Source organism: Megachile rotundata, chromosome 6 (genome assembly GCF_050947335.1).
Source record: "Megachile rotundata isolate GNS110a chromosome 6, iyMegRotu1, whole genome shotgun sequence".
In the NCBI taxonomy this organism is placed as follows: Eukaryota; Metazoa; Arthropoda; class Insecta; order Hymenoptera; family Megachilidae; genus Megachile; species Megachile rotundata.
The window spans coordinates 4,308,341-4,369,288 of NC_134988.1; the positions used below are offsets into that span (position 1 = coordinate 4,308,341).

Consider the following 60,948-nt stretch of genomic DNA (forward strand, 5'->3'; position numbering starts at 1 on the left):
CATCGTATTATAGGAAAAACATGAATATGAGTATATTGTATGAATATTCAGTTATTTATATATAACACCCGTACACACAGGTCGACGCGCGGCCGCCGCCTATAGGCGGCACCCGTAATGAAAGGGTTAAACGTAAGTATTTTCAGTCTGCCATGTAAATACTGAACGCTGTCGATATCGAACGCTTTGCACAATTACTACTATTTAATTAACATTAACTAGGACCTTAATTTTCCTTGTACATTTTGATTTTGATAGGAAATTGTTTAAAATGTCAACTGCATTTTCCCCGAAAATGGGGTAAGAGCATAACTTGAAGTTAAATACTTTGAAACTTTATTTCATGTGCAATGGGGCAAGAGCAGTGTTATTAACGAATCTGCTATAAAATGCTTTTTACTGCATTATGAAAGTACTCTATACTGCAAACAAGTACCCTTAGCTGAAATATAAAAGGGGATATAGTGAAACAAAACAAGGAAACAAACATGCTGAATGGAAAAATTTCGCTCATATTGTAATAAAAATAGCCTGTATACGCACTTGCCCGGTTTATGAACTTATCCCACTTCACCTTATTATATCTTGCTATGTCTGCTCAATTGATTTTGATTTAATTGACAATGTAGATCTAATTGAAAAATTTATTGAACAACAAAATGGACAAATAACAAACAGAGCAGTTATTAGAAAATGACATAGACAACACTAAAAAAATAATATTAATTAGTCAGTACCGTCGTTTTTCTATATCGTTCACATTCTGCTTTCAATTTTCTACAATTTTTTTGAAGAATCACGTTCGAAAACAATAATATTACATGTGTGACGATATTCCTCTAATTATTAAAGTACGTGTATCAATTTTCTTGCATTGGTCACTGTTTGCAGGACCTGTACAATATTTATCATGTTCACCGAAATGGATCACAGTCGTGACACGTGGACACGGATAACTCGGGTGATAAATCGTAAAATGGAGAAATCTACTATGCGAGAAATGAGGTAGTCAAACAATTAGAACAAGGTCGGTGAGAATGCAGACAAATGTAATAGTTCAGAGTACGGTCAGACGAGCAAAACGAAGTTGGTAGAAGACCAGACAAGCAGAACGATACCGTTGAGTGGTCAGAGAAGTAGAATACACACAATAGGTAGTCAGACAAGTTGTTATCAGTAGAGCACAGAAGAGTCTCGATATGAACGTATCTTTCGGATCTGAACTTTAGCTTGTATGGTATAGTTCTTACATTGATTGAAGTTTGGTAAATGTAGAGTACAGCGAGCAAAGGTATACTCTTCATTCTTTTGTCAATGAGCTTTTACCAACATTCTTATGACATTTTCCTGACTTTAACAAGACCATTTTTTTTTTTACGTTGGGGAAATCTTCAAAAAGATACCCCGCACCCTTGGGAGAGGGCGCAGGGATATGCCGGATTTTTACCGGCTAAAACCCCTACGGTGGTCCTCCTCAGCGCATTAGGAGGAGCCCCAGGAACTCTCTAAGAACACAACTGGGATCCCTCCAAAAGCGCCCTCGCCCTACATAGGGCACTTCTCGGGGGAGGCCGGTGACCTCCCCCAAAACTACAAGCTCCAATTTTACGGCGACACCCGGACCACCAAGATGCCGCCGTTCGCCACGGGGCCGCGTGCAACTTTAATAAGACCAAACCCGACGTAATATTTATTTGCACTTTTAAGCGTTTCACTCATATTAAAGATTTCATTCTAATAAGTTATTATACGTAAATGTCTATGGAGAACTAACTATGAAGAACAAATGGGACATTTAGAACAAATCCAACTTCTAAATGTCTAAAGTTGAGAATTAACTTGAGAACAACTTGAGAATGTCTAAACTTGAGTTCCATCACGGTATGCGATTCATTTTATGATTGAATGTCGACCAACGAAACAAAACAAATATTATGCAAGTTAAGCTTGTATAGATGAATAGCTTGTATAGATGAATAGCTTGCAAAGAGTGATGAAAAAGAAATTGTTTGAAAACCTTTATGGAAGCAAGGAAGGACATGTTACTTTTGTCCCCGCTATCTCCTACTGAAAAATCCAAGTAGCAGTATTGATTACCGGATATAAGCAATTAGAAGATAGACGAACAAAATGGAAAATGCATCAAGCACACACATTTGGGATTGTATGGTCATACGGAATGGCTAACCACGAAGGTACACGATCAAACGAAAACACTGGAACGTACGATCAGAGATGCACACAAGTGCACAAGAGGATCCGCACACTAAATCCTATCAATAATGTTCGTCCTTCCAGCCGAATTAAAGGAGAATTCTGAGACCGGTGCTGTAGTTTCAACGCTGAAACATTTATCGAAGAGAAACACATTTATGTCCGAACATGTGCTCCCTGGAAATTTGTTGACTATTTAAGCGGCAGCGAACTTGCAGTTCGAAATTTCTGCCACGTTTCCGTCTAATTTTAAATAGGGTTAAGGTACCGAATACGAGACTGCATTTATCTTTGATTGAATATCGACGAAAAGAAAAACAGGGAGTTCAAAGCACTTGTGCTGCTCCATTTATTCGTTAACACGTGTTTGAAAAATATTGATGTCGCGGATAGTTTTATGTTGAAGACACAAGTGATATATTATTTATAGAAATAAAATAAATGACTTGGTGCTCAAAGCTTTGATAATTAACAATTGAGTAAGAATAATATTCTCCAGTCAATAATATTTAATAATTATTGAATGTGAATTAATAATTTAATGTTTATAGTTTTGCTTATTTTCAATGTTTGAATTAATCAAAGTGTAATAACAAAATGTGTTAGTTTTTATTATTCAATATTTATATTATGTAAAAATATTATGCTGCAATACTCCAAGATTCAATGTTCTTAAACTCGTTTCAGTTAACAAACTAATTTAGGAATTTTGAAATTTTGAAATTTGGAATTTCGAAAGTTTACAAATTTGGATATTTAGGGATTTATAAATTTATGATTTGGATAGTTTGAAAATTTTAAGGTTTGGAAATTTGGAAATTTGGAAACTTAAATTTTTGAAAATTTAAGCTTCTTGAAATTTGGAAATTAGTAATTTGGAAATTTTGAAAATTTGGTACCTTATAGATTTGGAAATTTAAGTTTAAACATTTTTGAACTCGAAAATTTCGACACTAGACATTTATAAATTTAAAAATTCAGAAATTTGTAAATTTGAAATTTAGGAACTTTTGGATTTGGAAATTTGGATATTTCAGAACTTTCGAACTTGGAAATTAAGAATTTAGGGATTTGAGAATTAGGAAGTTTGAAGATCCAGTGTTTTGATATTTGGACATTTTGAGATTTTGAAATTTAGAAAGTTTAAAATTCGAAAATTTAATTAGGAAGCATAAATTTTATCCTTTCAAGCCTAAGCTATATATTTAGCTGTATATTAAACAAAAATATAAAAGAAATTTTAATCACCTTAACTACTTGCTTAATTGCTTAACCACTAGAACATGTACCTGATACGAGTAGCATACGTTTGTTGCTAACTGCTGAAATGCGATTTATCTGAAACGCAATTTCAGATACTGTTCTAATCGTACGAGCTTGTTTCACTGTATCCCTACTGATAACCGGGTAGAAAATTCGAAATATTCCATAGAATTTTACACAGCATACAATCCGGACCAATAACGTTTTACAGCGTTGCTTTAGTTCTGTTACGATAACGGTTAATGGTACTGGCTCCCCTGTTACCCTCGTAATATCTGTTATCAGCATTAATGTAAAATTATCTTTCAATAAAACTAAACGGTCTAGTTTTGACGACGCTAATTTAGCCATTACGACTATTGAGATTGAAAAAGCGCAATTTCCTTCGTAACACGTGTTTTCACCGTATTATTTCTTTAGGATACAAATACTATAGTACGGCAGATGTTGGAGATCAATAATCGATAAAGTAGATCTGTTGAATATTTATTTATTAAATAAATGTATCAGAGTCTATTATAACTATATACTTATTTTTGAAAGCATATCTCTGGAAGAGATTACAGAAACTAATAGAGAAACTAGTTCTTTGCATAAATGTTCATTGAGAATTAGCCCAAAATACAATGATAAAACAAAAAATGAAAGGGATATATATAGACTGCAACGAAGGGGGCAACACCAACAGACATTATTTGACAATCATAACCTTAAAAATAAAGAGGACTAGGGAGTCTACAGCCCAGGTGATAATAAAAAATGATAGTGAACTGAAGTTACGTATTATTTTTACGAATAGTTACAATCGATAGAACGATCTAGTTACGAGGATCCATTTTCAATCAAGCAGGATTATTTTTAAACAATTGGTGAGTCTTATTTTAATGGTTTATAAGTTTCATGTAAATCTAAAGTTACAGAAATTTAATTTACTTGACTTCTGTTAATTGCACATAACTAATTCTGTTCCTTACTCATGACAAACAAATAAGTGAACATTATTTGTAACTGTGCTGTTCATTATTTAACTGAAATTTGGCGTAAGGGCGTCTTTATTAAACGTTTACACTGTCCCGGCGCATAGGCACTTGATCATGATCGTGCTCAGCTGCTAGGCTCGAATCTTTTGCTCTCGCTTCTAGGTGCGCGTAATCCTCATGCTCTGATTGGTCCGTGTTTTTGCTTAATAATTTAAAAATGAAACTTCAAACCCCATTTTTGCAAAGGGAAATCTTGTTCAGAATCACGTTCTCCACCACCTCTTTCCAGGAGTTACACGAATTGTGAGACACCCTGTATACTAACCTCAAAATTTTAAGTGAAAGAACCCAAATGCACGCGATTCCATGTGTCAAAAATGAGCGAAAACGGTACCAAAACCTGTCGATGACAACAGGTTCCTGTCGTCAGATAGCCATTAAAATTTATACAGCAAATGTCTCGCGCGACTGCCCTTAAGATTTAAAGGCAAAGGATTAAAAGTTTCGGTCTATAGCGTGGTACAAACGAACGAATGCTATTCGAGTCGACTTGATGATTTTCCAATTTTAAGAATGCGCTGCAGCAACGTATTCTGCATTAGATCGATAATACACGTTTTTTAATGTTCGTAAAAGTCTTGTTTATTTAAATATATTGATTTGTTATATAACAACTTTATTTACCCTTCCGCAATATAACAATTTTGTGTCAGCACAAAAGTCACGAAGAGAATCAAAAAGTTAATCATCTCTTTTGTCAGACGCAGCTGTTACGACTGGTACGTGTTGTTTTATAAAATGTTCTTTGATCTGAAATCACAAAGAGATTCAATAAATGAAGTATTTTTAGAAGAAATTAGATATGAAAAATGGTAAAAACTAGTATGTATTGTCAGTGAAGTTCACTATTTACCAGCATAGATGATACTGATATAAATACAATACATTTACATGAATGTATACCTTCTTTATATTTACATGTATTTTCGAATGTTTCTAAAAATAAATTTAGATATTTTAAGTATAGATTTAAATATAAAATATATGGGAAATATGGGAATATAGGAATAAATAATAGAAATTTGGGTATATGGTAATATGATAATATGGGAAGTATGGAAATACATATGGGAATATGGAAATTTTCAATGTTTGGAATTGGAAAATTTGGTAATTTATGAAGTTTGGAAATCTAGAGAATAGGTTTTGAGATTCAGAGAAAGCTTAAGATATGGAAACTGGAAATTGAAGATTTGAATTTGAAATTTGAGTATTTGTAAATTTTGCGATTTTTAAATTTTCAATTTAAGAACCTGGGAATCTGATGTTTGAGAACTGAAAATATTGAATCTTAGAAATTTGGAAATTTACAAATCGAAGACTTTGGGATTTAAAAGTTAAAAAATTTATCATCAACCTCAAGAATATAATATATTGACAATACATATTAATCGTGAGAATTTCGATCCTTGACAATATGTACATATGTGTATAATGGAAAGTCTATAGTCCCCATAAATCACTGACGACAAGACTATGTACACTAACGCTACGAGTGGCAGAAAATTGCATCTTCTTCTCCATTATTAAAAAACATATTTTAAATGTTTTTATATGATTATCTTTTTCGTAATAAAGATTTCATAAATTTATTCAATTAAAGATTTTATTCAGAAATAAGAGTCCTTTGCCTCTTTCATTTTAAGTACTTCAATGTTAATTATTCTACAATGTTTTAATCTTTCATTTTTCTGGCGATTCAATCCTTAAATGGGATCGTCTTAAAAATAATTTAGTAAGTTTATTAATAATTTAGTATTTAGTTCATAATTTAGTATTAACAGAAATTCATAAGAATTTTATTAATTAATATTTAAAAATGATGGTACAACTTCTTTTAGTACGTACCGATATTTATTGTTCACTTTGTGAGTTAAGAATTATTTTATTAATTATTTTGTTTTTCAAGAATTATTTGAAGAATCATTTTATTAATTATTTTACTTCTTAAGAATTATTTAAAAAATTATATTATGAACTATTTTTTTATTAATTACTTTTTTAATTATTAACAGCCACAAGATAATTACTATTTCGAACATTTACCTAAGTACTTGCGATCACTCATAATTGACCTCAAAAATCTTGAAATACAATTTAAATCATTTGTCCTGTACATGTAAACTATGTAAAACGAAATAATGACATTTTTAATATTATTTTAATGTTCATTTTAAATTATTTGAATATTACAAATGTATAGTGCAATGTCGTAAAGAGTAATGACATAAAAATATGTCTCACTAACAGAAAATGCGATGAAAAGAACAGAATACGGTTTTTAACACATGTTTTATGTACAATGCTTTACAAGGCACCAATGAATAATGAAACTGAATTTCAGTTAGACTTAAATTGCATTATAATGTACAATTATCTCCATTGTATGTAGACTTACGAATGATTTACTGCCTCATAGTGCACCTATTTATTACGAATTTTTTAAACTAAAAATAGAAATGCTGTGCAAGCAAAACATTAATCAAATTTGATTAACATTACGTTTATAATATATGTTAATGTTTTTGGTTTTAATTTGCTTTGTTCAGAAATTACAGTATTTTTTAATATTTTATATCATTCATTGACATATATGTGTTAATTGAATTAAGGTAAGAGCATCAGTAGTTGATACTGTACCAGTACTTGACACTTTTTCAAAAAAAGTCAATAAATAAGGAAAGTACAAGTTGGGATACATCAAACCTTATTAATCTGTATACTGCCAACTATTGTGCATATCCGCCGTTCAAAAATGTAATAGCAACTGATTAATCAAACTTGCGCACGGCTCTTACGATTTTTCAGTGTTTTCTTATATAAATCGCTAAGAATTTGGTTGAAATGTAAGTATTGCAAGTTCGTCTAAATACACTCCTTGTCAACTAGTGAAACTTATAATGGTCTATTATTCAGTAGTTGACAGGGGGTATCAACTATTAAATTACTACGTGTCAACTACTGATTTTGTTCCTCTGTCAATTTTGAGATGCCTCCTACGAAGGGTAACTTCAGAAATTATACAAAAGAGACTATGCAAGCGGCTATGGAAGAACTTCAGTTCCACAACACTCCGTCTAAAACGGTTAGGTTAGGAAATTTAGTGTTCCGTGGGCAACTTTAAAATACAAGGTTGAAGGCAAACATCCAATTAAAAGAAAAATGGGCCCAGCCAGAGTGTTGAAAGATGCAGAAGAAAATGCAATAAAAAACTGATATGAGGATACTTCGAATGTGAGAAATATTCAAACACTTCATATTAAATATTTATTATTAACCCTTCATATTAACCCCTAATTAATAAATATTTTTTTGTAAACTTACTCAAGAATAATCTTTTTTAAATGTTCAAAAAAATTCTGTATTCACACATTATCAAGACTAGTTCATTAATTGTATTTTCTCCCTGTGTTAACTACTGAAACAAGAGGATGTCAAGTACTAAATTTTCTGTTTTCGCTGGGTGTGAACTACTGAATCAAATTTTATGTTTAGAAGAAAAAAAGAAAAAATTTACAACCGCCATCAGGAATGAATACTTGTAATATAATAGAAGAATAGTTTGTGCAGCGACTGCTAGTCATAAATTTTCCATAAAGTGAACTTAACCTGAGCTATGTGAACAAATAGACAAAAAATTCCTTAAAGTGTCAACTACTGGTACCTTTATCTTAAGTGTATTTATTGTGAAAATGATGATTTAAATGTTATATTTTCATGCAATGTTACTTATCAAATTTCATAGTGATGTCACGTAGAAAAGTATTTATGCAGTCGTTTTTGTTCAATTTTAACCTTCAATCTGAATTTCTTTATTGTATGAGTCATATCTTATTTTCTATTTTCGTAATCGGCCATTTTGTATGCATTCTAATATCAACGATGAAGAAGTATGAATGAACCATTACAATTCTACTAGTTTTTACTTTTTTTCGTAAACAAAATCTGAATACAGTATTTTGATGCGTACAAAAATAATTTTGAGATAAACATTAGTACTCTTAAATAAAATTAGAACTTTTAAATCTATTTTCATAAGCTTTTATTATTTCAATTTAATAACATATATTCAGACACCTTGTATATAACTATACATACGTTAGTGTACACAGGATGTACATGGTATATATGTTCAGTCGCGAACCGAAACTTTTGTCGCGACTAAGCTATTTATTGCAGGGCTCAAGTGGTTCGGCGCGTAGACCACCGTCAATAGTTTATACCTCGGAGTATGGGCCATCGAGGACCCTTTTGTCTATCACATCCAGTCCGAACCATTCTTACCGTAAACATGTGCTTGCCATAATTCAGCTAACAGCTATACCTCTTTTTTGTGAACAGCTTTAACAAACGAAAGCATAAAGTTCGGAGACGCGAGGATGTTCAGGCGATTTCTTCTACAGAAACACAGTCAGTCAAACGTTGAAGCTTGTGCGAGTCGGATCGAAAGTCAAAAAGTCGGATCGAGAGAGAGAAAGTTTCGTGGAACGTAACGGAACAGAACCATTACAGGGTGGTTCAGTGAGCAATCACACTCCTCGAATAGATCATCGTGAATAATCTCACGCAACGTGGATTATCACACAAATCAAACAACACTGAGCGAGACCCTGTTCTCCTCAAATCAAACAACACTGAGCGAGACCCTGTTCTCCTGAAATCAACCAACACTGAGCGAGACCCTGTTCTCCTCAAATCAAACCAAACCACATTGAGCGAGACCATGTTCTCTTCAAATCAACCAGCAATCAAACCGAACAATATACACAACGTATACATACTCATACACACTTTCACCGTACAATCATTAACAAATACATATTGTGCAAGGGGTTTTTTATGCCGCAAGGCTTTTCCCCCTAATTCGAGTCATTCGAGCCAATAAATTATTATGATTTTTCAGGCTCAATTATGTCTAAACAATTTTTATTTACCCTCCTCCTCAATCAATTCATCCATTCCTTTGAAACACGAAATTTCTCCATGTTGGAAAGATTTCGACGATACAATATTATTATTCAATATGTTATATACCTTTATACACTGTATGCTATTATTTATTTTAATATATATTGTTTAATGCGGTATTTGTATACTACTATTTATTATATTAAATGCCGCTCTATATGCCACATATTAATATTTATTATGTTATTTATATTTATACAATTATTTATGATGTGTTATATAATGTCTACTGTATTATAAATTGCTGTACTAATATTTATTATATTGCTATCAACTATGTAAAAGATTTAAATAATAAAACATGAAAAACTAAATGAGGAGGTGTAAAGATTGTTATTAAATTTACTACGAACTTTTGCACGTGTTAGAGCTAACCTTAAAACTTCTTTACAACTTTTGCAGGGATACGAACGCTAGATTTAATTAGGAACACACCTAAACAACCCTAATTTACAAAAGTTGGAAACTGGTATCCGGCTTTAAATTCAGTAAGCCAGTCCTTTTTCGCTAGCAAACTTTTTTTGTACTTATGAGTTGCTGACACGTTACGATTTCTTCCTGTTTGTTTTATTATTTCAATAAACAAGTATAGCTTCAGATAAGCAATTACAGAAGTATGTTTAAATATGATTCACTTTTCTGCCAGTAAATAATTTTGTTACTTTTACATAATGTAGTATTGTAACCTCTATCGTCATATTGAACTATATTAATGAACTGTTGAATATTTTCAATAATGTTTATGTTATCTTTCCTTATTCAAATTAGAATATTATACATTTTTTTACTTTAACCATGGACTATAATGTTATAGACTTTTTGTTAACCCTTCGTTCTCAATTGAAGAAAAGTATATTTTTAAATAGCTATAATCTCTCATATGCAATTCTATAGTTTATAAATTTTAATATTTAAATATTCAAATATTCAAAATTTCAAAATTTCAAAATTTCAAAATTTCAAAATTTAAAAAATTCAAAAATTCAAATATTCAAAAATCTAAAAATGCCAAAAGTAAAAAGGTTCTATTTTCAAAACTTGTATATATTCTAATTTTCAAATTCTAAAATTCCAAAATCCTAAATCTACTCAATTGTATCGAAGAGTATCCTTCGAAATTTAATTTTCTACACCACACTGTATCTCATATTTTCATCATAAAATGTATGCAAATATTGCACTCAATTAATATTTCAAAGTTATAAATCACCCAATTGTGATTCCGATGCTATAAATCACCCTATTGCAACTTTAAAGCAATAAATCACCCGATTGTGATTTCGAAATTCTTTTTTTTTCAATGAAATGGTTCAAATTATAAATCAATCGGTAGATCACATTCAATGATTAAAGTCCGTCAATTTTATGTAATAGAAATTTAAGTAAATACTGACACAGGTTGGCACAGGCCCAAAGAACTTGATATGCTGTCGAGGTCGTCGTCTTGAGTAACTTTTCCTCGTAACTTAATTGTCGCTCGTTTATTATAAAGTTATTTACAAAACAATATTTGAAAAAATATTAATCTAGAATATCTAAACTAACCTCATTGAATACTTTATAATCCCTGATATTCATTCTCTGACATACATTTTTAATTATATTATAAAACATATTAAGTTGTGTTACGTTAAACAATACTTTTCAGGTTATAGGACCGCAAATTCAAAACGATCGAAATTCGTTCAGCTTGATTTATAAATTCAACCTATTCCCCCAGGCACGGTCCGAAATATTTAACATCTGCTAAAATCGTCGAGTTATTCATTACCAGATTACAAATCTTGATTCTTATGAATCTTTTATGGTTAGTAACTTTTTAAGGAACAACGAGCGACGATTAAGTTATAGAGAAAAGTTACTCAGGAACATGTCAAGGCCAAGGTCATTGTGTTGGGGTTCTCTTCCGTCAACATTCACCTAAAGTTTAATCAGAAATATAATCGAGTTCTAACGAATTAATAAAAGCGAAATACCTTTCAGATCGAACATAAAGACAGCTGTCGATTATGAAGTGCTCATGATGGAAACGAAAGAAAGAATGAACTCATGATAATCTTTACCTTCTAACCTCGAGAAAGGAAATTGTAGTCGTGTCAATAGAGTTTTGCGGTAGGTCAGGTAAAGTGGAAACGACGGTAATCCCGATGGAAGACTTAACTGTCGCTGGAAATAGTTGGTCGTTCTCCGTGGAAACTTCCTCTTGTCGTTTGCTTCTCTGATCCCCAAAGGAAATTATAAATTGAACAGCTTGCGACCTCCTTCATCCCTGACAGAGAATACACGACATGCAGTATGCAAACACTTTCTGGAAAAGTTCAGACCGTTTATTTCTCTTTAATTTCGAAATTAATTTATAAATCTCCTATTTAAAAACTATTGTCGGAGTAAACACTTTGTTTTCTTCAGTTTTTGTTTTGGACACGGATAAACGTCACATGGACGGTAAGCGTTGTTTGCCGTTTGAAAGCTTTTGTTTGTCAAATAAAGTTTCCAATTTTATTTTAAAACGAAAAATATGAAAACTAACTAAAAGAAAGAATAAAATCGTTTTGGTATACGTTCTAAACGGTTGAAATAATTCTCAATATTTACTGATACAGCAGTTTTTATTTATTCAACAAACACAACTCGCGTTCGTACACTTTGTTACGTACAAAATTCGGATTTTATTTTTACAAGCGTTATTTCGGAAAAGCTGCTTTATTAAAACTGCAATTGTTCACAATTAGAGACGTACGTAATATTAAAATCTGGACATTTTATAAGCTGGTTAATCAGTTTCAGTGGAGAACGTTAAAAGGGACGAAATACAAAGTTCCATAAATAATAAAATTATGTCATCGTTATGGAAAAATATTGAAATAATTTGAAATACAGAATCGGAGATACGTATGAATAATCGGTAATTTTTTATTTCAACAATGTCCGAATAAAATTATGTGTGATAATATCGATAGATTTTCAATTTAAACACAGTATACAACTATCTATTACAACAAATATATTTATTCAAATGTCATGTAAGAACTTTGATATATTCGTGTAAATTAATATTTCAACATTATAAGCATTTGCATTCTAATAATAAGGAATTAAACAATAAGAAATTAACCCCGATTCATCTGATCTCATTAAAATTTTTAATATTACAAAGAAATACAGATAAAATAAATAAAAATATTTTAATTCTAAATCGATTTCAAAAATATCGTCTTTTATATATGCAATTCTATAAATTGATACAACAACAAGAATTAATAATAGTACTAATATTTAACTGCTAACCTTAATAAATTATTACATAAAATTTTCTTCAACCATAATTATAAATTATTCATTCTAAAATCAGTAAAATATTAAGTTATTTAATAAATAATTAAATTATTTATTATTGCAAAATTCAGTAAATTAAATATTTTTACAATTATTGGTACAAACATTAAATGTGACAATGTAATTAAAGTTATACAATCCTTTTTTTATTCTATGAAAGAAATAAAAGAAAATCTCTTTTATTTTTATTATATTATTACAGTGATTATATAAATATAACTCTTACATAACCTTAATAAAGTGTCAAAGCAAATGTTCTTCTCTTATAATTATAAATTATTCATTCTAAAACCATTAAATTATTTATTATTGTAAAATTCTGTATATTAAATATTATTACAATTATTGATGCAAACATTAAATTTGAAAATATAATTAAAATTATACAACTTCCGCTTTTATTTTATAGAACAAAAGATAATATTGTTTAGTTCAACAATTTCTCGTATGTGTAACATAGAAAAAATCGTGATTTCGCTGTTTGAAGCGTACCGATCGTTTGCATAAGCAACGATAAAACATTTGAGCAAAAGGAAAAGGAAAAATGGTAGAAGCGGTAGATAGTCGACTTTCATATTTCAGTTGCCCTTTTACCGGATCCATGAAAAGTACAGAGTCAAAGGCGATGTTCGTTCAATTTTCCTTGACGGAAAATCGTCACAGGTGACCCGATTTCATCATACTGTAAGCAAATACGATCGAGTAAATGGCAGAAAATCCCTAGAACGTGATTTCTACCATTTCCATATTTATCCGTCGTATTTATTCGTCCAGCGAAAAAGCACGACGCGACGGTCAAAGTTCGATTTTAATTGATTTCCGCTGTGTAACGATCGTGGTGAAGAATATAATACGCTTTTTAATACTAGCCACTGTTAATTAAAGAAAATAAGGTAGGATAAAAGGATACGAGACCAGGTTCGACCACATTTACCAACAGCCCATAGATGAAAGGACTCTTGTTTTGCCTTTCTCGTTTCTTTGTTTTCCTCTGTTATATATTTTTTCCGCATTTTATGCGACACAGAGGAGCTCTATTCCTTTTTTAAGCCTTTGAATATTGTTAACCCTACCGTACAAAAGCTTTTGTAAAATTTTACGTAAATGTGAGAAGAAGAGATAAATAACATGTTTATATTGATTAATCAGGTTTAAGAGTTTCCACATGTGTAAGAGAATTATAGCTTGTTTGGAACATCTGCTTTTAAACCTCGATAAGCTGGACGTTTTCCTTTCGACGAAATTAAAATACGATAAAATGGGACGGAACAGTTGAAGGATTTTGTATCGTAATACGTTTTTATGCAATTACATTTGTGTTGGTATTTTTTGAATTCTTTTTTACTTGTACGTTTACACGCAAAGCATTAATTTAACTAATTTAAGGTTTTCAAATTTGACAATTTTTTAACTTAAAGTAAACTCAGAATTAACAAATGTGAAAATTTTCAGAAGTAAAATCAAGAAATTTGAATAGCTGGATAAAGATATCAAAAGTAAGGTGAAGTGGGGTAAGTTCGTAAACGAGGCAAGTGCGTATACAGGATATTTTTATTACAATATGAGCGAAATTTCTCCATTTAGTATGTTTGTTTCCTTGTTTTGTTCCACTATATCCCCTTTTATATTTCAGGTAAGAGTACTAGTTTACAATTTAGAGTACTTGCATAATGCAGTAACAAGCATTTTATAGCAGATTTGTTAATAATTCTGCTCTTGCCCCATTGTACATGAAATAAAGTTTCAAAGTATTTTAACTTCAAGTTATGCTCTTACCCCATTTTCGGGGAAAGTGCAGAGTAGTTGACATTTTAAACAATTTCTTATCAAAATCAAAATGTACAAGGAAAATTAAGGTCCTAGTTAATATTAATTAAATAGTAGTAATTGTGCAAAGCGTTCGATATCAACAGCGTTAAGTGTTTACATAGCAGACTGAAAATACTTATGTTTAAATACCAACTTTACAAAAACCAGCTCTTACCCCACTTCACCACACCTTTAGCCCAAAATCAATGGTTTAAAGGAAGTCATTTTTACCAAGTATTAAGCTACTCCTACTTGAAGGGTAGTTACAGGGCGAAACGCAATTTATAGTTTAAGTTTCATATCTTTTGTTGTGCCGTACGGAAAATTTTGAAAAAGATCAGAGATATCCTGCTCTATGACGTACATGTTCGTGAATTTTTCTAGAATTTTTAAACGCAAAATGAATTTTGGAAAAATTCTAAAAGTTTGAAAATATTTTTTTTAATAGAAATTATTAAGTGAGCACGTTTATATTTTTACAATAAGCATGCTTTGTCATGATTATTAATTTGTAATTTTTTCAGATTTTTTTAAATCGAACATAGTTGCAAAAATCAAAAACCGATTTCTGGCTATATTATTATCTTAATTAATAGTTTGTGTTTGCTGTCGTTTAAATTGCTCAGAGAAAGTAAACGAAAATTTAATAAATGATGATCTTGATTTCAGTTTCATATCGAGATCCAAGAGTACTTTATCCCAACTATATTCAAGGTATTAATTAATATTAATCTTTTAATCGTATTTGACGAGTATATTTGTCGTGATAAACTTACTACTTTTTGGATAATAACCTTATATAGGGTGTCTTACAACTAGTGTGGGTCCCTGAAATGGGAGGTAGCTGACGCGATTCTGAATAAGATTTCCCTTTGCAAAATTGTGGTTTGAAGCCTTGTTTTTGAGTTATTAAGGAAAAACACGGACCAATCAGATTGCGAGAATTACGCATGCGCAGACGTGAGAGCGACAGCTTCAAACCTAACGGCTGAGCATGCGTAGTCCTCGCACTCTGATTGGTCCATGTTTTTCATTAATAATTCAAAAACTAAGCTTTAACCAGCATTTTGGTAAAGGAAAAAGTTGTTCAGAATCACCCCAGCTACCACCCTCTAAAATTATGCCCACCAGTAGCCGAACACTCTGTATTTACTTTCACATTAGTATATGTAAATACATACAGTGTGTCTAAAAAGATTGGCATCAAATTTATTCCACGTTATACTGAAATAGGCGAAAAAGTTCGTACAAACTTACGTCTGAAAATGCTTTATGGGAAAGATATAAGCATTCATAGATTTATGAACAAAATTCGTGTTTCAATTCGTCGTACAGAATCGTATACGTATTACAATTTTCAATTACAGTCATTGTTACATGAAGAATAACTTTGGGAACGTGTTCAAAATGCGTTTACTATTACTTCCGATACAGCTGGAATATTTGAAAGTGGCAATCACTAATTCGACGAATGGACACCTGCGTCCTTGTACAGGGAGGAATTTTCGGACATTTTTCACCACCACACTAAATCATAAATATCTTTGAAAGCGTATATCTTTTCAATATACCATTTTCGAACATAAATTTATACGAACTTTTTTATCTATTTGACCACAGAAATATGTAGTACACGTTTGGTCTCGATATTTTGAAGCTTCCGTTACATTTCTCCCAATTTTCTTTTAAATTATCTCCAAAACTGTTGCGGTTTTATTTCGATTTCTTCGTAATTCCGTTTTTCCGTAATTTATATTACGAAATGTATTTCTTAGCACTTTAAGTTATTATTACCTCTCGAATTAGTTGTTCTATTTCACTTGCTATTATACATATATTTTCATTATGTCTTTTCAATAAAATATATACGTCCCTATATTTATATAACATTTTTTCTTACTTTTAATCGTAAAATTATCATTTGACGGAATAAGAATGAAATACCCTTTATATATTAACTAAATTATATTTTATCTATTTTTTTAACTGAGCTACATTTTAACTATATTTTAACTAAATTAAAATTCATAGTAAAATTCAAAATTAAATTAAAAATAAATTAAAATTTAACCAATTTAAATTTCTAAATTAAAATTTAATCAATAACCAATCAGTAAACTTATAATAGTAAAATAAAAATATAGGCGTGTTATGTACAACAATATTTTGTATCACCTTAACACTAGATTTGCAGAACCTGTGAAAATGACGGACCTTCGATTTTTATTTTAAATCAGAGAAATTTTAAGACACTTTTGTCAATGACAAACTTTCAATTTTTTTTCTTTTCTAAGCTTTTTAATTTTTGTTATTTATGTTAAGGTTAAAAATTGTTATAGAAGATCAGTTTGTGTGTCACTCCTTATTTACTTTTTTCGTTTAGATTCAATATAATAATGTATGATCGTTTCAGTGTTAATTTTGGGTATCTAAAAAATTATTTCTGTACTGAATTGGTTTCTCTGAAAGACACTGTTTTTGTTATCCAGAAACATTGTACTCATACACTCCGCTTCTGTTCTTGTTTCCAATTTAGGTCTGACGTCTTTTAGTGAGTCTTCAAGAGAAAAATTACTGTAAATTTTCGCTGTAAGAGAAAGTTGTTGCCGTTCTCTGTAATCAAACGCGACGTTTTCTTCGAATATTCTTTCGGGAAGCAGCGAAAGACGCTTGTTTTCGTACTTTTTGATATCTTACCGAGTAACTCCACCAGCGAAAGAATCCATTTTACGGACGTTCTATAGCGGTTTCTGAGAGCATTCTCTCACTTAAGTGTCCCATCAGAAACCGAATTATTTTCATAACTTTGAAATGAACTAACAAGCATAAGAAGTTTCATTATAAAACTTTATTTCTATATTTCCTGAGAGTGTAATACTGATCGCACGTACATTACTCGTAATGGTACAAAATTTAAAACAAAATTTCTGTATAATAGATAATATAATAGGACATAATAATATTATAATGAATGTCGAATAATAAACTTTAGTAATATTAACGATTAAACTTTATATATTTTACAACATCCATTCTTAAATTAATTAAAATGCATTTATTTTTTTTTACCAGATAATTTCCTTTTTACAAAATCGTAGTGATTTTGAATATATTAGTTACAATTTAATTATACACTAAATTTAAATTTAATGTCATTTAATTCAATAATTAACTTAATTTAATTTAATGTGAAAACTATGTAATAATTTTTTTGTTAAAATGAATGGCACAGTAAAACCATATATATAGACATGCAGTAAAAACATAGATATATATTTAATAATTAAATATAAACATTGTACTCAGTAAATTTGGAAAAAATAATTAACAGTTATTCAAATTGGTTGTTTGGCTATAGCTTCCGTAATTCATAAAATTATTTCCACGACGAAACGGGCTGATTTATGCTCATTTAAAGCTTCGAAATTATCGATGCAAGTTGAATAACTTCGTATATCTTTCTGAGACAGCAATGCAGGTATAGTTCTTTGCAAACGAACCTCATTCACTCGCGAAGAGGAAGAGAATGTCGTAAAAATTAGCTTGATGTCCGTGGAATATTTTCTGCTTTCGTCGACAGACACTGAAATCAGGAGATCCTCAAATTACTTATTGTTCGAATTTCTACTAAATATTTGTCTCGTCGTCCACTCTTCGTTTTCATCGCTATTTCAAAGGTATTTTCGTTCTTTGAATTGCTCAATTGCGAGTGAACAATTTTAAAGGAACGTGGAATTAAATAATATGAAATAATCAAGGCTACCATTCTGTTTTGCGCGTATGTCGACGCGCAACCAATAACGAACACTATTTGGCGCCTCCATTTTATTATTTCAAATGTAAACAAATTCCAAGAACGTGTTTATGCAGGTACGTTTCTATATTTTTCCATTTTATTTATTTATACATTTTTACTATATTTTGACTTTGGAATACATAAAAATCATCCATATAAAATCGAAATATATTAAACAATGAACTTTGGTGAAAATTTGTTGAAATTAGTTTATTGTATAAGAAAATATTCGCTAAAGAAATTGTTAATTATAACTCTTTTTCTCATCATTATTTGAATAAACCTAATTAATGAAAGGTATTAACCTGTAGATTTCACTCTTTAACCACACGCCACCACGATCCCACATTCTTTTAGAATTAGTTATAGTAAAAACGAGTCGCTTAATAGGCAAAAGCCGCTCTTGGCTTCATAAGTGCTGTAAAATACCTGAGTCTAGTCATAGGGACGTTACACATATTACAGTTTTCCGGCTGGTGTGTACAGCCGCGTTGTCCTGTTGGAAGGTCCAATTAATTGTATCATTTTCATTTATGAAAGATAGCAAGTTGTTGTTAAAATTGTGATGTACTCATCACTATCCATTTTTTTCGATGGAAAAGCCAGTTGCAACATGCCATCAATGCAAAAGGCACCCCAAACCATAATACTTCCTTCGCCAAAATTTCTTTTCGAAAAGTACTACGGTTCTTTTCGGAGATCTCGCCAATACGAATTGTAGCCGTTTGGACCATCAAGATTAAACTTTTTTTCATCCGAAAATATAACCTGATTATCAATGATAGAAGTTGAAGTAAATTGGTGTAAAAAGATTTTGACATCTAAAGTTAACTTACGCTTTTCCAGTCTCAGTACATGTTCGCTCGAGCGAATTCAAGCCTCGCAACATTATGTCGTGGTAGAAGTTTTGGTGCCGATTTTAATTTCTGCCTGACGATATTAGGATTATTTTTCAAAATTCGACGTACTGTCCAGCGTGAAATATTTAAGTTAAGTTCACTTTTAATTTGGTTACAGCTTTTCAGGCTGTTACTGGCTGTTTTTACAATTACCCATTCGGTACGGGGACTCAATATTTTCTTGGAATCACTTTTGTTATTCTTGCCATAATTAACGGGATCATTTAAAAAATTCAAAATGACTTTATGTGATCGCCCTAGCCTACGGGCAATTTCCCGAACACTAACTTTATCTTCCTTAAACGCCAAAATTTTGCCTTTCTCTTCTTCGGTCAAATATTTACCACGTGGCATTGTTTAACAAAGAGTTTCGTGAAAATTTACTTTGTATTTTAATAAAAAATATAATTATTTAGCTTGTGTGAATTCGTTGTTGAACTGGATCGAGAGAAGTTAATTCAATAACATTGGTGCTATAGTTACGCAACAAGCGAAAATCACATTTTCGATTATATCGTTTCTAATAGAAGAGCAACATCAATGAGACTTAATGTAAAATTTATTGCGACCCGTACCATTTCAGCGCCTGCCATTGATTTTTTGCATTCTAACTCTGAATTACAGAACAAGGAAAAAAATAGCTATGCACCGCAGTGTATACCAGCGAGATGTATGTGATTTTAATGGGGATTATAAACAACAATAAGCTCCTCACAGAGAATTTGCCATGTGCGAAAAGTATGGTATTTTGTTATGTCACAGAATTAAAATGGATTATTAAAATTTTTCCTCTGGTGGTCTTATTGTAGCTCATTTTGTACTAAAATTAATGTCATTCATTATAACATAGCAACAATCTAATAATAAATTAGATTGGTGCTTATAAAATTTCGAAAATAGAAAAAAGAATTTGATTAGATAAAAGTGTAGCACATATGGAATATCAGTTTAAAGCTTAAAATGTAATAAATAAGACTACACAAGCACCATACTAACATTCTTAATACAGTGTTGAAAACGTAAGGGAAATAAAAGAAACACAAATTGAACGGGGATTAATTAAACATATTTATTCACAAACACAAAGTATACAATTCGAAACAAAATAACAACAGGAATAATATGTACAATAATATACTAAATATACGAACACTAATAAACAATTTCGAATAATATATATGTTAAATAATACGAATTAATTTGGAAAATAAATAATAATCGACAAAAATAAGGAACGTGAAATCACAATAAACTAATTAACAAAGAAATTAATTTTGAAAAATGATTTTAACAATAATTTCAATGAGGCGAGGCAAGGGCGTAAGTACGATCGAATTGCGAGGCGTCTATCGAGCGAAAGATAAGCGCGTATCGTTCCGTAGCGGCACGGACCCCGCCGAATCACGTGGTCCTACCCCCACTACGGACGATATCGATCCGAAAACGATTCGAAATCCTGGTGGCTTTGCTCTTAGGTTAGCCTGTACGTCTCGGAAAATTACCGAAGTAATTTCCGTCCGTCGACCCTCACAACAGGAGATGCAAAGCATCATCCCTCACGGGGCTTCATGGAGGCCTCAGAGGGGCGTCAAAAACGCCCCCCCCCTAGCCACGGTTTATCGACCACAGGGTCGCATAAAGCGCCCCCGCGCCGCAAAGAGATCGCCTACCAGTCCATAACATAACAATAAATTATAAACAATTAATAATTAACAATTTTGATGCCTCACACTTCCACTCGTTACCCCCTTGCATTCTTTACAAACGTCCTCATAACTCAAATTATTACATATATAACACCAAATCGCGACAAACTAAAATGTGCCGATAATTATGAACTAAAATGAAATATTTCGCGTTCCTGCAATCAACATACAGAATAACTGATTGTCATTAGATACCAGTTACACAATGACCAATTGCGAAGCACACAGTGTGTCACAAATTGATTACAAGTGCCAAAAAATAGTACTTATGCCAATTTGAAGTAAAAATGAAAATAAATTTTACAAAAATGATTGGCTAATTTGTTCATTAATTTCTCAGAAACTGGATAATTGTGAAAAAGCTCTCTTATAGTGCGTTAAGCTGGAGCATATTAAGTTGACAATTTTGAAACATCGAAAGTCTGACAGAATTTGGTGACATAAAAGTACCATAAAATATCACATATGCTACATCAGTTTGAAACTTAAAATTTAACGAAAATGTCTACGTGATCGTTTTAGTAATATTTTAAATACAGACTGGCTAGTTGTCACTTATAGCAAATAATGATCGATTTAAGAGACTATGTTCATATAACATTTTTTATCACTTTCACTTTATTTAATACAGAACACTGAATTTACATAACGTGAAATATTTTCCATATTGAATACAAGTTCGGTGCTAATATTACATATTATTACAAGTTACATTTTCACCATTCTAACAATAAGTACATTACTGTGATAATGACAGATAAAAATGGGAATACAGCATTCATATGTAGGCAACACGTTCAACATACAAAGGAGAAAGAAAAATATTATACAAGATAAATTTTTAAAAAGTAGAGAACATTTGCCTGTTTGTCCTCTTTATTTAAAGTAAATATTCATTTTTAATAATAAAAATGAAGTTTGCGCAATTTCCTTGACAAATTTCCAACGTGTTTCAAATTATGTACTATTTGTTCAACGTATTGCTTCGGATTCTTTTCACAATATTTTCCATAATTTAATATAATTAGTTTTTACATATTTCACCGTTAGTTTATTTAAAAAGAATACATGTTTCTATTTTTGACAAACTTTTAAAGTCAAGTCTCGTATTTGATACAATTTCCGATGCAAAACTATAACCTAACCTATATTAACATAAAATTTGAAACACCATAACTGAACTACCTACTTTATATATTATCCGCCATTTCCTTTTTCAAATCACTATATTTATTCTCATTTCAAGATGTTTAAAAGTTAATATCTGAATAAAAAAGGTATTGGTAAATGTTAATGAATTGCGAAAATATTATTAAAAATTAATGAAAACCAACGACTTTTAACTGCAAATGGACTTAAACTACCAGTAATAATAATAAATTATGAACAACAGTGACAATATCCACTTTAAATTTATATTTTAATTGAAGTTAGTTTTCCTGAAATATATTTGTTAATATAACAAATAATAATAGGAAAGAAAACAAATAAGTAAACGTACAATTGAATTTATTAGAAAATAATTTCAGGTGTATTATGCAAGAATTTGTAATAAAACAACTATGAAAATTAAACTTTTCGTTAACATATCTAATACCAACAAATTTTTTCTTATTATTATACTAATAATAATCCTATTATTGTTATTATTATTATTATTATTATATTTGTTTTAATTTTAATTTATTAGTATTTTAATATTTTGATTTCTGAAAGATTTTTTTTTTATATTCAATTTCCTTCGTCTGAATAAAAAATTCTTCTTGTTTTACTTTAATACTTCTTTAATATTCATAGGCCCAATTCCTGTGAATATAATAATAAAATTAAAACTTCTCTGTGAAAAGATTTATTACTAGTACTTATTATTTATTCATTACTATTATCAGCATTCCAGACAGGTTAAGTTGGAATAATACCATCTCTTTCATAAATATTTCAACTCATTATACAGTAAATTCTCTAATTTAATAATTGCGATATCAAATAGTACTTATAAATAAATCTATTAAATAAAGTGGTTCGTGACCCATAATTTGGAGTGAGAGAAATGAAACTTCTCAATTTTTCATCTGAAAAATGACACTGTTATCTTATCTGTGTTCTATCTTAAAGACAGTAATCATTAGCAACGCACAGATTTAAAAGGTGGTGTATACCAAAATTGTAATAATTAATAACTTAATACGTTTTGGTTTATATTACTTTAAAAAAAATATTCATACAATAACATGTTACAATTAAATTCTTCATTAATTTATAAAGATATTGTATAACATTGATTTGGTTACACTAAATGTGAGAAAACATTTTCTTAACCTAAAATTATCATTATTTAATTTTTTTCTACAGTTCAATTGTTATCACTTAATAAAAGATTCATATACATACATATAACCTAGTTATATTTATCTTTTTTAAAAAATTGGATTTATATTATTGTTAAAGAAAGGCTTACAATGCAATATAACCTAATTATATCTATGTATTTATTATATAACCTAGTTATATCCGTATATTATATAAAGAAGAAAAGACGGATATTCTGCAAAATGTTTTTGGGAGATAGTGTTATATCCTACTCCTCCCGTCGTCATTAATGTTATTATAATAATAATAATAATTATTATTATCATCATCATCATTATTATTATTATTATTATTATTATGCGTACTACTATTATTACTACTGTAATCATCTCATTATATAAGCAAATAGCATAAGTGTAACTTTATGATAAGAATATGCAAGAACAGCATAACCCTATTCCCACAGCCCGACTGTCCTTTCCTGCTTACCTACCAGAAATCTCCCTTCCCTTCAGGCCAAAAGTCCTAACTCTGATCAAGACCGAACGAAGAGGCGACACTCTCGTTAAGTACACCACTACAGTCAGTTCGTTAAATATACGTTTTTATACTCATCTAATCAGCACAAATCAAGTTAATTTCCTTTGCACCTCTTGTAATCGGGACTAGGACCCAATCTTTTCCCTCACGGTTGTATTTCCACCTGCTACATCGGTGGGGATATATGTAACAATAGTATATGAATTCTTTACTCAAATTGAATTTCGAAAAGAAATTATTATCCCTACAATATTATTGGAAAAACTGAAACATTTTCTTTTAAATCATCAGCATTATTCGGTAATAGAAAATGTGAAATTAAAGATTAAAGATTAACATACTGAAAAAGTATGTCACTTATTCTTAAACGTTTATACAATAAGTGGTAAACCGGTAAATAAAATAAAGTTATAGATTAAAAAGATAAATAGTAAATATTAGTATGAATATCCATAAATAGAAAGAGTTGGAATGAAGTAACGTTTAAAGCTGTGCCATTTGCGTGATGAATATGGTAAAGTTAGTCATAAAGTAAATGAATGTCGTAGTAGAAGACACATCAAATTATGGTAAAAGGCCATTTAGAAATATTACCTTTCTGAAGCAAGGAATATACGCAAAGAGAACCTGTATTGACTAATCGTGCCGGTAAGGAAGAAGTCTATGATTAATCATGTTGATTAGGAAAAGATTCTCGTTGCAGCTATACATACATGACAGTATCCTACTAGAGTTTACGTTTTTTTTTTTTTATTTTAAGATTATTATGATTTACTGAAGCCAAATATAATTGAAATTTATCAACGAAGTTTATGTTGAACACGTAACAAAGCGATATTTATTCGTAAAAATAAAAGTAAATTTTGATCTTAGAACTTTAATGATCTTGACATATGCATGTAAATTATTAAGGACATGTTTCCAGATTAACTTTTCTCAATAATTTAATGGTCGCTCATTGGTTGTTAAAAAGTTATTAAACATTGCACATACACGAAAACTGGATAAATACAAGTCGAAGGGTGCTTTACTATTTTGTAATTGGTTGTCCGAAAATTTCAGTATCTAATTTGTAATTTTTTACATTTCGAAAAATACGAAATTGTAAATTGCAGAATAGTAAAGCGATGCTAGTTCGTAACTTTCATTGTGTACCACTGTTTTGAGACACATTGTATAACCTTGAAATATTTATATTGTACACGTGCACGCAGATTTGGCGGGAAAAAACGCGATCGTAACGTCTATCATCATTGACTTTGTATACATGTATGTGTACTGATGATAGACGTCCAATCGAAAGAAATGTGAGGTTATGAGAAAGACGATAGAACTTTTATTCCAACAGAAAAGGAATACTGATTCTTGTTTATTTCTGTTAGCTAAGTACTTGGCCAACAATAAAATTCATATTAGATACAAAACATGGGGTAATTTTACTGTAACACCATTCTTAGTAATTTAAGGTAAATATTGACAAGGAGGGACCTAGCCAATGACCTTGACATATATTATTAAGGACATGTTCCTGATTAACTTTTCTCTATAACTTAATCGTCGCTCGTTGTTCCTTAAAAAGTTACTAACTATAAAAGATTCCTAAGAATCAAGATTTGTAATCTGGTAATAAATAACTCGACGATTTTAGAAGATGTTTAATATTTGGGACCGTGCCTGGGGGAATGTCGGGACTGAGTCAGAATAATGTCGGGTGCTCGAATCCGCGCTGTTCACGCAACATAGTTCAAGTGTTTAAAACAAAACACAGATTTAAACATTTGATGATATTAAATTAAAGTATAAATGTTTACGCGATGAGAGTAATATTAACAATTTAGGGACGTATATACATATGTATGTACACACATTTGAAAATTTGAAATTTTGTAAACTTCTGATTTTACATATCTTTAAATTTGAGAATTCATGACTTTTATAATATTGAATTTGAGAATGTAAGATCCTGAAAAGTAATGAATTCTAACATTTATGATTGTGAAAATTCATAATTTTTAAAACTGTTAAATTTAAGAACGCATAATTTTTTATAACCGCTAAATTTGATAATGGGTAATTTTAAAAATAACTAAATTTCTGAATGGGCGATTTTGCAAATTTATAAATTTGAAAATTCATGACTTTGAGACTTATAAAATTTGTGAATGCGTGAATTTGAATGTATATATAAATTTCAGAATGTTTAACATTAACAATTTTTTAATTTTAAGGCACCCAAATTCCTAATTCATCAAATTTCAAAATACACTTCTATCTCTATTTAAATCTATCTCTACATATTTATTTAATAAAAGTTTATTTTAACGAACACATCAAGGTATTTTATCCTTATTTTGCAAACCATTGTACCCAACCCTATGCATTATGTTCTAGCTCGCAGCATTCGTGTTTTCTTTTAATCAATGTCGGTGCAGTTTGATAATGGGATCGAAAGAGAATGACTTCGCATTTTATGTTCACCTTCTATTCCTTGTAATAACGAAAAATGTTTATTATTGTTCGCTGTACTTCCTACACCCTCCGCTTTAGAAATTATTAGATTATCCCGAGTTTCATTTATTTTTGTATTCGAATATATTTAAATTTCTGTTGAACTGTATTGTACATTTTCACAGGAATTTTAATTCATTCGTGTAGAAAGTGCATGTTCTATTCGTAGTAATATTACAATCGAGGTTAAAGGAGATCAGTCAATGCAGGAAATATTTGTGTATATACACATGTATAATAATTTTTCGGGGAGTTTTATTTTCGAGTTTTATCCTTTCAAAGGTAGAATAACAAAATATACATTAATTATACTGCAAGTATTTATAATCTTCGAAAATACATGAAGATTTCAATCATTTTGAATTTCAAGTCGTGTAACCTGGGGAATACTGTTCTCCGACGCAACTTAACATATACCATGTCTAAATTTACCCTGTATCTTTACCCTGATTTCGAGATTAAATATAAATTGTATTTATGATGGTAATGTTTTTTTTATTTTTTATTACAGTCCTACTAGAGAATCAATGAAGTTTCTATACAGTTGTGTATCATTCAACATTTTCGCCACAAGGAGCGCTGCGTGAGCTGTATCGTAAAGTTGGCTTCCCCCAGGAGAAAACTCAATGTGTTGTGCGACTAGCAGAAACGAAATCACTAATTACTGTGCATGTTGAAATGATTTAAATGTTGACGTGTATTACATATGTATTAAATGTTTAAGTAAGGTTCAAAATTTAATGAGTGGAAGTATATGTGTATATTGCATGTTTCATTTACTGTATCCAATTAAGACATAGCGTTGTTATAAGGGTAAACATTTATGGACACTCCGTGTTTTATAATGTAATTAAAAATGAATGTCAGATAATGAAGACCATGAATAACATATGCTATGTTAGGTTAGGTTGGTTTAGATTAAAATTTTAGATTAATACTTTTCCAAATATTTTGTTAATAGCTTTGTACTAAACGAGTGACGATTAAGTTACAAGGAACAGTTACTCAGGATGACGACCTCAAGAACATATGTCAAGGTCACTGGGACTGCATCCGCTCTTGTTAATATACATTTGGTTTATTATTATTTTTATTTTCCTTATTTCTATACCGTACACTTTCTATCTCTAATTTGGATTAGTTGTACACTGCTTCTCGCATCGATTAAGAAACGAGTCGAAGTTAGTATCGCGTCTTCAGACGATACATAATTCTGAAGCGTACAACGGCATAGTAGAGTGACAGTTAATGGTTCACTGTCCCTCGAAGCGCACAAGCGAGCTAATCTCGTTACAACTGATCAATAATTAATAAACTCAATTAAGCTTGAGCTTTCGGAGACAAGCTGTAGTTGCAAGACGAGTGTTGAAGCGATATCAGCTTTGATACTCAAGCATTATACATTCGTTCAACGTGCTATTGTTCGCGAAGTCCGGGATGCATTTTTCCAAAGACAAACTAATTTTAGCTTCGACTGACGTATTTTAAGGTGAAACTTTAAATTGGATTATAACCTTCTGATGTGAACAATATCGTATCTATGTTTTTCAACTATTTTCAGTCATGTTACAATTTTGCAAGTAAATACAATCGTATTTTAAAGAAATATCCTTTCTTTTGGTGAAATCGTGTTCCTATTAATATTTCAACAAGAACCATAAATTCTATGTCTTTATCTATAAAAAATTGTTAAAAAACATAAATGGTATTAGGTTGCAGAATGCATATTGCAGGGAGAGAATTAGACAGTACAAGTTTTTAGCAATACTTTAACAGTCAAATTCTAGCAAGTACTCTTGTACTGTTAGTCACATCTGAGTACGAACCCTTAACCTTAACAGAAGTTTTGTTTGCAGTTTTTTATGTCGAAGTAAGGTAAGAGCACCAGTGGTTGGCACTGTACCAGTACTTGACATTTTTTCAAAAAAAGTAAATAAATAAGGAAACCACAAGTTGGAGTACATCAAACCTTATTATTCTGTATACTTTTACGCTTCGGTGGCTTAATTGCGCACGGCTCCTATGATTTTTCAGTGTTTTCTTATATAAATAGCTAAGGATTTGGTTAAAATGTAAGTACTGCAAGTTTATATTATTTAATCATTGTGAGTGTTACGTGCGGAAAGCGCACGCATAAAGCCACGAAGATTTAATGTTTTTGTGGATCCGGAGTTACACTAGTCCCATACGGACCCTTTCACAGGATCGCAAGGTTAAGGAATATGCCGGAGACAATAAAAGAAATGTAATTCAAACTATTTAAAATATTCAAAAGATTATATTTTATAAAATATGAAGCGATTAAAATGGTAGCGTATATAATATAATGTGAATTATAATGAACTGAACAGAAATATTGTAAATATCCGAGACGCACGATTCGAAGATTTGAAGAAGAAGCAATTACTCAAATGCAAAATAAAATTATAATCCAGTGAGGGAGATCCCAAAGTTAAATAATTAACTACTAGATATACTTGCCGGAAAATTCATAAAATAGCTGGAAGAATAAAGGAAACAACTCACCGAAATGTCTGTACTTGAACGAATTTAGAATTAATCAACTTCCTTGTAAAATGTGATCTATCAGCTATGCCTAGTTCCTGGAGGAAGAACACACACACATTTAAGCACTCCACCAATGAGAATTTTGAAACTGCCCAATTGCTGAATTCAAATAAACTATAAAATAAAACTATACTTTAAAAATTAAAAACAATAAAATTGAATATAATTGAATGGAAAAATAAAATAATATATTGAATTAAAAATTTAACGTGATTATTAACGCGAAAGCTTTACGTGAAGATAGAGTCTTTGCCCGAATTTTGCACTTTCACAAATTCAAAAGCAAACTCGTCTCTAAACCACTTTACGGACTCCCGACACGCACCTCGCGATTATACCCCGAAGAGTGTCGCAACTTGGACCACTCGGAGAAGACCAGAGTGGGCCTAGTCCGAAATTGTTTATGTTGCATTGAAATGCGCCTAACGAATTAGGCTGCGAGGCCAATGCGTAAAAGACCGTGATTCGTTAATTAGATGGTGGTGGGTGCATGTGCGTTCCTCCCTTGTCCAGCTCTTATCTTTCTTTCTTTCTATGTAGTTCTTTCCATTACTCCTGAGTTATGGATTGTTAATTAGCTATTGAATAATTTTTACATGCATAACCAATACAGTATAAAATGTTAATCCGCACATATTATAAACATTTAGAATCAAACATTATCTATTTCGTTTTTTACAATTATTAAAATTTAATTGCGCTCGGTGCGGTAACTATTGTAGGACTGATTGACGTATGCGTATTTATAATAACGGTATAATGAAATACTATGAACAATTTATATAATATTGTAATGTTACAAAGACAATTTCTATTACAATTCTATATTGCGTCGCGGGCCCTTGAGGAACATTCCAGAACGCTTGGTGTTATCGGACCACACGAGTGTGACTTTTGTTTATGTTTGGCGGTTCGCAGAAGTAAAACGATTAAGAATTTGGCCACGGGACCGCGTTGATTTCAAGGAAGGAATGTGGTATATTAACAATCTTAGTTTAGTCACCAAAAGATAGTCTATCTAATAAAATAAAAGACCGTTACTGTGTTCGATCAGGGTGTTCCCAGAATGCAATATGCATTATCGATACACATCCGATCGGTGAGAACTACAAGGGAAATTTTGAAAAATATTCCTGTTCGGAACGTAACACCCTCATGTATTTAACAAAATTATTTTAATTAATTAATTTTCTGTAAAATATTTCATAAAAATATATTTAAATAACTATAATACAGAAATTAGTACCCAAAATTACATCTGCATTACCATTGAATTTATTCTCAGTTAATTAAGGCATTTCAATAAATTCTCTAGATAATAGTGAACGCTTTATTCAAAAGCCAAATCGGAGTATAAAATCGTGTAGAGTGACGTTCAAGTGCGTTTAATTTCCTTCGGCACAAATTACGTGCAATAGTTGCAATTTTCATTTCATAATTCATGTTATACCGAATACAAGTACCTTTGTACGAGCAGCTAAATTGTTCTCGTGTCTCCTCTCTTCACGTATTGTAATTTAGGTAGGTAGTTCCCTCCAATCCTGTCTTACGCGCGGCAACGAACGCTTTTGTTGGAAACGCTGCATTTTGTACGACAGCTTATGAAACATTCCGTAAATTACAATCCTAAAGAATTTAGTGCCGCTTCGACACATTCCAATGATTCCTTACGCAATTCAACAATTCCGAATCTTCCTATTTTACATTTAAGGAATGCGCTATGTTTAATTTATCTAATGAAGTACGATACAAGAATGTGCTTCGTTTTGGAACACTATGTGCAGTGTCATATCGTTATGACTCCCAACAAGTGAATATAAGTGGATTGTATCTAAAAAATGAATTTGATTACTAGCATTTATTTTACTATGTTCTTGATGACTCGAGAGTGACTTTTCGATGTTTCACGTTTTACAAACGCGTGGACGTACAATTTTTGTGACATTACTGAGGAAAAATAGTTTCTAATTTCCTATTGGTTTAGCTAAAATTCAAGTGGAGACGGAAATGCAAATGACGCATGAAGTGGATCTGGGTTTTCTCCAAAGTGATGTAAGCAAATAATAAAATCAAACAGTAAGGTAAAGGTATCAGTAGTTGACACTTTAAGAAATTTTTTGTCTATTTCTTCACATAGCTCAGGTTAAGTTCACTCTATGGAAAATTTATGATTAGCAGTCGCTGCACAAACTATTCTTCTATTATATTATAACAAGTAATCATTCCTGATGACGGTTGTACATTTTTTTCTTTTTTTCTTCTAAACGTAAAATTTGATTCAATTGTTGACACCCAACGAAAACAGAACATTTAGTAGTTGACATTCTTTTGTTTCAGTAGCTGACATAAGGAGAAAATCCAATTAATGAACTAAGTCTTGATAATGTGTGAATACAGAATTTTTTTGAACATTCAAAAAAGATTATTCTTGAGTAAGTTTACATAAAAATATCTAATAATTAAGGGTAAATATGAAGAGTTAATAATAAATATTTAATATGAAGAATTCGAACACTCCTCATATCGGAGGAGTGTTCTGCATCAGTCAATACTCTGGCTGGGCCCATTTTTCTTTTAATTGGATGTTTGCCTTTAACTTTGTATTTTAAAGTTACCCTCGGAACACTAAATTTCTTAGCTGCCATTTTATATGGAGTTGTATGGAGCCGGACATCTTTTACAGTCGCTTGCATAGTCTCTTCTATATAATTTCTGAAGTTACCCTTCCTAAGAGGCATCTCAAAATTAACGGAAGAACAAAGTCAGTAGTTGACAGTAGTAATTTAGTAGTTGACACCCCATGTCAACTGCTAAATAATAGGCCATTACAAGTTTCAGTAGTTGACACGGAGTGTATTTAGACAATTTAGCATTGTTGCCAATTTTCATAAATAAACCTCTTTTTATGTTTCAAACAATATAAACGAATGCCTTTTTTACTTTTGTTACGTTCCGAACAGGAATATTTTTCAAAATTTCCTTTGCAGTTCTCACCGATCGGATGTGTATCGATAATGCATATTGCATTCTGGGAACACCCTGATCGAACACAGTAACGGTCTTTTATTTTATTAGATAGACTATCTTTTGGTGACTAAACTAAGATTGTTAATATACCACATTCCTTCCTTGAAATCAACGCGGTCCCGTGGCCAAATTCTTAATCGTTTTACTTCTGCGAACCGCCAAACATAAACAAAAGTCACACTCGTGTGGTCCGATAACACCAAGCGTTCTGGAATGTTCCTCAAGGGCCCGCGACGCAATATAGAATTGTAATAGAAATTGTCTTTGTAACATTACAATATTATATAAATTGTTCATAGTATTTCATTATACCGTTATTATAAATACGCATACGTCAATCAGTCCTACAATAGTTACCGCACCGAGCGCAATTAAATTTTAATAATTGTAAAAAACGAAATAGATAATGTTTGATTCTAAATGTTTATAATATGTGCGGATTAACATTTTATACTGTATTGGTTATGCATGTAAAAATTATTCAATAGCTAATTAACAATCCATAACTCAGGAGTAATGGAAAGAACTACATAGAAAGAAAGAAAGATAAGAGCTGGACAAGGGAGGAACGCACATGCACCCACCACCATCTAATTAACGAATCACGGTCTTTTACGCATTGGCCTCGCAGCCTAATTCGTTAGGCGCATTTCAATGCAACATAAACAATTTCGGACTAGGCCCACTCTGGTCTTCTCCGAGTGGTCCAAGTTGCGACACTCTTCGGGGTATAATCGCGAGGTGCGTGTCGGGAGTCCGTAAAGTGGTTTAGAGACGAGTTTGCTTTTGAATTTGTGAAAGTGCAAAATTCGGGCAAAGACTCTATCTTCACGTAAAGCTTTCGCGTTAATAATCACGTTAAATTTTTAATTCAATATATTATTTTATTTTTCCATTCAATTATATTCAATTTTATTGTTTTTAATTTTTAAAGTATAGTTTTATTTTATAGTTTATTTGAATTCAGCAATTGGGCAGTTTCAAAATTCTCATTGGTGGAGTGCTTAAATGTGTGTGTGTTCTTCCTCCAGGAACTAGGCATAGCTGATAGATCACATTTTACAAGGAAGTTGATTAATTCTAAATTCGTTCAAGTACAGACATTTCGGTGAGTTGTTTCCTTTATTCTTCCAGCTATTTTATGAATTTTCCGGCAAGTATATCTAGTAGTTAATTATTTAACTTTGGGATCTCCCTCACTGGATTATAATTTTATTTTGCATTTGAGTAATTGCTTCTTCTTCAAATCTTCGAATCGTGCGTCTCGGATATTTACAATATTTCTGTTCAGTTCATTATAATTCACATTATATTATATACGCTACCATTTTAATCGCTTCATATTTTATAAAATATAATCTTTTGAATATTTTAAATAGTTTGAATTACATTTCTTTTATTGTCTCCGGCATATTCCTTAACCTTGCGATCCTGTGAAAGGGTCCGTATGGGACTAGTGTAACCCCGGATCCACAAAACATTAAGTCCCATTGACAATTAATTTTGTTAGGGCATACACCCTCGCGGCTTTATACGCGCGCTTCCCGTAACAAGGGCTTGTCTGTTTGCTAGATTTTCTGACAACAAAATTACTAACTGAAAGAATTTTTCATTATTTAATACTCAAATTGTTAATAACACACTTCATTTTATTTTGAAAGAATTTATACAATATTTATTATTAACATGAAAAGTAATCAAAGTTGAAAATTAACATTTTTATTCGCAATTAAATGTTACAAAGTTGAAGATGTTTCGGTCATTCAAAGCACAAAAGACTGCATAAAATAGGTCGTTTTGCAATTGTTAATATGCAAAATTCAATAAACAGCGTTCAACCTTCTAAGTATTATTATACGAGATGACACAGAAAGTCTTAAATTCGACAATAAAATATTAGGAATAATTGTAATTATAGTGTTCTTTACATATACGATCATTTCTACCGCAAAAATATTAAGATCCTGGACATGCATATGGTAAATAAAATATGTTTAAAAATATCTCAAGTTAAATTACTGAAAACAGAATAAGAATGTAGAATTGTATAGAAGAGATGGTTGTTACATATTTTTTCGCTTGGAGAACTCCGAGTACTCTGACAAGTAGTATTAGTCGACGACTTGTCAGGTATGCTTCGACACTTGGAAGAATTATTAAAATAGTAAATGTTATTTACCACGATTTGACGATCTCCGCATTTAAGAGATGTCAAATTAAATAAAAGAAAACTTTAATGTACTAAATTTGAAATACATGAAATATGTGAAAATGAGAATTAGATTGAATTAAAGTAGAAATAATTTAAAAGTGATTGAAACAGAATTATACAGAATCGCATGTAGTCGCAATAGCACAAAGAAATAACAGAAAATTTTGTCGAATTAAATCTGAAATATATAAAACTGCATAGAGGAGAAGAGTACAGAAATGAAATTGAAATACTGAAAATTACGTAGAAGAGAATTTCATCGATTTAAAATGAAAATATTTTAAATTTAACGATAAAGGGCTGTATCAAATAGAATTCGATAATAAAATTTTTAATCTAAAAAGAAAAAAAAGCCAACATCACGCGGAGTTCCTAAGCGGCACCCCCATCCAAGTACTATCCGCGCCCAACTTAGCTTGACTTCGGTGATCAGATGAGAACCGGTATATCCTAACTAGTATGAACGTTGGCTGCAAACTACAATATTTTATTTCGAACGATATCTGCAAACTTAAATATTACAAATTGTAATTATAATGTATTTAAGAACTTCTGTTTCTGAGGTTTCGACGATCATAAAGATCAGCACCAACCAATACAACTAGTTTAATACAGTCGAATAAATAACAGAACAAAAATTAATGGAAAATTAGAGCATCATCTATACATATACTTCATTACAAAAGTAACAACTTCAAATTTGAAAAACAAAAATTCGCATTCTGCATAATTGCAGTTATAGCATGCTTTATGTTACATTTTATACGATCGCATTAAAGTATATGTAGGATCGGATTGTGGAGAATGATGATCGAAACCACTTATTAAGACAGCAAAAACAATTTATTTTCACTCTTGCTCTGCTCTTCACACTCTCTCTATCTCTCTATCGCTCTATCTCTCTCTCTCTCTCTTTATTCTTGCACTTACAATAGGTTTCTTAAAATCTACCCGTCACCGCCACTTATCCTAATATATATAACCCCGAATATCCCTACTCCTAACTAATCCTAAACCGCGAGGTGGATGAACTTTTCGCTCTTATTCTATCTATTACTATATCCGCACTCTTCTCGGGTCATGCACCTCGAACTCCTGTTTACCTTTTGGGTGACAACCGTTTCGCGCACCGCGTGCGTTGCTTACGTTTACGGTCGTTCACCCAAAAGGTGTTTAGGCTTTTTCGGAGACTTTAACCGCTCCGGCTCGAAGCAAGAACTCTTGCTGTTTTTTGCCGTTGCGATCTAGTCTCCTACATATATATGTCGAAAAATTAGACAATCTTCATTGTAGATTAAATGTATTTACAGAGTTCTCCCTTTTGAAATATTTCAAATTGAATAGAGGAAAATTTTATTGAATTAGAGTTGAAACATTTAACGTTTAATAGAGAACAGTTCTATCAAACTAAATTCGAAACATTTAAAACGGAGCCGAAACGTGTTTTATTCAATTGAAATGAAAGTATTTAAAATTAAATAAAAAATAACGATGTCGAATTAAAGTTAAAATATTCATACTTCGATAGACGGGAACGTTACAGACTAGAATTAGTCCGTAATATAACACTCCACTTATTAGACGATACTCCACTTTAAACGTCAGCTAAAAACCTAAATATTAAGTACCGCGATTAAGGTATATTCGGAAATTCCCTCCGTTTACGTATTAATTGCTATAGTTTTGTAGAGTTTAATACAATCGAATAGTCAAAAGAAGAATTGTCGGAGAGGAATGTATCATATTAACTGCAACGGTGATCGCCGGTAACCGGCCCTTCAAATATAGATAGATTGTAATAAAGCTAATAGAGAAGAAATAAAATTTTGGGTACTGTTAATATCGAGTAAATGACTGCCACTAAGAAATTAGTAGATGAAACTAAAAAATTAACTATCCGTGTATATTCTTAATTATCTGGATTCGGTTTGTCTAAACATATACATGAGGGTTTATTGTAGCAATCAACGTATTAAATAGTCGTCGTATGGCTCATTAAATTAATTAGCTTAATTAAATTTATTTATAATTGTATGGAAGGAAATTAGGAGTGCACTGGATTTTCAAATCGCCATTTACCTAGTTACCATTCTTTATGCTCACTTCGACTCAACTTCTGTAATCAAACAAAAACCCAGTATGTATTCGGTTTAAAAGACACTTCCATATGACGTTTCCATATCACGCGCATATACAAAACTATATTCTACAATATTTCATTATAACATAAGTTGTACTTATACTTGTTATTTCAATGTAGTTCCTATCTTAATGAGGTCAACCTAGTTTTCCTTTTGTTTATTTGCCTTAAGAATATAATAATCCTTTTTTTTACAGAACTTTTATCTGACACGCAGACGAGTATATCATAAGTAGTTGGTCGGATTAATTAATAATTAAATTTCAATGGTCGGATTATTAGGTATTAAATGGCAGCACTTATTAACTAGTGTTCATTTTATTATTACTAACAAGGACTGTGTTTTAAGTTTTGTATTATCCAATCAGTTTCTACATATGGATAAATTTTTAAGAAAAAATTGGAGTTACAATTTTTAAACATTAAAGGAATTTTTGCAAAAATCAAAGTTATAAGTAGTAAATTTTAACTTATCAAATATAATCATGCAATTATTTTTTGAAATTCCTTTCGTTTCATTAGTGAATTTTCAGAACGTTCTAAGTGTAAATTTGTGCAAGGGAAAATAAAGGAAATTTTTGAAAAATTTCTGTTTCGTCTTTAATGCAGACTAGAAATACTGTTAGAACTGATGACATGTGTATCTTATTATATATTATACGATAATTCTTGAATGTCTAACTTACATTCTTATACATTTTAGTTTTGCATATCACTCTATGAGAAGAAATCTATGGGTTTCGAATCGGGGTGACTACATCAAGGTATCATACTATGTCATCCATCTTTCTGAGAAAATGGCTATTTAAAAGGGCTGTCACATCTCTTACATAATGTGGTGGTATTCCATCTTGTAACTACAACATTTTTCATCGTTCTTTATGTGTAGAATGTCTTCATCTGCAAAAAATCTTTGACGCTTCTTTCTATAAAATATGACCTTCTGAATAATGGATCTATTAGTTAACAAATTCAGTATTCTGTATCCACATAAATTGATTTAAATGACTGAACCGAAATTTTCAAATCTTCGAATTTATTTTTCAGAATATTTCTGTTCTGACATATTCATATATCCATATTTGTGGATATTCCAATTTCTAAATGTCGGTTTCTACATTTTAAATTTTCAAATTTGCAAATTCCTAAATGACCTAATTTCCAATTTTTTAGGTTTTCAGATTTGTAGATTAGCAAATTTTCAAATGTTCAATTTTTTTCAAATTTCCATATCTTCAATTTTCTGTTCTTAAAATTTTTATGCTACTATATCTTGAGCTTTACAACTACTCAAGTTTAAAAATTTTTATATACCAAATAGAAATTTCTCAATTTTCTATGCTTTGAATTGTTGAATTTTTAAATTTATATACCTTTTAAATTAAGTTTCTAACTTTTTCTACTTCTAATTTTCTAGTTCACTATCAAAATGTTATTGAATGTAAGTTGGTGATGAAACGCCAATTGTAATAAATATATTAACGCTTTTATAGGTGTAAGAAATAGTTCCTCGATTATTTAAGTATTTTCCATAATGGGTCAGAAAAATATTTCTACTAAGAATTTGAAAAAGGTTATATCTTAATCAATGAACTGCAAACAGCAATATTAAGAATTTGAAGGTCTTATTTTAAAGTAAATATATATATATATATAATAGTATTGTATTTAACTATAATTGTATGGTAATGTATCAATGATCTCATATATGCCGATTTTAAAGTGACCATAAAATAAAATAAAACACTGAATTAGTTCACTTCATTAATTTACTTTAAACCAAAATTCAAACTACATTAGTATTAAATATATTGCAATGTAGTGTAATAAATGTTATAAAATTTCCAGCATATACACTTGCAAACGTAATACATGAACAAATAATATTCTAAGACCTAAATTATGTTTGGTTTCTAAATTACAAAGCTTACGACTGACCATCACTGTACATAAATCATCATCGATTTTCTCTCGAAGCTATACCGACAGCTTCATTACTTCGACGTTGTGTTTACAACAAGAAAATAACTTACAACGCTCGCAGCATGAAACGAGAGCACCCCAAAGCCACTCCATGATCTCTGTTGTCGTTTCATCACAAATGGTGAAAGGCGAGTCGAAGAGCAGTGATGGCAAGCCATTATTTTCCCTGGGAAATACAGTTTCGTATAGATGCATCATTATATCCGGAATCACAATGGTGTTTGCGTGTCCCCTACCTTTCCGCTCTGCTCGATCTACTGCCCTGCACACTTCATCTTCCCTTCTTCGCCGCCATTATTCCGTTGGTTCCTTTTCGTTTCCGGTGTGGATCCATTCTGTCACGCTTTTCACGCCTCCCGACGGCTACCGGTGCTTCTTTCAGCCTTATTCACGGCTGTGAAACATATCTATGGAAAGCCTATCAAGTAGAAAGAAGCTATAAGGAGTTCTCCTCTTTGTGTCTGATATTATTTACGGCTTTGTTATTTGTCAGATAATAATTATATATATTTTATACAGAGAGTAAGTACAGTCTGTTCCACAAGAGCGTGAACGCGATAAGGTGAAGTGGCGTAAGTTCGTAAATGGGGCAAGTTCGTATACAGGCTATTTTTATTACAATATGAGCGAAATTTCTCCATTTAGTATGTTTGTGTCCTTGTTTTGTTCCACTATATCCCCTTTTATATTTCAGGTAAGAGTACTAGTTTACAATTTAGAGTACTTGCATAATGCAGTAACAAGCATTTTATAGCAGATTTGTTAATAATTCTGCTCTTGCCCCATTGTACATGAAATAAAGTTTCAAAGTATTTTAACTTCAAGTTATGCTCTTACCCCATTTTCGGGGAAAGTGCAGAGTAGTTGACATTTTAAACAATTTCTTATCAAAATCAAAATGTACAAGGAAAATTAAGGTCCTAGGTAATATTAATTAAATAGTAGTAATTGTGCAAAACGTTCGATATCGACAGCGTTAAGTATTTATATAGTAGACTGAAAATACTTGCGTTTAAATACCAACTTTACAAAAACCAGTCTGCACTTACCCCGCTACGCCTTATCTGTGAAATTTAATAACCAATACAGCAAAAATTGCGTCAGTCTAAATATACAATGCCTTCTCTAATACGCAGTAGCCCTGTAATTCTCTTAGTATCATTTCTGTCATTGAGAAGTTCAAGTCATTTCGAGATGAGTGCATAGGCTAAACGATTCGAAGCAATATTCTTGTGCCAGCACCCGAAAGGGCCAAAAATGAGTGTTCGAAATGCAGCAAAATATCTGCACAAATCTCACGAATTTGTAAATAATCGGGTGTAACGTTATAAAGAGACAAATTGTGCCGATCATCTTCCTGATCGAGGTTCGAAGCGAGCTATGAAACTTTATGCGTCGGGGTTTTGAAACTTTATGCGTCTTTCAGGATAATTTAAATGCCCAGAAGATGAAACTGTACCAAAGGGGTCTCTTAATATCAGTTAAACATTGGTTTAGAAGAACCAGAGACTATTGAATACTTCAAGAGGATAACGACTCCAAACACCGAAACCGCCTTTGTACGGAATGGAAAACATGGTGTCAACGTGTTGGATTGGCCATCTCAGTCCCCCGATGCCAATCCAATCGAAAATGTTTGAACTCTCATGAGGTACAAACTCCGAGAAAAGCGTATTTTAAAACTGAAGACGCTACTTCACCTTATTCGAGAAATGTGCAGATCTCTTCCTGTCTCATAGACTTCAACGCTTGAAAGCATGTCCAGACGTTTTGCAGGAATAATCACTAATGGTGGCAATTGAACACATTATTAAACAAGTATTAATTCTTTAAATGTACTTTCAACCTATACTGATACTATACACATATGTATATGTATAGGTACTATGTATACAGGGTGTCTCGTAAACAGTGTTACTTCCTGAAAGGGGTGGTAGAGGATGTCATTCTGAACAAGATTTTCCTTTGCAAAAATGGGGTTTGAAGCTTCGTTTTTGAATTATTAATGAAAAACGTGGACCAATCACAGCGCGAGGATTTCGCACGCTCAGACGTGAGAGCAACCGCTTCGAAAATGACGATGGATCATGATCGTGAACAAGCGTATCGATACCGCGTCGGTATAGCGTCGGTATAATAAAGTTAGATGAAAGTTACATCGAATAACGAATGAAAAAATCTGAATTATTGTTGAATTATCACTCGTTAATGGATAAGAAATAAAGAAATTAGTCCTTACTCACGTAATCAGAATAAATCGAACTTATTCGATACATTTATTTGTTATCATAAAAAAATAATAGATAAAATATGGAAAATTATTCTCGTTAGATATTGTGATGATGAAAAAGAACCAGTTAAGAGAAATAGAACAATGAACGCTTTGCCGTTAAATTGCAAAATTCGTCTCAAGACATTTTTAAGCTTTCTAGATTTTGTAAGAAGGCTACTTATTAAAAAAAAAAGTAAGTTATATAAATTTGAAAGGTATATTTAAAAATTTGGTAAATGTTTCAGAACCTGACTGCTCTTAGAAATCAAAGAACTAGTACTCACCCTGCGTTCGCTAGTAACTGATCAGTTTTGTTCAATTATATGGAAACAAAATGGCGGCAGTCGAATGGAGGTCAAACTTTTTGAGAAACGAACCTGATGAAATGTTTACAAACGTGGTGACTGGGTGACAAATATTTTTATTGAAAATCTACTAGAATATTAATTTTATTTGATATGTAAACAAATAGAGTTTATATCTTAATTTATAATGGAAAATATTTATCGAAATATATGTATATTCATATTAAATGTATACATTTCATTAAAACGAGAAAAGTAATAATAAAGATATTTTCATGATTACATTTATTTATTTATTGCATTTGCATGTAGTTAAAACGACCGAGAGAAATAAAATACATATTCATTATAAATCGACTTCCTGAAAGTATATTAAATCAAAATAAAATAATGGCAGAATCGTTGACGTAAATTTACAACCAAATCATGCAATTTTATAAAGTTAATATTTCTTGTATATGTGATGTGTGGTATGTGTGTGTGTGTACTTTGTAATTGTATGGTATGTGTGTGTTTGACATGGGTGCATAATATGAATGAAGCTTGCGTATGGTATGATTGAAGTTTGCATGTAATGAAGGTTGCTAGAAGATTGTCTTTTTGGTGCGATTGAATGTTTTGAGAAGAAGCTGAGAGGGGATTGCTTTGTGAGAGTTTGAGAGGAAAAGACGTGAGAATTTTGTAATTTGAGAAGTTTCATCTTTGTGTTGCAATTCATTAATTATACCCAGTAATATTTTGTTAGTCAATTTCATGCATTATATTTAATTATTAAATATTATTCTACATATACTATATATTATTTATATATAAACTAACCTGTACTTTAACATAGGACAAAATATTGACATTTTTTTATTGTCCACACTTTATTTTACTATCTACATTATATCCATATTTATTATAGAAGTTCATACAGACATGGTAACATATTAATTTTTAAATCAATTAGAATCAAAATATTAATTTAAAATATTCATGATAATTGTTCTGTATCTAGACAAGTAGGAGAGGGCGATCCCTAAATTCAAAATCCCAACTGTGAAGTTTTCTGTCTCTCGTCCTCCTGGACGTACCGGAAGATCTCTTTCGGTACGTTCTCGAAGGATCGAGAGACACCGAGAACTCCCCCGTTACCGATATAAAACTTATTGGTTCCCGTCGTCGTCACGTCTAATAAGCAACAGCTGATTGGGCCGTGATGTCGACAATTACCGCGGATTCCCGAATTTAAGTGATCGCCCGACCCTCGCGAACGAAAGTACCAAGTCAACCTTTGTCAACACAAGACATTATAATCCCGAATAGTAAATACGCGGTGCGCGAAAACAAACTATTCCGTTTCTATTATACTTGTATAATTTTTGTTCATATCGTCGTCGTTCTAGTGTGCATAAAGTGTGTTCATTTCGTTCTGTGCATTTTTTCGTGTTTAATAAACAGTGTGAAATTTATTTGAACGGGTTATTGAAAACCCCCCGATTTCCCGAGTCCTTTTCACCGATTACCGAACAATAATGTTCCAAAAAAATTTTATACGAAATTCTACGTAACAGAAAGCTATTAATAAAACGAAAAATTCATATATTCTTCTGTGTATGTAATGGATAATTAAATTTAAAAGTGGATAATTGAATTTAAAAAATGCTGTGAAAATTTCGAGAGGATTCGATAAAAAATTGTTAACATTACGCTGAAAGCCAATTAGAATAACGCAATTTTGATAAAATGTATGAAGTTGCACTAGACAATGTTTGGAGTACAAATAAGAGAAATTTCAAATTTACTACAGCTCGCGTCGTCTATATTATACAACTGTCTTTTTACATTACAATTAACCTCTTTCTTTCTTTCAGTAAGGTAGATGTCCCAGTAGTTAAACGGTTTTATATTCAGACAACATAAAATTATTACTGAGGGATCGGTTTGTTCGAGGATCGTCGGGTGCGATTGGGCGCGATCGGGCGACTCGCACAATTGGCGCCGAGATCATTCGGCGTTACCATGATTTGGCGCGGAAAACTAGCGGGAGAATAAAAGGTCGCAAGGCATTTGTTTCCTTTTACGCGGAAACTAAGGGAGAATGAGGAAAATGGCATGGCGTCGCAGGGAGTCGTGTCGTAACGGTTGTTCCGAGTTGCTCGGAATATTATTAACGTAATATTTATGGGTATTTTGTCAAGCCCAAAAAAGGTTTAACCTTTGCAATTTTAAACTGATATTTAAGACCATATGAACGTCTCCACAGCTTGACGCACTTAACTATTGACAATAACCTTCTAACAGGCCAGAAAAGCACACTTTCTTAACACCAATATACCTTTTCTTAAAGAGGTTTGTTTCCATGGTCCTAAACTGAGCACCCCAATAAAATGGGCCTACGCGCTCGAACTCCGATGATAAACACATGGTGTCCATTTATTATTTCCTTTGAAGGACCCAAATCACTCAATTGCTTTGGGTTACTTTGTTAACAAAATGTAATTTACAACCCTGGAATAAAGGCTAAAAATCTTACAATCCCATTCGCTAAACCATCTCACCAATCAGTATTTTTCACAAATAACAATCTGTCCTGATTGGCCTTTTTTGGTAACGCCTTCACGTCCTGAACCTTCTGCATTGCTTTCTTTTCTGGCTGTTTAGAAGCGACGAGTCAGTCTTAATTCAGCTTCCTTAGAATATACTTACTTCGGTCAGTCTTACATTAACTTCGTCACTATCAACGACTTTAACACACAACAATCATTACAACTAGTGGGATGATGATCAACATCCTTCAATGACCTGGGCACACCAGTGTGGAGGACTCTGAGCCACTCTATCAATTCTACTCTATAATACTAATTCTACATATAATTCCACTACCGTAACAAGTTGTGGAAACGCCATGGGTCGACGAAGATTTACAACCTTCGAAATTAACTATAAATAATTAATATTTTACCCATCGCGTGAACATTTTTGGTCCTTCGAGCCGGATTCAACGAACTTGCTCAGTGCATAAACTCAGTTTACAGTGCAATAAATAGGATTATGTGTTACAATGTGTATTACAAGTGTTTGAAAAATCACAGTGAGTGACCACACTGGTGTGTTCCCATGCGCGTCAAACGGACTATTAAGTGAAATCAACTCGAAAACATATCAAACAACGGACAATCTGAGGATTTTCCAAAGGCTTCAACAAGATAAGTCAACAATCAGTATACAATTCCGCTTTTCTAAAGTAGGCTCGTTTAATCGTTTCGCCAATTTCTTTGATATTCTTGTTACACGATTTCATGACATCAAACAGTCATGTCAAATCCGTCAAACTCTAACATAACACAATTCTTAATACAAGAATTTAACATTAATAACTTGCGACACAAATGAAGTAATAACATCAGGCAGATTTCTTGACACATGACCAGTTTTCAATTACGAAAATTCATATCATCACAATGTATCATATTTCTCATGCAAATATAACTACCTGATTTAAGTACTCAATCTTTTCAACATAAGTCAATGTTAATTGTTCCATGGATCTAAACGGACACATAGTTTCAGAATTCAAGATAATTATTACCCCGTCGTAGCCAAGATTATATTATTACTCTAAGATAGTGTCCGACGGGTCCATCGACCCGCCGCTTTAGCGCACTACCTGTCTCATGCGTACCTGCCCTAATGGTCATAAAACCATTTCAATTTCGTTTACACGTATTCTTTAGTAAAATGGACATATTATCCATTCATCTTCGTACATTTATTCAAAATCGTACAAATTGCATATAATAAAAATCTTCAAAAACATTTCTTACATCTGGTTGTACAAACAGATGACCATCAACTAATCCGCGGATTTAATATCCTTGATCAAAATTACGGGTTTCTGTCACAAAATAAGACCTCCCATCAATTTCATCAGAATGTTAAAACGAAAAACTACATATCAAAATATATCTCATTGATATTATTTTATTCCTAACAAGAGGTTGCCGTATTTGCAATTGTAAGGATTCTTCTCAGGTCACTTCTTAAATAAACAACGAACATTATAACGTACTTCTTATACCTAAACTGTTCGGAAAATTATATTCTAGTATTTAATAATTGAATTGTTATCATATCAAATTCACACAAGACCTAATTTCATTATTAACTTTTTCTATTTTATCACAAATGCATGTTAATAAATGCATTTCTGTCAATTGTCACATAATTAGGATATGTTGACAGTTCAAGAGAATAGGAAATTAATATATTCATCATTTATGTAATAACAGATAAATCTGTTATGATTGTTTAAAATATTTATTCAGCAAAATCAACAACTTTCTCATTGTTACACATTAACTGATAATTATTCTTGAGAGACGTTACAATAAAATTCCCATATCAAGATATTATCATCTTGTAGAACAAATGTTTTATTTCAATTGCATTTCATGGAATTTCAGTCGAATATCATTTCAGTTTTTATTGGAATTTTGAAATTCAATTTGCGTGATGACAACATATTCAATTATTATGTACTATCAGGCAAACTTCAGTGAACATCAGCACATGTTAAATTCTTTGACCTTTCTGAGATTTCTTTAAATCATTCAGACTTAGAGTATCAATCATTCAATCCTCATTATTTTTTAAGTATCTAGAATTTCATCTTGCATTGATCTAGATTCATGTTTCTAAACAATTAATCTGTATTGGTTCATCGGGGGGAGCAAGGCAATTCCTCAACTCATTCAAAATATGTCGTACCATGTGTCGTTCAATTCACTTTATTTTATAATACAATCACACTTCAATTTGCAAGGTAAAGAATGAACTACAAGTTCAACATTTGCAAAATGTTTACGTCTTTCTTCTACGTCTCACGCTCCATGAATTCTTCGTTTAAACCATGATCTAGAGTTTATAGTTCGTTTCAAACTGAACCTTAATCATTAAAACTGTTTCTCAAACTATTAGAGATTCTCAACAATACGAGATCAATTTTAACATTCATTTACAGTTTTCTTTTAAGAAAATCTAATAACTTTCTTTACAACAAGTGGAACAACCGTCCATGCTTGTAAAAAAGAATACCGACTCTAGGTCAGCGTATGGTCATAAACAAAATCCTTACTCAGTAAAAATTCAGTGTCGATCTTTTGTCAGCTGAGATCAAGTGCAGAGGACAATCGTCAATGGCACCTTATTGTCATCAAGCTTCGACCCTCATTTAGAATACTACCTGATGAGACCCTTGCTATCATCATGGTCACAGAGACCTATTCTTTATCAATCTTACATTATTCTGTCACGAAATTTACTTTCGTTTAGTTTCATGGAACAAAATATCAGAACCACCATTAAAATGTTATTATTGAAATCTATATTACAGATCAATTTTGGATCATTATTCATGATCAAAACTTTATAGAATATTCCAATTCTGAAGATTTACGACCTTCTTGAGTTGGAAATTTTATGTCACGTGAAAACAAAATACAGATTCATGGTACTCAATTTAAAGATATCAAAACATCACAAATTCGTGTTCTTTAAACATTTCGAACATGAGGCTCATCCTTCCTGTATTTCTTTGTGGCAAGTTTGAGGCAACTCGTTTAGTCTTGGTTTACTATGACAATCAGACCTGTTCATATGGCACTCATTGTGCATACCATTTATGCACAGTTTTACCAAAATCCTTGTCTTTCCCAGCGGGCCAAGGCATTCAGACTTATTCATATTGCAGTCGCGAAGTGTGCGATCCTTACAAGGATACGCCAAAGGCACTCGGACTCAATCAAGTATCAGTCGCGAAGTGTGCGATCCTTACAAGGATACGCCAAAGGCACTCGGACTCAATCAAGTATCAGTCGCGAAGTGTGCGATCCTTACAAGGATACGCCAAAGGCACTCGGACTCAATCAAGTATCAGTCGCGAAGTGTGCGATCCTTACAAGGATACGCCAAAGGCACTCGGACTCAATCAAGTATCAGTCGCGAAGTGTGCGATCCTTACAAGGATACGCCAAAGGCACTCGGACTCAATCAATTGTCAGTCGCGCAGTGTGCGATCCTTACAAGGTTACGCCAAAGGCACTCGGACTCCGTCAATTGTCAGTCGCGCAGTGTGCGATCCTTACAAGGTTACGCCAAAGGCACTCGGACTCAGTCAATTGTCAGTCGCGCAGTGTGCGATCCTTACAAGGTTACGCCAAAGGCACTCGGACTCAGTCAATTGTCAGTCGCGCAGTGTGCGATCCTTACAAGGTTACGCCAAAGGCACTCGGACACAATCAAACACAATTCTTATTATTTTTAAAAAAAAAAAAAATCCAAATCATCCAACTATTTGAATCACCTTGCTAACCACACAAGCTGCAATACAACAGTGCCTCAAACTGCCTTTCATATAAACTTACAACTTTATTATTCTGTGAGGATCTATCAGCCACGTCGAATGCATGTAACTGATTCAACTACCAATTCTTCATCAAACTGTTTTTCATCACGAATTCACAACTAACTGACAAACACAACCAAAATTCAGCCTCAAATGTGTCGCAAGAACTAAAATATTTACTTTACAAATTACAACATTCTAATTATTCGAACAAAATCATTGTGAAATCACGTCCATTCATGTTTATCACATCAGACGCACTGATTTATCACTATTCTGCATTTCGAACAATTTATCATTGGCGATTCGTTAACGAGTTCTACGCAAGCGGAAGTCAAGTCATCAAACAAATCATCAAGATTCAATGTTCAAATGAAAGAAAGCATCATTAAGAAAACTAAATACACCATCACTGCAATGGTCTCTTGGTGCAGTCTTGCATCCGGAATCAGACAACCCCATCCAGATGGCCAACATTCAAGATGCCGCAACAATTCTTTCATGAAATCAAGCAAGTACCACTTTCTACCAATCAAGCAGAACAGGTACACCTGGTGACATAAAGGTAATCGTAGGTGATACCACATGACATTCTACAATTCAAAGATAAGTATCTAGACTTTATATTATTGATCGGTACCCTCTCAACGGGGGGAGTATGTTCCGAGTTGCTCGGAATATTATTAACGTAATATTTATGGGTATTTTGTCAAGCCCAAAAAAGGTTTAACCTTTGCAATTTTAAACTGATATTTAAGACCATATGAACGTCTCCACAGCTTGACGCACTTAACTATTGACAATAACCTTCTAACAGGCCAGAAAAGCACACTTTCTTAACACCAATATACCTTTTCTTAAAGAGGTTTGTTTCCATGGTCCTAAACTGAGCACCCCAATAAAATGGGCCTACGCGCTCGAACTCCGATGATAAACACATGGTGTCCATTTATTATTTCCTTTGAAGGACCCAAATCACTCAATTGCTTTGGGTTACTTTGTTAACAAAATGTAATTTACAACCCTGGAATAAAGGCTAAAAATCTTACAATCCCATTCGCTAAACCATCTCACCAATCAGTATTTTTCACAAATAACAATCTGTCCTGATTGGCCTTTTTTGGTAACGCCTTCACGTCCTGAACCTTCTGCATTGCTTTCTTTTCTGGCTGTTTAGAAGCGACGAGTCAGTCTTAATTCAGCTTCCTTAGAATATACTTACTTCGGTCAGTCTTACATTAACTTCGTCACTATCAACGACTTTAACACACAACAATCATTACAACTAGTGGGATGATGATCAACATCCTTCAATGACCTGGGCACACCAGTGTGGAGGACTCTGAGCCACTCTATCAATTCTACTCTATAATACTAATTCTACATATAATTCCACTACCGTAACAAGTTGTGGAAACGCCATGGGTCGACGAAGATTTACAACCTTCGAAATTAACTATAAATAATTAATATTTTACCCATCGCGTGAACAACGGTTGAAGTAGTAAGTTGTCCGGAAAAGTCGTTGTATAATTGCCTGTAGTTGATTTTGTATTCTTGTTAAGTTATTAAAACTATTTTGTTATTGTTATTCCCAAAAAACAGTAATCCATCATCCTCGATAATTTCGATCCTACATTACTAAATACTTTTATGCGAAAGGATAACGTTTCTACTTTCAGATAAAATAATAAGAATGATTTGTGAAAGTTTTAATCGATTAATGTTTGAAAATTTCTGTCTACAGTCTTGCCAAAAAAATTGCATTATTCCAATAAATCATTATAAAAATTGTAAACAGAAATATACATTGTTATATCAATATTTATGAACGTTTTTAAAGCTTATTATTCTACGATAAATACTTATAATTTCAGACAGTGCGCATCACGAGACTGTAAGTCGCATGATTGGCTCTAAATTCATTTTAGACATTAAATTTCTTATTAACGCTAATCTTTTTTTATTCTTTGCACTATAAGGAATTATTTAACGAAACTTATTATTCATCAGTAAATTACATTTTCCGCTGTATAATTTAAGTTGTCATAAGACTTCATTACATTTTCTGTAAACTTACTTTATTAAGTTAAAATTAGTTGAAACCTCAAAAATGACATAACCTCATCATTTAGCAGTTAACGAAGTTGAACCTGAAATACAAAAGGGGATATAGTGAAACAAGACAAGGAAACAAACATACTAAATGGAGAAATTTCGCTCATATTGTAATAAAAATAGCCTGCATACACACTTGTCCCATTTACGAACTTACCCCACTTTATCTTATTGTTTTTTAAAAATCTCGCGTCTTCGAGATTTTTACAATGGCAACTTAAATAAAACACCTTGTGTATTAATAAAAATAACTGCTGAAATGATGTCGCTCTTCCATATACCATAAATCGAAAATTGTTACACAATAAGAAAATAAATAACAAATTATTGAAAATTACTGAAAAACTGACAGAAAACTTATGATACCTGTTGCTATTTGTATACGGGGGAATGTGAAGGGAAAACAATAAACACAGACGTGGACTTCGTTACATATTTCAAAAAGGAAGATGATAATGAAAAATAAAAAGGTGCACAGCCACGTGTTGATCTTTCCGATTCCATGCATTGTTCTCCACATTATGAAGCCGCAGCAAAATATAAATTGTTTGCTGTACAAGAAAATTGATCAAAATAATACCTTTCAGAGAGTTGAGAACATCTATTTATTAATAAATTTTAAATTTTAACGATTTAAAGACGTGTGTTCTTCATTATTAAAAGTTACAAATTTTATTTTCTATATTTTTTTCTTTCATTAGTTGCGATTGTACGGGAAATTACTCTTCGTAATGTTGTGGGAGAATTTATTTTTGCTTGTAGACATAGCAAATAAATCCAGACGCAATTTCATTTAATCCCTCTTCATTTTTCACGGGTACAGAAATATCTTCAACTTTGATAAATCCATGTCGTATCTGCAATTTTTCCATCTCTGTCTGTGAAAGCGACCTATAAGTTATTTCTGTTCGTGCCGCACTCTGCGAAAATTACATTGATTTCTGCCGGATAGTCATGAAATTTTCCGTCCTGTGTAATTTTCCCTTCTCGTACTCTCGCTGTTTCTTTTTCGTTATCAAGAGTAGTCCAATCAATGAAATGTCTGAACGTTGTGATATTTAACGAACTATATTAAAGGCAAATGTTTTTCAGATGAAACGTTTCTTAAAATTATAAAAAGGAAAATTAAATGAAAATTAATCAATCATTTTTTTATTGTTATTAAAAATGATGAAACATTAAAATATATTGTTTATTTTCTATTTTAAATATCATGTCTTAAGATTTTCATGTGCTGCAAAATACAACAGATAAAGATGAAATTGTTAACAAATTTCGTTAACGCAAAAGTATGATGCATAAACACTAAATTCGTAAATTATTGTTCGTCTTTTTATAAGATTGACGATAGTAACGTATATTTTTTATTTATGGAATATGTACATTTAAAGTTTCACAATTTATTTATTTTAAAGTTACAATAATTTTGCATTAAAAAATGTTTATAATAATGTTACACAAAAGTAAGCTTGTAAACTATTATTAATTCTTTTTACAAGATTAGCTATAATAATGTGTACTTTTTATTCATGCAATATGTACATACGTATGGAGTTTTAAATTTCACATATTGACTTTGAGGTTATAATAAATTAAACATACGTAACAAAATTTTTGGAACAATGATGTTACAAAAAAAACTAAATTTGTAAATTGTTGTTAATTCTTTTTAGGAGATTAACTGTAATAACGTATACTTTTTATCCATGAAATATATACATATGAAGTTTTAAAATACACATATTCACTTTGAGGTTATGGTAAATTAAGCTTACGTAATAAAATGTTTGAACATACTGATATTACAAAAAACTAACTTTGTAAATCATTGTTAATTCTTTTTTCAAGATTACCTACAATAATGTATACTTTTTATTCATAAAATATGCACATTTAAAGTTTTACATTTTACACATTTATTTTAAAGTAGTGATAATTTAAGTTTGACAGTTATTAGTTTGTGTAGTTTATTGCTGTATTTGTCTGCATTTTACACAACGTATTTCCAATTTTTATCACCCTATTTTCAATTTGATCGTAATTAAGATATTCAAGTATAATGTATCACAGAAGAATCCATTTGTTACTCACGAAATGAATTTCATATCAACGCGGTAATTCGCACATAATAATTTGCGATAAATTGAGGAGAAACCAGTGTGAAATGATGAATCAGAAATGACAATTGTGATGCTATTACAATTATAACGTTTTCCCGAATGCATTAAACGATTTACTTGGTAAGTGATTTAGTGCAGTTCAGTTACGCAATCAAGAAAATACTGCAAATATGCTTGTTTTAAGATGCCTTTTAAATAATATTTTGTTAAAAGTGCAGAGAATTGCAAAAGTATACGAACCTTAGTAATTATCTGATTAAATGACAGGTTCTTACTCAAATTCAATTTGAACGCCAGTTAATTGAATTTAGAACATTTTGTACAATTTCAAAATAATTTTTCATTTTTCTTCGTGAAGTTTAAAAGGTTGCTGAAAAATGAATGTGGCTGTGTTTTATTTAAAGAACAGTAATTTTGCATGGTAACGAATAAAACTAATTCCATAATATAATGTATAACATAACCTTATTTTGTAATTATGAAAAATTAGAAAATTAATGTGATTATATTTTGTTTAGACAAAAGTAATTTTGCATGCTAACCAATAATTCTACAACATAACCTATAACATTAACAAATATAGTAATTATAACAAATTGAAATCATGAAAAGTTATCATTATTTTAACAATAAGTTCATTTTTTGTTTACAACTTATATGGTAATCGAAGGAACTTAACATATCCTAGAAATGATGAAGAATCAAAAATATGAAAAATTATTACTTTTACTTCAAAAATTCATATTTTATTTAGAATTTACACGGTAGTCTATAATAGTAATTTTTTAACCGACTTCGAAAAAGGAGGAGGTTACTCAATTCGATCAGTATATTTTTTTTTTTTCAATATAACCTAGCATCGCTAACATTTATAAGATAACTTAAGCTTGTAATTAAACGCTTAGAAAATGACAATTTACTATCTCTTGCACACAAACTTATTTTATGTTTATAATACAGATTGTAACTGATGGTTAGTTATGTAATCTGTCCTATTATTACTAAAATCTATAACACAACCTAACCTAATGCTTATATAAAAGCATATGGACTAATAAATTGATTAAATGTTAACCTAACAGAACTAAACATAACTTGTGACGCAATCTATAAGCTTAACTAACCTATTAAAAACATAACCTTACTAGAAATTAATAGAGTAATTAACCAAGCCACTAAAAATTATTATATCTTTGATACAAACTCTATGTATAACATAATCTACCGTACTAGAATTATAACTTTGCTAGAAATTGAGTAACTAAGCCAATCATTGGAAACTATTACATCTTTCATATAATATATGACATAACCTAGCGTACTAGAAACGTAACCATACTGGAAATTAACCCCTTCCCGTGCCATTTATTTAACAGATGCGTCAGTCAGGACTAATTATTCAGGGCTATAACATTAAAACGAACAAAGAAAATTAAAATGTTGTAACTATTTTATATTCAGGGATCCTTGATAATGTAACTTATAGCTGGACCTAAATTTCAAGTTGAAGAGTATTCAAAATTTGAATAAGGTTTGTCACATTTGAGCTGTAAGTGCGTCACGAGTCAGACTCGTCAAAGTACGGAAAAGGGTTAATAAAGAATTAACCTAGTTACGGGAAGTTATTGCACTTTTGATACAAATTCAACCTATAATTAAACTTAACCTATTAGAAACATAACCTTCCTGAAAATTAATGAAGTAATTAACATAGTTACAAGAAATTAATAATTAATAAGGTCACTAAAAATTATTATAACCTGACCTAACCTATTAGAAATTAATAAATAATTAACCTAGTTACAGGAAATTATTATAATTTTGGTATAAATACAACCTATAACATAACCTAACCAACCAGATACAAAACCTTTAATGAAAATTAATGAAGTAATTAACCTAGTTACCAGAAATTAATAATTAACTTCACTAAAAATTATTATAACCTAACCAAACCTACTAGAAATGTAACCTCGCTAGAAATAAATAACTAATTAACCTAGTTAGAGAAAATTATTACACCTTTGATATAAATTCAACCTATAACATTAGCTTAATGAAAATTAATGAAGTAATTAACCTAGTTACCAGAAATTACTAATTAACCTAGTCACTAAAAATTATTATACCCTTAATACAAATTTACTTTTCACTTACACTAACTTTTAAATTAAAATGCCAGCTATACATAGCATCTACTTACATTATTTAAACTTCTTTCATCAATAACCATATTAATAATTTCGAGAATGTCTGCAAAATTCAGATTCAGTTTTTCATACCGAACCGCATCTGTTCGTTAAAATGAAAGAGGTCGACATAAGTTCCAAAGGGATATAGTATATGTAAGTTGAAGAGAACAAACACGAACAGAAAGTCAACGTCGCCACGCGTCTACTTTCATATTCTTCGAGCTGCGTCGATCCAATGCAGCCCGTTAGGTACTATCAGAAAAATAAAAGACGACGAGCAACTTCTGTCTATATCCTCCAAGCAGGACAGCATACACGATTTCTCCTCTTATCCTTCTTTGCCAGATATCGTCTCCTGGGTTTGAGCGGAGGATAAAGCTCGCGGTGAAAGTAACTTTTTATTTGCCCCGCAGAAATATGAATTTCCACTTTCTGAGTTGGCATTCGACATCAGATACGGTAGAAAAGTCACGATTTTTGGCACCTCGAGTAATACTGCGAAAAGTTTCTTCAGTTTCGTTCTATGTTTAGACTTGTAAATTTTAAATGAGGGTTGAACTTCATCTTTGGACAATATCTGTTTTTTCACTATTTTGTATAATGTGATGGTATTTAACAAATATGGATGAAATATTTATGTTCTGCAATCAATATTTATTTATTATCTACATTTCGTGTAGTTATTCGATGTATAGACCGTTTATTTTGAAAGTGGTGTAAATTAGAGGTTAGTCAAACAAAAAAGGGATTTAATTATGTCAAGTCTAGCAATGTTTCTACTAATTTATCAGTATGTATCATATTTTATCCAAATGTAATTTTAATACATTTTTTAGGTAAATTTAACTAAAATAATATATATTTGCGGGCTGAAAATGAACTTACACCACTTTCAATAGGTCCATATTACTGCCAGAACAGGGTTGAATTTTCCAATTTGATTTTATCAAAAATTAAGTTGAAAATCAAACAAATTTATTGTGTATTTTTTTTCATATTTCTCCATAGGTAAATATGCGCGGTCCACATTCGTTCCATATAAGAAAAAATGTTCGATTTATTTTTAAATTTTGAACGACTTCAACCATGCACCGCAGAATAATAGATCACAGAAATCCGTAATTAATCGTAAATTATTCTGAACACACGAAAATCGTACCATTTCCGCACCTACTTATCGCTTCTATCCAACCTCTATTACATAGAGATATAATTATGATAATACGCAATCCACCTTTGTCGACTCGACAAAAGATCGTATCATGAATGGAAGTACAATTCACTCTACCCTGCAGCCCACTTCTAGCACTGTCTTAACTATCACGTGCCCCTTTTATCAAGAAATTTCATTACACCAGGGAACTTTAAATGAATTTGAATATTATTAGGAATATATTCATTATAGATAGAAGGCGAATGGATGAGTATCAGGTAAATCGGTGAGGGGTAGATCAAGCACATAGGAAAGTTTATGCTCAAGGATAAAATATGGTGACACGGAACGATATTGGATTTTAGTTTTCATTTATGGGACTTAAAGTTTGTTATTTTAGAATTTTTGAATTTGGAGTTTTTGGTATCTGGGACTTTCAGGACTTTGAGAAGGTATTTAGGAATCTAGCAATTTTGGAATTTGGGAATTTGGGAATTTAAGAATGTGAAAATTTGGGAAGTTTGGAATTTGGAAATTGGAAATTTGAAAATTTGGGAATTTAGGAATCAGGGAATTTGAGAATTTAAGAATGTGGAAATTTGGGAATTTTGGAAATGGGAAATTAGAAATTTTGAAAATTTGGGAATTTGCAAATACACGAATTTGAAATCCGAGCACTTCATAAACGAAATTTAAGAATATACAGATAAAGAAATTGAATAATTTTTTATTAAAATTTGAATAACTTTCAATTTGAATTGATAAATTTAAAAATTTAGAAAAATTTGATATTACAAAAAAAAAACAGATATTAAAATTTACGAATTTACAAAATTAAAAATATATATAGGTTTTTTTGATGCGATATTCGTATGTCTATACGTCGCGGCGTCTAACGAAATTCTGCCCCGAGCACGCGTGCAGGTTTGGACACGTCGAAGAAAGAATTTACAAAACCTCAAGCGTTGAAATTTGAAATCAGCAATTTACATTGTTTATCTCCTAAATTTTCTAATTTAGAAATTTAAAAATTGTAAATCTTCGAAACTCAGAAATATGGGAACTTTGAATCATGTATTTCTCGAATGTAGACATTTTTAGTTGTCTATAAAAGAAGCTCGAAACAAAAATCTTACCAAATTAACAAAAATGGATAATTTAAGAATTTAACAACTAATATAAGTTTGAATTGATTTGATAAAATATAAGTTTGAAAATCCTGATACTCTGAAATGTGTAAATTTGTAAATACAATAGTAAATTTGTAAATACAATATCTACAAATTTCATCTTTTCAAATTTTCAACTTTACTTCGCATCAGTGCCCGCGATTGCACGCTATTTGCCCGTCGGTGCATAGTGCCCTCAAGGGCGTAGTTGTCCATCACTGAGCCAGAAACATTGTCTGGCTACAACTTTTCGACTCTGCATTGTACTTTAGCTTTTCCTTTTGGGGTTATATGAGAACGAAAGAGGAGGGCGGATAAAAATGCAGCTTATATGTGTATAGTAGAAACTTGGGAAGTTGTCCAGCGGGACGATACAGAAGCAATATACTTCTTAGTGATACAGGTTCATATGGTAGTAAGATCCCTGTAAGAATTGTTGCTGAGCAAATACGCTGCAGGGTTGAAAAGATGACTAACATGAAGATGAGGCTGGCTGAAAAAATTTTCTTTTCGCTCTCAGCCTCCAAAAATTTAATACATGTTATAAAAGAATCGTCTCAGAGTTTGAGTTGAAAAATGTAAATTTAAAAGGTTTAAATGTTTCGAAAAGAAAATGGAAAATAAAATTTTTTAGCCATTTTTACATTTAATTTGAAACTACTCAATTATCAATACTTGCCCTTTACATTAACCAGTTGTATATATATATTCTATCGAATGTATAATTTAAATATACTTGTATGTGTTTAAGTCGTAGAGTTTTTATTTGCCAAATTTTTTATTCAATTTTGAATGAATACAAATTGCAAAAATATAAAAAAAATACTATAGGACACGTGTCAGTTTGTTTTTCTTAAATCACACGAATTTGAGATTGTTTACAATGTGAGAGTTAAGAAATTATTATTCAGGTAGTTATGTAATTAATTACATTTCGAAGAACATCTTATGCTGTTCAGCATCTGCGACATTTTATTCGAAATGTGAAACTAATTGGTACTAAAATATTCATAAATTATACCACTAGAATACGGCAGAAATCAAAGGAATCGGGAAACCGCAAATATCATTTTCTCCATTCCAGTGAGGCTATTCTAGGTTAAAAGTTTTTGAGACAGTAAGGGAAGAAGGTCGACGAGGAAACGAAAAGATTCCTCCTTGAAGCGTCCTCAATCTCACAACAGAAGATCCAGGTTAAAAGAAATGTAATTAATCGCGCAGAACACGCCGAGGAATTGAATCTAAGAGAGTAGCCACTTGTTTACACAGGGAATGTAATTTACGCGATATCAACGAAAGAAAAGCCCCCTTTAACCCCAAACCATGTGGCATAACAAAGCATTCATTACTCTAACCGGTACAAAAGGAGAGGGTGATATAAGGAGAGGAGAAACGTTCTGGGCGATTAAAACGAACGACCCCATTATTCGAATGGACGAAAGATATAATATTTGAGAACCACTGTCGAATTACTTCCGCCTTAAAAAGTCTCTTCTGCTTTCTCCGTGCGGTTTCTCTGAAATAAATGTAGACACGAAAACTTTATGTTGAAAACTGATTGAATGGAATCTTTAAAAAAATAAAAAGAAATTTGTTTTCTTTATAATGCATTATATTTAACTTGTAATAATTTAAAAATAATATTAATATAGTTGAAAATTCTGCAATAAAATATCGTCTTAGGTGAAAGAAATTGTGATCATTTTTGTGGCTTAAGCATATTTGACATTTAAATATACATTACTTTACAATTTGGTAATCAATTTCGCATTTAAGGATAAGTCTTACAATCTGAATATTAAGTTAAATCGGCATAGAAACATGTCCACATTTCATTTTATTTTTATTAACAACAGTAAAAACTTATTGAATAAGGCAAAAATTGAAATGCTGCAGTCCTCATTAGTATTAATATGAAAAGCACTAGTTAATAGACGTAGTCACTTAATATATAATAGTTTAACCATTGAGGTTTGTAACGTGGTAATATTTAGATTTTGCGGATAACCTAACTACATTTTAATTGCAATATAATTGGGTTTTTTATAATCGAACAGACTGGAATAACATAACTGACAAGTCAACGACTACACTACTTATGATATTCTCGTCTGCGTGTCAGATAAAAGTTCTGTAAAAAAAAGGATTATTATATTCTTAAGGCAAATAAACAAAAGGAAAACTGGGTTGACCTCATTAAGATAGGAACTACATTGAAATAACAAGTATAAGTACAACTTATATTATAATGAAATATTGTAGAATATAGTTTTGTATATGCGCGTGATATGGTTTTTGTTTGATTACAGAAGTTGAGTTGAAGTGAGCATAAAGAATGGTAACTAGGTAAATGGCCATTTGAAAATCCAGCGCACTCCTAATTTCCTTCCATATAATTATAAATAAATTTAATTAAGCTAATTAATTTAATGAGCCATACGACGACTATTTAATACGTTGATTGCTACAATAAACCCTCATGTATATGTTTAGACAAACCGAATCCAGATAATTAAGAATATACACGGATAGTTAATTTTTTAGTTTCATCTACTAATTTCTTAGTGGCGGTCATTTACTCGATATTAACAGTACCCAAAATTTTATTTCTTCTCTATTAGCTTTATTACAATCTATCTATATTTGAAGGGCCGGTTACCGGCGATCACTGTTGCAGTTAATATGATAAATTCCTCTCCGACAATTCTTCTTTTGACTATTCGATTGTATTAAACTCTACAAAACTATAGCAATTAATACGTAAACGGAGGGAATTTCCGAATATACCTTAATCGCGGTACTTAATATTTAGGTTTTTAGCTGACGTTTAAAGCGGAGTATCATCTAATAAGTGGAGTGTTATATTACGGACTAATTCTAGTATGTAACATTCCCGTCTATCGAAGTATGAATATTTTAACTTTAATTCGACATCGTTATTTTTTATTTAATTTTTTTTCTACTACTACAAAAATAACAGGATCTAATAAAACTAGCTTGATTAATAAACAATTATTCAAAACAGGAAAGTTCTGAGATAACGTCTCAAAGGTAAGTATGAAAGTACAAAGCGAAACACTGAGTTATTTTTAAACATGGATAGGAAAAAGATGAGGTTAATTATACTCTCACAGCCGTTGCCGAAAAAAACATTGATAATTATTTATTATTAAACAATATTTAAATTTCAAAATTCTTCTACTCCCACTGCCCTAAATATAAATTATAAAATGTTCACATCTCTGTATTTACAGCTTTAAAAATTCTCATATCCTCAGTTTCTCAAATTTTGATATTTCGATCAATTTTACTCCAAATAAAATTATGTTAAAGCCATTACATAAAAACCACTACTATTTTTGTATGAACCTAATAAGAACCTAACAAATGACAATTTATTAACGAAGTAGAATTTTAGTAATCAATATTTCTGTCCTAAACTGAAGTAAAGAAAAAACCGACAAAAAGGTCCAAAGACAATTCTATAAGAGAAGAAGATTTTACTACCCAAAGAAATTTGTTCTACGTGACATTAAATTTTAACCCGGTTAAAACCGTGACGAAACTGGCGGTTTCTCGATCAAGGAAACGACTTTTCCTTTTCTCGAAGTAATCGTGATTATTATCTATATGGCTTCACCGCTGAAGCTTCAAATTTCAGTAGAACCAAAGTCCCATAACGATCACAGATGCCTGAGCAAGACTTTAGAGCGGCTTAACTTGATGGTTTCATCAGGGTCTGCGATGAGATTCGTCGAGGCAAAAGGAAAAGAGAAGACGAAGCGGCAAAAGTTTAGTAGTGGTAAATCGGTTAGCTTCGAATGCATTCGGTTAGTGTCGACTAAATACCATAGCGTAATTAACGTCAGGAGCGTCAGTGTGCAACACAGGCTTTTTGTGTAAATTCTATTAGAGGCAAGTTGAAGAGAATATTTTTTGAAATGCGAATAAAATTGAATAAAACCATGAGTTCTTACATCGTACTTATTCGTGAAAATCGTAAGATTTAATTCATAAATATAAAGATTTTGTTCATAAAAACAATGAACAGTCAAGAAAAGAAAATATGAATAAGACTATCGCATTTCATACGTATGCATTATAAATATAAATACTTAACTAGTATATTATGTATTGGTAATCTTACTTTATTTGTGTTGCTTCAAGTATATTATATACACTATATGATGTATTGAATTTTCAATGTATTAAAAAAACAGATTTTTTTTTTCTAAAAAAATAGAATTCTTAAAAAATAGAATTTTTTAGAGTCCTTTTCTTTTTCTATTTTTATTTAATCATTTATAATTGAAGATGTTGACCTATAATCTGTTTACATACATATTTTCTTTTCATAATAACCTTTATCATACTTTTCGACTGCATTTTGTCATAAGTCTATGCCGTCGACTGTCAGACATATCACGTCATTATCCGAGTAGCACCGAAGAGAAACGGAGTTAACCGATTTATCACTACTCGACTCATTACGAGGAAAATTATTAGTCTGCTGACTTTACACTCCGTCTGTGCAGGGTGTTAAGCTGCAGGTGGACATAATGGCAGGAAATGGTAGCAAGAACCATACTGAACAAATTTTTCCTTTCCTAATGAACACCAAAATGTTTGCTAAGACATAGTATTTGAATTATTAATGAAAAACAGTGACCGTATAGAGAGCATTATGGAAATTAAAAAATTAAAATATTTGAAGGTTAAGATACTTACGCAAGTGAAAATTGAAGATTTTCAAAATGATTGAAGAAAATTCAAAAGTTGGAGAAGTTTGACATTCAGGATTTTGGGAACTTGAAAGTTTCAAAATTTGGGAATTTGGGAATATAGAAACTTGACACTTTCAAAACTTGTCAGCTAGGTTAGGTTTGAAAGTTAGAGAAATTAAAAATTCGAA

The 60,948-nt window shown here is 31.4% G+C and overlaps 2 long non-coding RNA genes and 1 pseudogene across 2 annotated transcripts; 1 reads left to right on the top strand and 2 right to left on the bottom strand.

Annotated features, from left to right (window-relative positions):
• The first annotated feature begins 27,748 nt into the window (after nucleotides 1–27,748).
• On the top strand, nucleotides 27,749–41,157 carry LOC143264591 (uncharacterized). The gene is made up of 3 exons (XR_013038369.1): nucleotides 27,749–27,878; nucleotides 28,246–28,461; nucleotides 40,837–41,157. It is a non-coding gene; the product is annotated as an uncharacterized LOC143264591 (long non-coding RNA).
• On the bottom strand, nucleotides 34,548–34,667 carry LOC143264730 (5S ribosomal RNA; annotated as a pseudogene).
• Nucleotides 38,097–42,142, bottom strand: LOC143264592 (uncharacterized). Its single transcript, XR_013038370.1, has 3 exons — nucleotides 41,716–42,142; nucleotides 38,556–38,737; nucleotides 38,097–38,485 (listed from the first exon to the last, which is right to left on the bottom strand). It is a non-coding gene; the product is annotated as an uncharacterized LOC143264592 (long non-coding RNA).
• Between the last annotated feature and the right edge of the window lie 18,806 nt (nucleotides 42,143–60,948).